The sequence below is a fragment of the Macaca mulatta genome, chromosome 4 (genome assembly GCF_049350105.2).
Source record: "Macaca mulatta isolate MMU2019108-1 chromosome 4, T2T-MMU8v2.0, whole genome shotgun sequence".
NCBI classification, from domain to species: Eukaryota; Metazoa; Chordata; class Mammalia; order Primates; family Cercopithecidae; genus Macaca; species Macaca mulatta.
The window spans coordinates 117,617,623-117,689,711 of NC_133409.1; the positions used below are offsets into that span (position 1 = coordinate 117,617,623).

At 35.5% G+C, this 72,089-nt stretch overlaps 2 long non-coding RNA genes across 3 annotated transcripts; one reads left to right on the forward strand and one right to left on the reverse strand.

The window, feature by feature from the left end:
* Positions 1–2,337: 2,337 nt before the first annotated feature.
* On the reverse strand, positions 2,338–33,124 carry LOC144340736 (uncharacterized). 2 transcript variants are annotated; one of them, XR_013417027.1, is made up of 4 exons: positions 32,439–33,124; positions 31,196–31,315; positions 27,014–27,140; positions 2,338–6,588 (listed from the first exon to the last, which is right to left on the reverse strand). It is a non-coding gene; the product is annotated as an uncharacterized LOC144340736 (long non-coding RNA). The 2 variants fall into 2 exon arrangements; XR_013417026.1 differs by lacking the exons at positions 2,338–6,588; positions 27,014–27,140 and having other exon boundaries at positions 27,580–31,315.
* On the forward strand, positions 12,451–23,324 carry LOC144340737 (uncharacterized). The gene is made up of 2 exons (XR_013417028.1): positions 12,451–15,542; positions 23,015–23,324. It is a non-coding gene; the product is annotated as an uncharacterized LOC144340737 (long non-coding RNA).
* Positions 33,125–72,089: the final 38,965 nt, after the last annotated feature.

The following is a 72,089-nucleotide window of genomic DNA, read 5'->3' on the forward strand; positions in this document are numbered from 1 at the left end:
TGCCATGAACCACGATGGAAGTCTACATCCATTGTTGACACCCATGGATCTCTACTTAGAATAAGAGCTTAAATGCGTATAAGAAATGCATACAATTATAATGAATGTCAATTATATTAAAATGTCATTGGGAAATTTTTAAAATAAAATATTTGATGTATAGCAATATATGTTTATTTACTAAAATATAAAATAAAAATATCTTATAATTTGTCTATCAATTAGCATAAAAGATGTTTTGAGATATCTATAACAACTTTAAAGGGAGTGATCAAACCTCATATCTTAGGTACAACAAGCATTACTATGGTTTGTTACCTGCAATCAAAATGCAATGTAATGTAAAATGTCCATTGGAGGTAAGTGGAAAATATATATTTATCATATTCCTCATTCAACTTCACAGATTACCTAAATCTATTCATAGATGCCAGATTAGAAAAGTGATATTGACAGAATAAAATGTTAAAATTTCCAACTTTGACCTTCTGTACTTGAAGTGCCTACTTTGCTAGTTGTAGTCTTGAAGACTTCATGAGATGATGGAGGTTAATAATAGGTTTGAATAAATTTCTGAGTATTTAATTCTATAATAGTTGTTTACTAGCATTATCAATTCAAAAATTCATATGAATTTCAAATGATTACTTGAAAACAGCAAGTATATATTAGTTTCCCATTGATCTGTACAAATTAACAAAGGTGATGTTTTATTAATGTGATAATCTTACAGGCTTTATCAACTTATATAAATATTTCCACTAAAAATTTTTTCTGTTCTATTTGCCATTGTAGGCTCTCCGAAATCTGAGTTTCAAAGTATACATATACATATTCTATTGTGTGTGTGTGTACGTGTGTGTGTGTATTTTGCTTGCTTTCGGGACACCAATAATAATGTGACACTAAATAATTAATATAGCGAAACAATAATTTTGCCCTGTATTGGGCACCTTGGTTTGGCTTATTATTATATTTTTAATCACAGCTAGTTTGCAGAGAAATAAGAATCTCAGTTTGAGAAACATTCATAAAAAAATGACTCATTAGTCTTTTGTAGATGAGCACTACTGCATTAAAAGTACTAAGTTTTGAGATTGCTGAACTATAGAATGAAAATACGTTTCTGTACCATTCTTGTTAAAAAATTTAATCATAAGAACATTGGTTTCTTTTAAGACTTAGACCTAGTGAATATACTATATATTACATTCTGTGGCTTTTGAAATTATAAAGATGAAATATATTTTTCAAGCTCAAAATGCTGTTGTATAATTATTCGTCTTGTTTTTAAGATTTTTTTTATTGTTGTTGATATGAGGTCTTGCTTTGCTGCCCAGGCTGGTCTCAGGCTATCCTCCCACCTCGGCATGCCAAAGTATTGGGATTACGGATGTGAGCCACTATATCCAGCATGAATCACTTTTTATTAAAGTGAAATATGAGTGATCCTCTTGGCCTGTTATTTCCCACTTGTTTATGAAATTGAACTCCATTTTACACAGATAGCATTTATTTTCATATGAGTAAATTCAAAGGATAGTTTTTTACAAACCTTTTATTGTAGGTTTGGGGTACATGTGAAGATTTGTTACATAGGTAAACACGTGCCATGGGAATTTGTTGTATATATTATTTCATTGCTCATTTATTAAGCCTAATACCCAATAGTTATCTTTTCTGCTCCTGCCTCTCCTCCCACCCTTCGCCCTCAACTAGACCCCAGTGTCTGTTGTTTTCTGCTTTGTGTTCATAAGTTTTTATTATTTAGCTTCTACCTATAAGTGAGTACATGTGGCATTTGGTTTCCTTTTCCTGCTTTAGTTTCCTAAGGATTATAACTTCTAGCTCCATTCATGTTGCTGCTAAACATAAGATCTTGTCCTTTTTTTGTGACTACATAGTATTTCATGGTGTAGATGTACCACATTTTCTTTATCCAAACTGTCATTGATGGACATTTAGGTTGGTTCCATGTCTTTGCTATTGTGAATAGTGCTGCAATGAATATATGTTTGCATGTGTCTTTATAATAGAATGATTTATAGTCCTTTGGCTATATATCCAGTAATAGCGTTGCTGGGTCAAACGGTATTTCTGCCTCTAGGTCTTTAAGGAATCACCACACTGCCTTCCACAATGGCTGAACTAATTTTTACTACAACAGTGTAAAAGTGTTCCTTTTTCTCCACATCCTTGCCAGTACCTGGTTTTTGGTTTTTGTTTTTTACTTTTTTCTGACTGGCATTAGATGTTATCTCATTTTAGTTTTGATTTGCATTTCTGTAATGATTAGTTTTATAGAGCTTTTTATCATATGCTTCTTGGCCACCCGTATTTCTTCTTTTGGAAAGTGTCTGTCCATGTGCTTTGCCCATTTTTAAATGCGGTTGTTTATTTTCTCTTGTAAATTTGTTTAGTTTTTTATAGATGCTGGATATTAGACCTTTGTCAGAAGCATAGATTACAAAAATGTATTCCCACCTTGCAGGTTGTCTGATAGTTTCTTCTGCTGTGCCAAAGCTCCCACTTGTCAATTTTTGCTTTTGTTACAATTGTGTTTGGTGTCTTTGTCATAAAATTTTTGCCCACTCCTATGCCCAGAATGGTGTTGCTTAGGTTGTCTTCCAGAATTTCTGTAGTTTTGGGATTCGCAGTTAAATCTTTAATCCATTTTGAATATTTTTTATATGGTATAAGGAAGGAGTCTAGTAAAAATCCTCTGCATATGGCTTGCCAGTTATCCCAGCAACATTTATTGAATAGGGAGTTTTTTCCCCATTGCTTGTTTTTGTCAGCTTTGACAAAGATCAGATGATCATAGATATGCAGCCTTGTTTCTGGGCTCTCTATTCTGTTCCACATGGTCTATATCTGTTTTTGTACCAGTTTCATACTGTTTTGATTGTTGTAGCCTTGTAGTACATCGAGTTTGAAGCTGGATGATGTGATGCCTCCATCTCTGTTCTTTTTGTTTAGGATTGCCTTGGCTATTTGGGCTCTTTTTCTGCTTCTACATGAATTTTAAAATAATTTTTTTCTAGTTCTGTGAAGAATGTCATTAGTAGTTTGATAGGCATAGCATTTAATCTATAAATTGCTTTTGGCAGTATAGCCATTTTCACAATATTTATTCTTCCTATCCATGAGCATGGAATGGTTTTCCATTTGTGTCTTTTCTGATTTATTGAAAGAGTGGTTTGTACTTCTTATTGTAGAGATCTTTTACCTCCCTAGTTAGCTGTATTTCTAGGTATTTTATTCTTTTGTGGCAATTGTAAATGGGATTGACTTTTTGATTTGGCTCTTGATTTGTCTGCTGTTGGTGTATACGAATCCTAATAATTTTCTACATTGATTTTGTATTCTACAGCTTGGCTGAAGTTGTTTATCAGCTGGAAGAGTTTTTGGGCCAAGACTATAGGGTTTTCTATATATAGAGTCATGTTCTCTGCAAACAGAGGTTGTTGGACTTCCTCTCTTCTTAATTGGATGCCCTTTCTTCCTTTCTCTTGCTTGATTGCCCTGACTGGAACTTCTAATACTGTGTTGTATAGAAATGGTAAGAGAGAGGATCCTTGTCTTGTGCTATTTTTCAAGGGGAATGTTTTTAGCTTTTGCTCATTCAGTATAATATTAGCTATGGAATTGTTAGATGACTTATTATTTTGAGGTATGTTCCTTCAATACCTAGTTTATTGAGAGCTTTTAACATGAAAGGCTGTTGAATTTTATGAAAAGGCTTTCTGTGTCTATTGAGATAATCTTCTGGTTTTTGTCTTCAGTTCTATTTATGTGATATATCACATTTATTGATTTGTGAATGTTGAATCAACTTTGCATACAGAGAAGAAGTCAGCTTGATCATGGTGGATTAGCTTTTTAATATGCTGCTGGATATAGTTTGCAAGTATTTTGTTGAGGATTTTTGCATCAATGTTTATCAAGGATATTAGCCTAAAGTTTTCTTTTTTGTGTGTGTCCATGACAGGTTTTGGTAAGATGATGATGATATCAAGAATAATTTGAAGAGGAGTCTCTCCTGCTCATTTTTGTTTATTTGTTTTGCTTTTCAATAGTTTCAGTAGGAAGGGTACCAGCTCATTTTTGTACATCTGATAGAATTCAGCTGTGAATCCATGAGGTCCTGAGCTTGTTTATTTGTTTGTTAGCTATTTATTACTGATTCTATTTCAGAGCTCATTATTGGTCTGTTCAGGGATTCATTTTCTTCCTGGCTGCTATCATAGAGGAAGAAAATTAACAAAAATATTCAGGACCTATACTCAATGTTAGACCAAATGAATCTGATAGAGCTTTTCAGAACTCTTCACCCAAAAGCAACAGAATATACATTCTTCTCATCATCACATGGTATATACTCTAAAATTGAGCACATGATTGGACATAAAACAATCCTCAACAAATGTAAAAGAACCAAAATCATACCAAACACACTCTCAAACCACAGGACAATAAAAATGGAAGTCAAGATTAAGAAAATTGCTCAAAACCAGCTGGGCGTGGTGGCTCATGCCTATAATCCCAGCACTTTGGGAGGCCAAGGCGGGTCAATCACGAGGTCAGGAGATTGAGACCATCCTGGCTAAAAAATAGAAAAAACTAGCCAGGCGTGGTGGTGGGCACCTGTAGTCGCAGCTACTCAGGAGGCTGAGGCAGGAGAATGGCGTGAACCCGGGAGGCAGAGCTTGTAGTGAGCCAAGATTGCACCACTGAACTCCAGAGCCTGGGTGATGGAGTGAGACTCAGTCTCAAAAAAAAAAAAAAAAATTGCTCAAAACCATGCAATTACATGAAACGTAAACAACAAAGTCCTAAATGACTTTTGGGTAAATAATGAAATTATCAGTAAGTTATTTGAAATTAATAAAAACAAAGATATGACATACCAGAATCTCTAGGACACAGCTAAGGCAGTGTTAAAGGGAAAACTCACAGTAATAAATGATCACATTAAAAAGTTAGAAGGATCTCAAATTAACAACCTAACTTCAAATTGAAAGAATTAGAGAAGCAAGAACAAATCAAGCCCAAAGCTAGCAGAAGACAAAAGATAACAAGCCAGAGCTGAGCTGAAGGAACTTGAGATACAAAAAACCATTCAAAAGAGCAATGAATCCAATAGCTGTTTTTTGTTTTTTTTTTAATAATGAAAAAGACCACTAGCTAGATTAATAAAGAAGAAAAGAGAAGAAAAAAGAGAAACAATTAGAGAAGACAAAGGTAATGTTACTACTGACCCCACAAAAATAAAAACAACTATTAGAAACTGCTTGCCGAGACCAGCTTGGTCACGCAGACCCTAACCCAGTGGCGCTAGAGGAATTAAAGACACACACACAGAAATATAGAGTGTGGAGTGGGAATCATGGGGTTGACAGCCTTCTGAGGTGAGAGCCGCAAACCAAGTTTTATCACATATTTATTGACAGCAAGCCAGTGATAAGCATTGTTTCTATAGATTATATATTAACTAAAACAGGAAACAAAGGGATGGACTCTCACTAGTTATCTGCAGCAGGAACATGTCCTTAAGGCACAGATCACTCATGCTATTGTTTGTGGTTCAGAATGCCTTAAGCCGTTTTCGGCCATGGGTAGGCCAGGTGTTCCTTGCCCTCATTCTGGTAAACCAACAACCTTCTACCGTGGGCATCATGGCCATCATGAGCGTGTCACAGTGCTGCAGAGATTTTGTTTATGGCCAGTTCTGGGGCTTGTTTATAGACAGATTTGGGGGCCTGTTCCCAACATTACTATAAAAAGCAGGGCTCTGTGGCTGACACCTGGAATCCCAGCTCTTTGGGAGGCTGAGGCAGGTGGATCACAAGATAAGGAGATCAAGACCATACTAGCTCACATGGTGAAACCCCATCTGTACAAAAAATACAAAAAATTAGCCAGGCATGGTGGCATGCACCTGTAATCCCAGCTACTTGGTATGCTGAAGCAGGAGAATTGCTTGAACTCAGGAAGTGGAGGTTGCAGTGAGCTGAGATTGAGCCATTGTACACCAGCCTTGGTGACAGAGCAAGACTCCATCTAGGGAAAAAAAAAAAAAAAAAGAAAGAAAGCAAAAGAAAAAAAGAAACTACTATAAACACAAACTGGAAAACCTAGAAGAGATGGAAAAATCCTAATACACCCTTACAAGACAGCCAAGAAGCAACTGATTACCTAAAAGATAGTTTTAAAGTCATAGTTGTTCAGAAAAATGAATAAATTTAAAATAAATAAATAAAAAAAAACCATTTGAAACTATTGCCCATTTCTGAGAGATGGAAATTACATACATAAAACCCATTATTCTTATTTATTTTTCTCATGTTTTAAAAGAATATTAAATTCTCTTCTAAAAATGTAGGTCCACATATTCTCATAAAATCATACATATAATTTTGATGAGCAGTTTTATCTACAAGAGGCTACAAATTATTAATAGTTAGAAGATTTTCAGACTAACATATAATAATTGTAATAGTCTTGTTTTCAAATGTTCTTTTTTTCTTTTTCTTGTTTTCAAAATGTTCTCATTGATGGTTTTCCTCAAGAACAAATAATCTCCCCCTGGAAAAATATAACATGATTAGGAATTGAATGTAGACATTTCAAGTATAAAACAGTATTAAAAAGTAAAAGCATACTTAGAGGATAGATAGATAGATAGGCAGATAGATAGATATTAATGGAAGGAAGGTCAACTATCTGTCTAGAAATCTGAAAATATTTTATTTAAATATTAATACAAAGTCAATTTTACATTGTCTCTACTATTTGCTTTTTAAAATTTTCTTATAATAATTATACAAACGCAATGTATCACAAAGTGCCACAGAGCTCCATCATTTACTGAGTATGCCACCACTGAATAAAGATGAGAAGCAGTGCTGTCTTCTGGTTTTAGGGTCAGTTGACTGACTCTAAAGGAAACAGAAGATAGATGGCTTCTAAAGTAATATAACTTGGCATGAATTAAAACTGATTCTACCTGATTAAAAAGGCAGGTATGAAAGTACTAACTATTGGGGTCCGTGCCGGGGGTGGTGGAGAATGAACAGACACAAAAGACAAAGACAAACAGAGAACATGGCGGCCGCACTCAGAGCCTCCGCCTCACTTTATTTATACTCCATAAACCCCATGTCAGCAGAAATAACACAATGCAAAACAAACTTTCTTTACCCAGATGTAACCTTCTACTCAGTTCCTTGTCTCTATGCTCTTCCTTATCTGCTCGCCTTCTTGGCGCCTACGGGAGTTCATTAAAAGTTCAATTGGAGATACTGTCCTTGAGCCCTATCTATTTTCAGCATACTGTTTTCAAAGGCCCCTGCAACTAACTGTAGAGACATGTGAACAAAAGTGTTTGGGATAGAAAATCCCTATATGGATGTAGAAAAGCCAAGTTCTGCAAATTTAGTTTGCCTATTACTGGAGGATTTTAAAACAATTTTTGTCCTGGGTCTCAAATTAACATTGCTACTTGTTCTATATTATACAATAATATAATCATTATTTTATAGTTCATATGTTGGCTTTATAACATATAATAACTGTAAATGCTTTCCTACATTGAAATTTAGTTTTCCCAACTCCATATTATGGTAAATAAGTTCTCTACTGCATATTTGAGAAGATGAAAGTTTGGAGAAGCTAATCAAGTTGTTCTTTATGTCAGGTTTTTCTCACAATCCATATACAATACATTAGCAAAGACTGTCAACTTGTCTAATAATTGGCCACTTTTTACTACTTCTACCACTATGCTATGATCTAAACCATTAGCTTTTACTGACTAGAGTTTAGACTATTGTAATACCTGCTAATCAGTTTCCTTGCCATAAGACCTTTTCTCTTTCTCCTGTGCTCACACATTCTACTCTTTTTATGATAGTGCCATGGACTGAATGTTTATGTTCCCTCCAAAATTTATGTTGAAACCCTAATCCTCAGTGCTATGGTACTTGGAGATGAGATCTTTAGGAGGTCATAAGCTTTAGATTAAGTCAGGAGGGTGAGGTTCTCCTAATCAAATTAATGCCCTTTTAAAAAGAATAAGAGAGGTGAGCTAGTTCTCTGTCCACCATGTGAGGACACAGTGAAAAGGTGCTGTTTGTAAACCAGGAAGAAGGTACTCTTTAACAAAATAACCATGCTGGTTCCAGGATCTCAGATTTCCAGCCACCAAAAGTCTAAAAAATAAATGTTTGTTCTTAAAGCCACCCAGCTCAAAATTATAATATCAACTGACTAAGATAAGTAGCCAGTGTGATCTTTTAAAAACTGTCAGTCAAGGCCGGGCACAGTGGCTCACAGCTGTAATTCCAGCACTTTGGGAGGCCAAGGAGGGTGGATCACAAGGTCAGGAGTTTGAGACCACCCTGGCCAACATACTGAAATCGTATCTCTACTAAAAATATAAAAATTAACTGAATGTGGTGGCACACTCCTGTAGTCCCAGCTACTCGGGAGACTGAGGCAGAAGAATCGCTTGAATCAGGAGGCAGAGGTTGCAGTGAGCTGAGACCACACCACTGAACTCCAGCCTGAATGATAGAATAAGACTCCGTTTCAAAACAACAACAACAAAAACACTGTCAGTCAGATAAAAGTAGCAGTTAAATCCCAAATCTAAAGTGCTTATTATGGTCCAAAGGCCCAAATGATCTGATTATTGGTTTCCTCCATAACTTCACCTTCTGTCTCCCTTGCTTGTTGTATAATAACCTCGCATGCTTCCTTGCTATACTTCCTTCCTGTTCTCTGTCACTTCCTTTCTGCAGCTACTAAAATGTCCCTACAACCTACACTGGCTATCTAATGCTCTCAATCTGCTTATTCTTCTTAATAATAGTGTTACCATCTGAAATGCTTGTGTTTGTTTTCAGATTCTTACTTCTCTATCATGCCATAGAGAATAAAGAACTTAACGTGTTGTATTTATTGCAGCACTCTCAGCTCTTAAACTAGTGCCTGAAATCCTGTTATTGCTTAATGAATATTTGTTAAATGAATAAAAAGTTCACTGAGCTCAGTTATCAAGTCTCAGAGCTTACATTTGATACTGAATTTCTCTGATTTCTAACCATATAAAATACTGAATTTAATTTCCCCCATATGTCTAAATAGTTCACTAATATGTGTCTGATGCAACTAATCTCTGAGGGGTGTAGAATAATTGTACAAATTTCATCAGATTTTAGACAAGAAATTTGTAATATAGGGGATGTTTTAAGTAGCTCCAGATGGTTAAATTCAACTGTTCCTAATATGACAAGCCACAAGGAAATCTTCTAACTCACAATACTATAAACCAAAAGTAGTTGAAAAGAGCAAAATAACAATATAAGTTGAAAAAAATCATTTAATATTTTAAAACCACTTAATTGTGTCAATAATTTGGATCGATTATCTCTACAATTAATGTTGATTTGTTCCTGATTGTTAGTAAAGATTTACTCTAAATAGCCTGTTAATAAAAACTCAGCTTAGTGAATTCATGAGTTACTCTAAATCAATTTCTATGTCCACCTTTGAACTTCCAAAATTTCCCCCATAACTGTTATCAATCCAGCTGTTAGCTGGATCATGCTGAGGATTCATTTGTGAAATCTTCTGTGCTATTATAAGATTGAAATTGGGTTAAAAAACTACCTACCAGGTACTATGCTTATTACCTGGGTGGCAAGATCATCTGTAAACCAAATCCCCATAACACACAATTTACCTATATAACAAACATGCACATGTACCCTTGAAGCTAAAATAAAAGTTTTAAAAAATGAGGTTCATTAGCACATAATATTCACTCCTAAATAATTCAATGGTTTCAATATGGTTTTAGGCTAATATTAGAATTAGATATTTATTGAACCTCTTCTTATATGGAAGAACAATATATAATAAGAAGAATATATAAAATAATATATATTTATGAATATGCTCATTATTAGTTGAATTCAAAATACCAAGACAGCAATTGTCAGTGGTAAATTATTTCAAAATAACAGAGTATTAAAATACTGTCTTATGTATATTCAGACATTTGTAAATTTTTGAAAAACATTATTTTATTTTTTTTTCCTCTGATTAGAGAAATGGGTAAAATGTTAGAAGGCAGCCAACTTGCTGCAATAGAAAGAACAAATTACAGTAACAAAACGGACTTTATGTATTAGTGTAGTCCACAATTCTCTTAAATTCTGATGAAATTCAGTTTTTCATGCACTGACACTGATGGATTATTGTTATTTTTAGACCCAGTGCTGCAACAACAAGTCGCCAGTGTTAGAAGTGCGCTGGCTAATATGGTGATGGTTACAGCTTTGATTGAGATTACTCCTGTCACAGGTCAGGCAGAGCAGTAGACTGGGTCATACTGTCCTGGCAGCTGGTCTTTTTCTTGCCCTTGTATCTTAGAGAAATATGAACCTGTTCAGCCCATACAGCATTGTGGTGGTAATCATTTCTAATGGAGTGTGGAAACAAGATGTTGCAGAAATATATATATCATTTTATCCTGGTAATATATCTTCTTTCTATAGAGCAAACAATGTCCTACTTAACAAGAATGGCTACATTCATCTTGATCTGCCTGGGTGTTAAACTTTTCATGGTTGCTGTACTGATTTTTTTAAACAAAAAGCAGTAGAATGCTTAAACATGTTAGAATACAAACCAACAAAGGATTTATATATATATATAAGAATTAAATGGCACAGTTCTTTCTTTTTTGTTTGTTTTTCAGGATGAGTGCCCAATCACTCAAACAACAAATGCTTTTGTTATGTTTGTTTTGTCTGGATTTTTAAAGACAGCTAAATAATAATACCTGTAGTTAGGGGAGAAAAGTGCAAAAAAAAAAAAAAAAAAAAAAGCTATTAAAATGCTATCTTCAAAATTTAACTTACAAGTATTACAATTGTTTTTTTCTTATTCAGACTAAAAAAGAGGCAACCAGACAGATGGTAAATGTAATCTAATCCTGTGGCAGAGAAGGATGGCTGCATACTCAATATCCATTCTGTTTATCTTCCTTAGTAACAGCATAACAACGTTATTTCAGGATGGGAAAACAACAACAACAAACTTTTGCAGCTTTCCTTGCCACTAGGAGTGAATGAAATGTAAATGGAAAGTAATACTTCTGAGAACAATTTTTGAAAAGGGCCCTAATTTAGCTAGAAAGTTGCTTATTTCCCTGAATATTTGTCTTATTCCTACTTCCTTGGCACCAGAAGTTATGTCTGGTTCCTCCACAAGCGTCTTGTGACAGTGACATGACCTCAGGTAGAAAAAATCATAGACTAAAAACAGCTGAGTAGAAAGGAACCACCATGGATTGACTTCCTCTGGATTTCTTTATGAGAGAAAGTATAATAACCTGTGTAAGTCACTGTTTTTAATGACCATCTTACTACCAAAAGGATTTCATTTCTGCATGAGACAACTCCAGACTGTGAGAGGGAAGTTATTCTTCTTATATCCACTCTATGGAAATTGTAGCATTGCCCAATTAGCATTATAGTTTTTTCCAGAGAATTGTTCAGAGCTATCATAACTAGAGAGATCATGTTGTTAAGTAGATGAATGGCTTCCACATGTCCTGCTCCACCAGTAATCATTCCCTACCTTCTCCTTGTAGATAGTTGTATGTTAATAATCTGTACGTTTGTTCAGTAACTCCTTGCCCCAGTTGAATTTATATAACATGATTAAATTTCATTGAGGCCAATGTTGTAAAATAATTCACAAACTCTCTTCTACATGTGACAACTATGAATTAAATGGAAATTTTTGCTGTGAACTAAAATATCTGCTTTCTTTGAGATAAGGAATAAAAACAAGGCCAAAGATCACATATTGAGAGGGACAGCTGGACAAAGCAAACTGAAATGTTTGGTTCCAAATCAATTATCCTGGTTCTTGCAGATTCCATTTGCTTTGTCTGTCTTAATTAGTAAGCACTAAATAGCAGGATTTTATACATTATCCTGTTTCTGTGATTGGATGTGTGTCTTTGGGATAATTATCACCTAATCCTGAAATATATTTTGCATATTTGGTAACAGAAATTTTATATTAGAAAATATGTAGACTCAAAAATTTTTGAGCATGCCTGGCAAAGTTACAGTGGCATCAGTTTTTTTATAATATCCCTAAATCATCTCACCAAATATAGCATAAAAATGAATAAAACAACAAAAATTATCACAGCCAACATACACCGTAAAACCAAGTGACAAAGTGACTCCACGAGTCCCAAAATACATGCAGGTAGGGCCAAATCACTGACAGCAACAATATCTGGAAGGTATAGTAAGACAAATCTGATGGCCTAACCATAATCTTAATGAAAAACATCCAAAATCTTACTAAGACTGTTGTCAAAGACTTCCAAAAGACACAAAAGTAGCTTAAGCAAATGAGAATGCCTATATCATCTTTGAATAAGAAACTTCAATATCATAACGATATCATTCCTTCCCAAGTTAATTTAATGCAAAAAATGACAATACCATTAAGCTTTTGCTTTTATTTATTTGTCTTATTGTTTTGCCTGAGTTAGACAAGTTCATTATAACAATCAGTTTGAAGATTAAGCAAGCAAGAATGACCACAAGAGGCATAAAATGGAACAGCAATGAATGGGGCAATTGTTACCAGATGTTCAAACAAATTATAAAACTTCAATAATTAAAATAAATGTGATATTGCTGCATAAATAAACAACAGGACCAACAGTACAAATAACATACAAACCAAGTCATATGTGGAAATGTAATATGCAATGAAATTAGCCTCTTTAATTTGTAGGATAAATTATTAAAATTCTTATTAAAGTGAATTCAATACAAATAATTTTAACAGAAAAAAATGTAACTGGACCCTTTACTCACAATCTACCCCAAAATTATTCAAATTGATCAAAGATTTACATCTAAAAATCTAAAATATTCAAGTCATAAAACATGGATAAAATTAAAACTTGGGAATGGGGCAAATTTTTTCTACTAATAATTTAAAATCCAGACCCAACAATAGAAAGATGGAGAAATTTGACTGTAACCTAAAAAACTTATGGAGATCTATGGACACCACAGGCAAATTTTATTTGCAATTCTTAGTGAAGACTAAATGTAGATGTTCCTAATATATAAAGAAATTCTAAAAATGGAGAATGAAAAGCCTAAAACATGATGGGAAAACAGGTAAATAATGTGAAGAGTGTCCACCAGGGAAAAAAATGCAAATTTTCTTTACCATAAAAAAGGAAATTCAGCTTCACTTACAGTAATGCAAATTAAAACTATACTGAAGAAAGTATTTTCCATTTTACAGATAGGCAAATCCAAAAGTTTGACTCCATATTTACCTATTGAGACTGTGAGAAAACAAGTTGTTTTACAAATTGCTGGAGTATAAAATAGTTTAATCGGGGGAAAGTTTGACAATATCTAGTAAAACTACATATACATGTATTTTTTTTTTTTAATTTGGCAATAGCTCTGCTAAGAATCTATTCCAAAGATATACTAAAAACAATCCCAAAAGACAAACGTATAATTTATAAGTACAAAAAAATAGAAAAAAACAATAGGGAATTAATTAAATATATTACAGAACATCTATACAATGTCATATTATACAGCTCAAGGAAAGAAGGGGAATAAATTTAAGTAGTTCTGTGGAACAATTTCAGATTATATTCAGGGAAATTAGGTAGAAAAGTGTTCAAATTAGGTTTCCATTTATTTAAGAAAAGCAGGAGTAAAACATAAAAATATACAGTTAGCTTCCAGTTTTATTTCGTCTCTGAAATATAGTAATTGTCTTTTCAAAAAGTTTCTTCAGGTTTAAAATTATGTAAATTATTTCTGCAGATTTAAAGTTACAGCTGCAAAACAAGATTTGGAGGTGTTTTTTCATTTTTGTCCTAGCCAGCCTTTTTCCTCTCTTCCTAAGTTTGATGATAATTGTTTTTGTTTCATGTTTCTGTGGTTCACCCTTCATTGAGTTTAATTACAAGCACTTGTGTGTGTATGTATATATGTTTGTGTGTATGTATATGTATGTGTGTTGTATAAGTGTTTGTACATATATTATGCTTGATTTATAACCATAAAGAAAAGAATTTATAAAAATTACTTTAAAACACAGCATTATACTGCATATGATAGTGGAAAGTACCCTAAAAAATGATAAAGGCAAAATTAAAATAAAGTAATTAATATGACCCATCCCTAGACAAATTTCTCTCTATCTATGAGATAATTAAACTAAAAATCAAGTTATCTGTCCCCAACATGTAATAGTGAATCTGGCATAGTATAACAATTACAGACACTTTCAATTCCAAAGAAGAAGAGCAAAGAAAGAAAGGAATTGCCAGCTGTATTAGTCAAGTTTCTCCAGAGAAACTAAATGAACAGCATATGTGTGTGTGCGGCTGTGTGTGTGTGTGGCGGGGGGGCGGGGGGGATTATTTTGACTTAGATCAAAATAGAGAAAATGTAAATATATATATTATTCCTACAAAATTAGAAAATTGGGCGAAAGAAGAAACAATGTTTTTTAAGAGTTGGAAAACAGTAGTGAACGTTGATTCTTGAGAGATAGGAAATATATTAACTGAAGGCCATAGTCTTCTAGCTTTCTAGAAAACTAGCATCCAAGCTATTACCTATCAGTCAATACGACAAATGCTCCTTCTAGCAACCCCACATTATCCCCCTTACCCCAAGATCTTTCTTCTGTTTGATCTCTCCCACCTTAGATTCCCACGCCGCCCCTAAGCCTGCTCGAAGAAGCCCTGAAAAAATATCATTCATCATCACTCTATACCACCCCCCGAATTTTCACCACCCTAACATTTCACTATTTTTTCTCATTTTGTTTTAATTGTTAACATAAAAAGACAGGAATGTAAGATCCTCTGAGCAGGCGGCGCCATGCTCAAGCCATCATGACCCCTGTGACCCACACGTACACATCCAGAAGGTCTCCTGGAGCCAGAAAGTCTGGAAAACCACAAAAGAAGAAAAACTGCTAGTTCCTGTTGTAGCGGATTAGCCAACCTTGCGACATTCTATCATTGTAACAGGCTCTACCCTATCAATCAACCACGTGACACTGTGCTCTGTAACCTTGTGATAATGTACCTTATGACATTCTTTCCCTGCCAGCAATAAACGGCTCCTAACTGTAACTTTCCAGTGCTTACCTCTAACCTATAAAACTAGCTCCAACTCCATCACCCTCTGCTGACTTCCTTTTCAGGCTCAGCCCACTGGCACCCGGTGAATAAGCAGCCTTGTTGCTCACACTGAGCCTGTTCAGGTTGTCTCTTTAATTAGACGCTCGCACAACATTTGGTGCCGAAAGCCTGGGATAGGGGAACTCCTCCCGGAGACCTCTCTCCTATCCTCCCCGTGCCCACGTTCTCCTGTGCAAGAGACTTCCCTCGACCTCAGGACCTCAGACCAGCCCCGCGAGCACTCCGGCCTCTGTCTGTGCATCGGGTAAGCTGCCTCTATCTCTCCTCATCTCTCCCTCTCTTTTTCTCTTTTCAAAATTGAGACAAGGAACCTTCCTCTTATCCGTGTTTCGGAAATCCAACATTGGTCACGGACTCTTCTTGGGAAGACAGTCTTCCCTCAGTGTTTGGTCAATGCCAGGGATGCCTGCTTTGGCCATTTGCCAGCCACACAACCCGGGACCTCCACTGGGGATGCCCACTGAGGATCCTAGTGGTTGCTCTTTTCCTTGTCTCTTTCTTTTCCCCCAAATCTTTCCTTGTTCTATCATGGGCAATCTTCTGGGCAATCCCTCCTTCCTCTCCTCTGGCTTGTGTCCTCAAAAACCTCAAACCTCTTCAGCTTGTGCCCAATCTAAATGCTAAACATCTAGTTTTTTTCTGTAACGTGTCCTGGCCCCAATATAAGTTAGACAATGGCTCTCAGTGGCCAGAAAACACACTTTCAATTTCTCTATTTTTGTGGGACTTAGATAACTTCTATGGCAAAATAGGCAAATGGTCTGATGTACCCTACATCCAGGCATTTTTTTTTTACACTACGACCTCTCCCTAGTCTATGCTCCCAATGTAATCCATCCCAAATTTTCCTTATTTCTTTTCCGTCTACGCCTTCTTCTTCCACTGGCAATGCTGACTACTCTTTGTCTGTTGACCCTTCCGATCTTTCTCCCCACCACCACCTATCCGAACCTGCTCCCAGTTCTCCCACAGAACCTATTTCTACACAGAACCCACCACCTTATGTCCCTCCCATTACCACCGTTCCTCACATCCAGTCTGGCTTACAGTTTGGGCCTGTGGCCAACCCCCAGGCCCCTGCCTAGCAATTTCCCCTTCCAGAGGTGGCAGGAACCGAAGGAATAGTTCGGGTTCAGGTCCCTTTCTCCCTGTTTGACCTTTCCCAAATTAGCCAACATCTAGGCTCTTTCCCATCTGACCCCACCAAATGTATACAAGAATTCCAATACTTAACCCAGTCCTATAATCTTACTTGGGTTGACTTAAACATCATCCTCACCTCTACTCTCACTCCTGAGGAGCAAGAGCGGGTTTGGACCCTAGCTCAATCTTATGCTGATAACCGCCTGTGCCTTCAGCCTGGCCTCCAAGAAGATTCTAGGGCAGTACCTCGTGAAGACCCCGGATGGACTTACCAGGCCCAAGACCACGGCATAGCCAGCCGGGACTACATGATCTCTTGCCTACTTCAAGGACTTCAGAAGGCTGCATGTAAAGCTGTCAATTATGACAAACAAAAACAAAAACAAAAACAAAAGCAAAAAACAAAGAAACAAACAAAAAAACAAAAAAACCCCACTCAGAACAAAGATAAAAATCCAGCTCAGTATATGGCCACTCTCAGGCAATATACAGCACTAGACCCTGAAGGGCCAGAAGGCCCTTTTATTCTTAACATGCATTTTATTACCCAGTCAGCTCCTGACAGTAGAAAGAAGCTTCAAAAATTAGAATCTGGCTCTCAAACCCCACAACAGGAATTAATCAACCTCGCCTTCAAGGTGTTCAATAATAGGGAAGAGGCTGACCCGCGACAGCGCATTTCAGAACTACAGATGCTTGCCTCCGCCATAAGACAAACCCCAGCTGCACTACCTACCTGCAAGAACTTCAAGGTGTCCAAACGCAGCATCTAACAGCCCTTCCAGGACCTTGCTTCAAGCACCAAAAACCTGGCCACTGGGCTAAGGAATGCCTGCAGCCTGGGATTCCTCCTAACCCGTGCCCCGCCTGTGCGGGCCCTCACTGGAAGTGGGACTGTCTGACTCTCATGGCCACTTCTGGAGCTCCTGGAGCTCAAACCCAAAGCTCCCCTACCAACTCCTTCCCAGATCTCCTTGGCTTGGTGGCTGAAGACTGACGCTGCCCGAGAGTCTGGGAGACCCCCTAGACCACTGGGAATGGTGAGCTTCGGGTAACTCTTATGGTGGAGGGTAAGTCTGTCCCATTCTTAATCAATACAGGGACTACCCACTCCACCTTACCTTCTTTTCAAGGGCCAGTTTCCCTTGCCCCGACAACTGTTGTGGATACTGACAGCCAAGCTTCTAAACGCCTTAAAACTCCCCAACTCTCGTGTCAAATCAGGCAACACTCCTTTTTGCACTCCTTCCTAGCTATCCCCACCTGCCTAGTCCCCTTATTAGGCAGAGATATTTTTACTAAATTATCTGCCTCCATGACTATTCCTGGACTACAACCACATCTCATAGCTACCCTTTTATCCAGTTCCAACCCTTCCTACAACCTCCCCTTTCATCCCTAAAGTATGGGATACCTCCATTCCTTCCCTTGCAACTGACCATTCACCCCTTATCATCCCATTAACACAAAACCAACCCTATCCTGCTCAACACCACTACCCCATAAAGGGCCTAAAGCCTGTTATTACCCATTCAGTGCAGCATGGCCTCTTAGTTCCTACTGACTCCCCTTACAACTCTCCTATCCTCCCTGTTCAAAAACCAAATAAGTGGTACAGGCTAGTCCAAGACCGTCATCTCATTAATCAGATTGTCTTCCCCATCCATCATGTTGTACCAAACCCTTATACTCTCCTATCTTCAATACCCTTTTCCACAATTCACTATTCTGTTATTGACCTCAAAGATGCCTTCTTCACCATCCCCTTACATCCCTCTTCCCAGCTCCTTTTCACCTTTACTTGGACTGACTCTGACACCCACCAGTCCCAACTACCCACCTGGACCCTTCTATCCCAAGGTTTCAGAAATAGCCCACACCACTTTAGCCAGGCCCTCTCCCATGACCTGCTTTCTTTTCATCCGTCTGTTTCCCATCTCATTCAATACGTGGATGACCTTCTTTGCAGCTCCTTTTACCAATATTCCCATCAAGACATTATCCTGCTTCTTCAACATCTCTACTCAAAGGAGTACAGAGTATCCCCCTCCAAAGCTCAAATTTCTTCCCCTAGCATTACCTATTTTGATATAATCCTCCATCAACATACACGTTCACTTCTGGCAGACCATATTCAGCTAATCTCCCAAACTCCAATCCCCATGACCAAACAGCAACTCCTCTCCTTCTTAGGCATTGTTGGATACTTCTGCCTTTGGATACCAGGTTTTGCCATCCTAACCAAACCACTCCATAAACTCACAAAAGGAAATTTAGCTGAACCCATAGATCCTAACTCCTTCCCTTGCCCCTCCTTTTACTCTCTAAAAAAGGCCCTAGATAGCCCCCACTCCAGCACTCCTCGACTCCTCTCAACCCTTTTTCCTTCACACAACAGAAACGCAGGGCTGCACTATAGGTATTCTTACTCAGGGACCAGGGCTGCAACCAGTAACCTGTTTATCCAAACAGCTTCATCTTATAGTCCTGGGTTAGCCATCATGTCTGCACACCGCAGCGGCAGAAGCCCTTATACTCTGAGAGTCTCTCAAAATCACAGGCTATGCCTCACTCACCCTTTATAACTCTTACAATCTCCGAGACTTAGTTTCCTCTTCACACATAAAACACATACTCTCAGTCCCCTGCCTCCTCCAGTTCTATTCACACTTTATCAAAAATCCCACAGTAACCATTGCCTTTGGATTGGACTTCAACCCAGCCTCTCGCTTAATACCCACTACAAATCCCGATCCACACAACTCTATTTCCTTAATCCACATAGCCTCCTCTCCTTTTCCCCATATTTCCCTTTTCCCTATCCCTGACCCAGGCCAAATTTGGTTTACTGACAGCAGTTCTTCAAAAACCAATTGATCATCACCAGGTAAAGCTGGCTATGCTGTTGTGTCTCACTCATCTATCATTGAAACTGCCACACTCTCCCCATCTGCAACTTCTCAACAAGCTAAATTAATAGCACTAGCTTGTGCCCTAACTCTTACCAAAGGACTGCATGTGAATATTGATTCCAAATCCAAATATGCCTTCCACGTTCTCCACCACCATGCTATCATCTGGGCAGAAAGAGGTTTCCTCACTACACAAAGGTTCTCTATTATCAACGCCCCCTTAATAAAAGCCCTCCTTTAAGCTTCCCTCCTTCCAGCCAAAGCTGGAGTAATCCACTGCAAAGGATGCCAAAAACCTCTGACCCCATTGCCCCAGGAAATACCTATGTCGATAAAACAGCCAAAAAAAGCAGCCAACTCCCCAGTATCTGCTCCCAGTGGCCAATATTTCTCCTTCTCATCTATCACTCCTACCTACTGCCCTTCCGAAACCTTAACCTACCTGTCACTTCCCACTCAAGGCAACTATTTTTTAGATCATGGAAAGCTCCTTCTCTCTGCCTCTCAAGCTTACTCTATTCTCTCGTCCTTTCATGACCACTTCCATGTAGAATATAAACCTTTATTCTGCCTTTTAGAATCTCTCATTTCTTTTCCAGCCTGGAAATCCATCCTTAAAACAATCACCTCTCAGTGTGCTATATGCCAGTCTACTACCCCCCAGAGCTTTCCCAAACCTCCTCCTTTCCCTACGTGTCAAGCACGAGGGTTCACCCCTGCACAAGATGGGCAAATTGACTTTACTCATATGCCCCATGTCCAGGAACTCAAATACCTCCTGGTTTGGGTCGACACCTTCACTGGATGGGTTCAGGCTTTTCCCACGAGGTCTAAAAAGTCCACTGCAGTTATTTTGTCTCTTTTAATCGACATAATCCCCTGGTTTGGTATCCCTATTTCCATATAGTCTGATAACAGGCTGGCCTTCATTCGCCAGCCCTTGGTATCCAATGGAATCTTCATGCCCCCTATCACCCTCAGTGCTCTGGAAAAGTAGAAAAAGCCAACGACCATTTAAAAGCACACCTCACTAAACTTACCCTCTAGCTTAAGAAAGACTGGACCACTCTTCCACCCCTTGCACTCCTCTGAATTTGAGCCACATCCCGGGAACCCACCTGGTACAGTCCATTTAAACTCTTATAGGGTTGCACCTTTCTTGTTGGGCCCAACCTTATTCCAAACACCAGCCCTCTTGGTGATTATCTTCCTGCCGTTCAACAGGTTAGACATAAAATCCACCAAGCTGCCAATTTCCTTTTACCTACTCCAGATACACAGCCATATGAAGACACCCTAGCTGGACTGTCAGTTCTCATAACCCCTCAAACTCTACAACCTCTGTGGACAGGACCCTACCTGGTCATCTATAGTACTCCAACTGTGGTCTGCCTACAGAATCCTCCCCACTGGATTCATCACTCCAGGATAAAACTGTGCCCATCCGATGACCAACCTAGCTCCCCTGCCTCCTCCTGGAAGTTGCTCTCCCACTTCCCTTAAACTTACCCGCATTCCTGTAAAAGAACAATAACCCTGTATACCTTTTATTTACAATAGGCCTTTACACAGTCACCCCACTATTTAAACTCTGTCTACTTATGCCCTTAATCACCATTCTAACCTACTTCTAAATGCCCTACTTTTGTCTATACTGCTCGTTCACACTTCTCCTGCAGACCATTGTAGCTGATACCTTATGGTGTCACCCTCAAGCTGCCACCCTTAACTCTTAGAGTGGATAGATGACCTTCTGCAGCAAAGTACTCTCCAATTCTTCCATCCTGATGAAGTTCTTTTCTTTTCTTTAATACTTACTCTTTGTCTTACTCCCATTCTCCTGCCACCCTTTACCCCTCCCTAATTATCTCCAGCATACCATCAACCTCACCCACTCCCTCCTCACCATCTCCAATCCTTCCTATGCATTTCCCTCTCTTCCTCCTACTACATAGCTGTCCCTGCCCTGCCAGCTGACTGGGCAACCTCCCCCTTCTCCCTACACCTCTGAACCTCTTTTAGTGACCCCCAACTTTACCCTCCCAAATAATTTCTTTACTTCCTAGAAAAATTCAGCAAAAACTCCCCTTATATCTCATACCAACAAGCTGCTGCTCGCCTCCATACCTAGCTACGAAATCTATCTCCCTATGTCAGTTCCACACCTCCTATTCTTGGACCCCTGACTACACAAGCAACTATTCCCATTGCTGCCCCCTTATGCATCTCCCCACAATTACCTATTGGAATTCCCTTGGGTTACCTCCCATCTTCCTTATGTTCCTTTACTCTTTACCTCCTAGTCCCTGCCACCCACATTAACCAAAATGTTGGAGCATTCCAGCTTCGTATTACAGAAAAGCCCTCCCTCATCACTAACACTCTTAAAAACATCAGTAGCAACTTCTGCCTAGGAAGGCATTTTCCCTGCCTTTTGCTCCATCCTTGGCTACCCTTCCCCTGTTCAATGGATTCCCCTCCAAGGCCTTCTTCCTGCTTGCTTGTACATAGTCTTAAAATAACAGTGAATAGCTACTTACAGATACCAAATTCTTTCTTTTACATCATGAAAACAGAACCTCTCCCTCTACACATTTAGCCTACCAAACCCCACTACAACCTCTAACAGCCCCTGCCCTTGCCGGATCCCTAGGGCTCTGCGTGCAGGACTCTGCTTCCAGAACACACTCTCATCTTTTTACTCTCCACTTCCAGTTCTGCCTGCCTCAAGGACTCTTTTTTCTCTGTGGCTCTTCCACCTACATATGCCTCCCTGTCAATTGGACAGGCACCTGCACTTTAATCTTCCTTACTCCCAAGATCCAGTTTGCCAATGGAAACAAACAACTCCCCATTCCCCTCATAACTCCAACATGACAATCAATCAATCAATCAATCAATAAAAATAAAAATTAAGAAAAGTCATCCCTTTAATTCCTTTACTTGTAGGATTAGGATTTTGAACCGCTGCAATTGGAACAGGAGTAGCAGGCCTTACAACTTCTACCAACACATTTTGCAGTCTTTCCAGTGACTTCGATAGCCTTCCTGATATAACTCAAATGCTTTCTGTCCTCCAAGCCCAGGTCGATTCCTTAGACGCAGCTGTCCTGCAAAATCACCAAGGCTTCGATCTGGTTACTGCTGACAAAGGAGGGCTTTGCCTATTCTTAAATGAAGAGTGTGGCTTTTACTTAAATCAATCAGGCCTCATATATGACAACATTAAAAAACTTAAAGACAGAGCCCAAAAGGTCGCTAATCAGGCAAATAATTATACTGGCCCTACCTGGCCATCCTCTAGCTTAGCTTCATGGCTCCTTCCACTGACAGGCCCCTTTGCACTCATCCTTCTCCTCTTCTTATTTGGACATTGTCTTTTCAGACTCATCTCTCAGTTCATACAAAATCGCATCTAAGCTATTACCTATCAGTCAATACGACAAATGCTCCTTCTAGCAACCCCACATTATCCCGCTTACCCCAAGATCTTTCTTCTGTTTGATCTCTCCCACCTTAGATTCCCACGCCACCCCTAAGTCTGCTCGAAGAAGCCCTGAAAAAATATCATTCATCATCACTCTATACCACCCCCCGAATTTTCACCACCCTAACATTTCACTACTTTTTCTCATTTTGTTTTAATTGTTAACATAAAAAGACAGGAATGTAAGATCCTCTGAGCAGGCGGCGCCATGCTCAAGCCATTATGACCCCTGTGACCCACATGTACACATCCAGAAGGTCTCCTGGAGCCAGAAAGTCTGGGACCACAGGAAAACCACAAAAGAAGAAAAACTGCTATTTCCTGTTGTAGCGGATTAGCCAACCTTGCAACATTCTATCATTGTAACAGGCTCTACCCTAACTGATCAATCAACCACGTGACACTGTGCTCTGTAACCTTGTGATAATGTACCTTATGACATTCTTTCCCTGCCAGCAATAAACAGCTCCTAACTGTAACTTTCCAGTGCTTACCCCTAACCTATAAAACTAGCTCCAACCCCATCACCCTCTGCTGACTTCCTTTTCAGACTCAGCCCACTCACACCCGGGTGAATAAACAGCCTTGTTGCTCACACTTAGCCTGTTTAGGTTGTCTCTTCAATTAGACACACACGTTAACAATAACAGATTAACAATAAAACACGTACAGATTAATTTAATATAAATTTTAAATGGCATGGGAGCTTTCAAAGACCCAAATAAACAAGGGAAAGTATGTATTTATTATTAGGTTTGATGAAGAGTGTGTATGTAGAAGTGTGATTAGAAAAAACAGGTACAATCTAATGGTAATAAACTGGGGGGTGGCAGGGGAACATAGCAAGGCCTGTCTGTTCAGATTCTTCTCTGCCTTTGTGCCTTCCTGTCCTTTCCTCTAGGTATAGGGAGCATCACTCTGAAAGGATGGTCTTATGTCCTACTTTAGAGGAAAGGCAGATAATTATTTTATGGCCTGCTTTAGGGGAGGGAGAACAGTGGGAGAATGTCAGAGAGACCTTTCTGCTTCTGCTGTTTTTGCAAATGCCAAGGTGCTATATTTTCTGGTAGCATATCCTGAACCCCATCACAAACTCATTTTATGAGGCCAGCATTACTCTGATACCAAAATCATAAAAACACATACAAAGAGAGAACTATTATAGAGCCCAATATCTTTCATAAACATAAATTTTAAAAGTCTTTAAAAATATTAGCAAATTCAATTATTAATATGTAAAATAATGGTGAAACTGCCTTTGCAAAGTTATAAACGAGGAAATTATGACAGTGAAAGAAATCAGACCTAACCAGCTCTATCTTGCTTCTAACCCTCAAGCTGTCGTTGTTCATTCCTAACAGTAGGCTGAACTATCGTTGGGAAGGAATTTAGTTCATGGTTTGACTCTGAAACAAAATTGATAATAGCCCTTTCCCTGAAAAGACCCCCTTCTTGCCTGGGGTCCAGTCTGCCTTTGCAGGACTAACAAATTAGCTACAAGATTGGAAATTACAATTTAGGGGAAATGCAGCCTCTGGTTCCAAGAGTCTGAATCTCCCCAAATTGCTCCTGGGGGATAACATCACTATTGTAAAACCTATGATCATTGCTTGAGATATTTTGCAGACCCTGCACTGGATGGATTGGCTGACACCAACCAGACCAGTAATCTAGCCCAACCAGTTCTGCCATCACACCCAGGAACAGAAGACATTAAGAAAACCTAACTTCAACCCACTATGATTCCATTTCCAACCTGAGTAATCAGCACTCAACACTTCCCAAGGCCCTACCCATCAAATTAGCTTTAAAAACTCTGATCCCTGAATGCTTGTGGAGACTGATTTGGGTAATAATAAAACTCTGGTCTACCACACAACTGGCTCTGTGTGAGTTACTCTTTCTCCATTGCAGTTCACCTGTCTTAATAAATCGGTTCTGTCTAGGCAGCAGGCAAGGTGAATCCATAGGGCGGTTACAATAGTATATTATAAATAAAGCAAGACTGGCTTAACCTTCAAAAATTAATCAATGCAAGTCATTGTACTAACAAAATAAAGCAAAATAACCATATAATTATTTTTTTAGCTACAAAATAACTATTGATAAAAATCCCACATCCAGCAATGATATGTACTCTTTCATTTGCAACCTGGAAGTATAAAGAGATGGCCTCAACCTGATAAAGGGGATCTACAAAAAAATCCTATGGCAATATTACATTTAGTATGAAAGACTAAACATTTTTTCTCTATAGTTGGTGAAAAGAGAAGGAATATTTATCCTCATCACTTCTATTCAACATTAGATTAGTGATTCTAAACAGTGAAATAAGTCAAGAAAAGTATATTTAAAGCGTTTTGTAATACATGAAGTTAAACTTACTACTCATAGACCACCTGGCAATTTTCATGGAAAGCCCTAAGAAACCTACAAAAATAATGACTGGAATTTATAAACAAAAATTAAAATTCTATGACCCTCAAACTTCTGAATGGACTTAGTCCTCAGCCAGGGGTCTTTTAAAATGGAATCTGCAAGACTTGTTCAGGCCATGACTTGGACATGCTTCATTTTACCTCTCTGGCATTAACATCAACACAGACTTTAATTCTGGTAAGAAACATTTTACAACCTATTCTCTCTAAAGCATGCTACCTGGAGTCTTCATCTGCATGATAAAACTGTGGTCTCCACAAAATCTTATCACAACCCAGAAATTCCTTTCTATTGATTTCATGTCTTTGGATAAACTCAACTAATTGTCAACCAGAAAATTTTAAAGTCTAAATAATAAGTTGTAAGCTCCACCCCCTTCAAGTTGTTCTGTGTTTCTGGGTCAAACCAATGTATTTCTTAAATTCATTTGATTGAAGTCTCATGACTCCCTAAAATGTACATAACCAAGTGGTATTCTGACCAGCATGAGCACATGTTCTCAGGACCTCCTAAGGGCTGTGTCATGGGCCATGGTCACTCATATTTGGCTCAGAATAAATCTCTTCAAATATTTTACAGAGTTTGACTCTCTTCATCGAAAAATTAATAAATTTAGACTCATCTTAGGATACAAAGTAGTGCTAAAACTCACTGCATGTTTATAAGCTATCAGCAAACTATTTGAAAATGAAAAATTAAAATAACATGGAAAATAGGATCCTAAGTCGCATCACAGTTAGGAGTATATTCACCAAAACATACGCATAACCTGTACAATTTAAAAATCCACGCTATTGCTTAACTAAACTAAAAATCTATCATATAATTAAATCTCAGAACTCTGTCTTTTAGTTTACCCGAGTCCCTGGGCTATAACATTCATATGTGCCTTATCCAACTGCCCACGCAACACTACCACTTAGGTAAGACAGGAAAGATTCAAGATCTGCAGTTGGGTAATTACTGTTCTGCCTCTGTGAGGTAAACTTTGTTAAAGTCTCTTTCCCTGAGCAGTTGCCTTTTGTCAAAGAGAATAAACCCTCCATATTTTTATATGACTATTATTCCCTTTTCTCTTCCAGGCACATAGCAATGTTTATTGACTCCTGACTGTGAGAATGTGGTAAGGTACCTGGAGGCAAAACTTGCAATAGAATATGGTCCCTGAAGTTATGCATTTCAAAAGATTTTCACTCTGAAAAGTAGTCTAAACCAAGCCACCAGCAGCCTATTTTATTGATTATCTTTTATTAAAATTAAAGTCATTGAATGTCCTGTGGAAAAAAATCTTATACTTTGAATTGAATAGTTATTTTACTTTGCAGTAGTCAATAATTAATGCATATATATACATATATATATGTGTGTGTTTATACATTTGATAAATACTAAACATAAAAAGTAAAATTTTATGAAAATGTATGCATTTTTCTCTTAATTGCAGAGGTAGTTGCATGATTGAACACTTCTTATTTTTAGAATGAGACAGGAATTAGAATAAAATCTAGTCTGCAAGCACTGAGAGTCTGTAATGATGGTTAATTTTGTGTTAATGTTGCTGAGCCATGGTGCACAGATATGTGATCAAGCATTATTCTGGATATTTCCATGAGGGTGTGTTTGGATGGCATGGACATTTAAATTGATGGACCTTGAATAAAGCAGATTGCCCTCCATAATGTGGGTGGGCCTTATCTAATCAGTTGACAGACTGAATAGAGCAAAATGACTTACCTCCTCTGAGCAAGAAGAAGCCTGTCAACAGAGAGGCGTCAGACTTAAGCTGCAATACTGGTTGTTTCCTGGACCTCCAGCCTGATGACCTCTGAACTTGAACTACAGATTTTGGATTTGCCAGCTTCTGTAATCATGTGAGACATTTCCCTAAATCAATCTCTCTGTCTCTCTCTCTCATATATGTATGGAATTTGTATTATGTCATTATAGTATGTCACGACATATATTCATCATATGTTGTTTCTTTTTAGCTAGAAACACTATTATGGAGTCCTTGTTCAAATTATTCAATCCTTCAAACTTTATTTATATTATAAACATAAGTCAGAAAAGTTGTCAATAAAATTATTTTTATGTTCTGTTAGATGACAACTTTATAGCTCTTCTTTCAAATTTCTTGAAACCAAGAATTAGGTACAACTATAATTTTACAGGGATTTTTAACATTTTCATCACACTTATTCCCTTTCTACTATCTGAGAAAAATGCCAAAAATATATGTTGATCTTAGAAAATGACTAGTACATATAACTTATACACATTTACTTAAAAACATTTTTAACTTTTCTTTTAATTTAATTTAATTTTATTTTAAGTTCCAAGATACATGTGAGGGATGTTCATGTTTATTACATAGGTAAACATGTGCCATGGAGATTTGCTGCACTTATCAACCCATCACCTAGGTATTAAGGCTAGCATGCATTAGCTATTTATTCTGATGCTCTCCCTTCCCCGGCCCTCCTCTGACAGGCCCCAGTGTGTGCTATTCCCACCCTGTGTCCTTGTGTTCTCTTCGTTCAGTGCCCACTTTTAAGTGAGAGCATGTGGTGTTAGGTTTTCTGCTCCTGTGTTAGTTTCCTGAGGATAATGGTTTCCAGCTTCATCCATATCCCTGCAAAGGATATGATCTCATTCCTTTTTACAGTTACATATTATTCCAAGGTGTATGTGTACTCCATTTTATTTATCCCGCTTATCATTGATGGGCATTGTGAATAGTGCTGCCAGGAACATACACATGCATACATCTTTATAAAAGAATGATTTATATTCCTTTGGGTATATACACAGTAATGGGATTGCTGGGTCAAGTGGTATTTCTAGTTCTACGTCTTTGAGGAATCATCATGCTGTCTTCCACAATGATTGAACTAATTAACACTCCCGCCAATAGCGTAAAAGCACTCCTGTTTCTCCACAGTCTACCTGCATCTGTTGTTCCTTGACATTTTAGTAATCACCATTCCGACTGATGAGAGATGATATCTCACTGTGGTTTTGCTTTGCATTTCTCTGATGATCGGTGATATTGTGCTTTTTTTCATATTTGTTGGCCACATAAATGTCTTCTTTTAAGAAGTGCCTGTTTATGTTTTTTGCCCACTTTTTAATTTTTTTTTCTTGTAAATTTGTTTAAGTTTCTTGTAGTTTCTGGATATTAGACCTTTGTCTGATGGATAGGTTGCAAAAATTCTCTCCCATTTTGTTGGTTATCTTCTCTTATTCAGAACTTGTGTCTTCTGTTTAGTGTTACAATTCACACAAAACTGCATCCAGACCATCACCAATCATTCAATATGACAAATGCTCTGTCTAATAACTCCACAATATCACCTTTTACCACAAAATCTTCCTTCAGTTTAATCTCTCCTATTCTAGTTTCCCATGCTGCCCCTAATCCTGTTCAAAGCAGCCTTGAGAAATATTGCTCATTATCTCTCCATACCACCTCCACCAAAATTTTCACTGCCCCAACACTTCAACACTATTTTATGTTATTTTTATTATTAATATAAGAGGACAGGAATGTCAGGCCTCTGAGCCCAAGCTAAGCCGTCATATCCCCTGTGACATGCAGTATCCATCCAGATGTCCTGAAGCAAGTGAATAATCACAAAAGAAGTGAAAATGGCTCTTCACACAGATGTGCGTGATACTTTTGCTGTGCAGAACCTCTTTAGTTTTCCATATGTTCATCTTGCTTTTGTTGAAATTGCTTTTGACTTTTTTATTATTAAATATTTTCCTGTGCCTATATCTTGAATGGTATTGCCTAGATTTTCTTCTAGGGTTCTTATAGTTTTGCGTTTTACATTTCCATCTTTAATACATTCTAAGTTAATTTTTGTATAAGGTGTAAGGAAGGGGTCCAGTTTCAATTTTCTGCTTATGGTTAGCCAGTTTTCCCAGAACCATTTATTAAATAGGGAATCCTTTCCCTATTGCTTGTTTTTGTCAGGTTTGTCAAAGATCAGATGGTTGTAGATGTGTAGTCTTAATTTCTGAGATCTCTATTCTGTTCTATTGTTCTATGTGTCTGTTTTTGTACCAGTACCATGCAGTTTTGTTTACTATAGTCTTGCATTATAGTTTGAAGTTGACTAGCATAATGTCTCCAGCTTTGTTGTTTTTACTTAGGATTGTCTTGGCTATACATCTCTTTTTGTGTTCCATATGAATTTATTTATTTTTTTTATTTCTATTGCTGTGAAGAATGTCAATGTTAGTTTAATGGGAATATCATTGAATCTGTAAATTACTTTGGGCAGTATGGCCATTTTCACAATATGATTTTTCCTATCTATGAGTGTGAAATGTTTTTCCATTTGTTTGTGTCCTCTCTGATTTCCTTGAGCAGTGGTTTGTAGTTGCCCTTGAAGAGGTCCGCACTTTCTTGTTAGCTGTAGTTCTAGGTATTTTATTCTCTTTGTAGCAATTGTGAATGAGAGTTAATTCATGATTTGGCTCTCTGCATGTCTATGCTGGTGCATAAGAATGCCTGTGATTTTTTGCATATTGCTTTTGTATCCTGAGACCTTGATGAATTTGTTTATCACCTTAAGGAGATTTGGGGCTGAGACAATGTGGCTTTCTAGATATAGGATCATCTCATCTGCAAAGAGAGACAGTTTTATTTCTTCTTTTCCTATTTGAATACCCTTTATTTCTTTCTCTTGCCTGATTGCCCTGGACAGAACTTCCAATACTATGTTGAATAAGAGTGGTGAGAGATGGCATCCTTGTCTTATGCTGGTTTTCAAGGGGAATGCCTCCAGCTTTTTCACATTCAGTGTAATTTTGGCTGTGGGTTTGTCATAAATGGCCCCTATTATTTTGAGGTAAAAACATTTTAAACTTGATATGCTTAAAATACAGTAACAAAATTTAATTGAAATATTGTAATTATACCCTTTCCCTTTTATAAATAAAATGTTTTTATAAAATATGTTTAATATATACCATGACTTAAATGTATTTCTGTTAATCATTGGAACTCTAGATTCAGCTTTTCAACAAAACATATTCACAGTATAGACTAATTGTTGAAGGCAGTACTCATTTTCAAACCAGTCAGTCAAATTAGAATTGTTTTTTTTTATGAGGAGAAAGTCTGAACTTACTTTGTTGCCTATAACATGTTAATATAAGACTTCCTATGAAAAAAATTATCTGATCCCTAAATTATAAGAAAAATATATAAGTAAACATAATAAGGCATCTTAGGAGTCTTGCCATGAATTTGCTATTTGAATGGAATGCACTCACTCTTAAATGCATCTTATTGACATTCTTTGCTTTCTTTTCATGAAATGTTGTCTAAAAAAAATTTGAATATAAGCCCTTGAATCAAATTTATTATTTCTGCCAATCATACCTTATATTAAACCTAAATTTTTTTATAAATAAGGCATCCAATATTGTTGATTTAATGAAAACAGCTAAATTCTGAGTTACTGGCAAAAAATAAAACACCTGACATTCACAGGCTATAAAAGTGGGTAAGAGGCAAGCAAATTTAAGTAATTACTATCATAGTTTTCATAGGTGCTCTAGATAAGCTATTAAAAAAATCAGGCAAATGCAATGAAATAAGTTCTGAATAAACATACAATTTAGAATCTAAAGAGATATTAAATTAAATAATAGATACTTATTAAATGTCTAAGTAATTTCCAATTTTTTAACAATTTATATAAAATATATTTTTTAAAAAATTGTGTTCTTATTTAAAGAAAAAATGGCCAGGTATGGTGGCTCATGCCTGTAATCCCAGCACTTTGGGAGGCCGAGGCGGGCAAATCACCTGAGCTCAGGATATTGAGACCAGCCGGGTCAACATGGTGAAAACCCATCTCTACTAAAAAATAGAAAAGTTAGTTGGTCATAGTTGCTTACACCTGTGGTCCCAGCTACGAGAGAGGCTGAGGCAGGAGTATCACTCAAACTTGGGAGGCAGAGGTTGCAGAGAGCCGAGATGGTGTCACTGTACTCCAGCCTGGGTGACTGGGTAATACTCTGTCTCAATTAAAAAAAAAAAGAAAAGAAAAAAAAGTTTATCTTACTTGAAGGTCCTTTGAAGGTCATTTATAGAACAGTATAAATGGAACCAGTAAATAAGAGAGATGTAAAAAAAAAAGTTGGAAATATAATGAAGTATTTGGGGGTAAGAATTTTTAAAAGAAAAATAATTTCATATAAGGAAGAATCTTGCATGGCAAATTTTGTTCTAAAATAAAATTACTAATTATTTAGAAAACAGGGGGATTCACGATAAAATTGGCAATTCAAGCATGTTTTGAAAGATTTATGTTGTAATGAGGTTTGTAAGTAGAGGATTCATGGGGGAAAAAGACTATGTAATCTAGTTGGCTATAATGTAAGAAAATTATTTATAATAGTTTAGAGATTGGGCTTTGACATTAAAATTACACCAATACACTAATGAATTGGTAAGGACAATAAAATTTTCTTAAGATATTGATTTACCTTTAATAAGTGTAAAAGAGATTCTTATTTTTTTAATCCAAAAGTTCAACTTTTTATTGCATCTCATTGTTTTCAGCTTTCTCTCCCTTTTGAGACGTCCCGAGATAATAGTTCTCTTTCAAATTTTTGGTCAGTTCCTATATATTTTTTTCTCAGCTTCTAACTGTTGTTGTGGCCTCATACTGAAAATGTTTTATCCTAAAGGTCTAAAGGAAATGTTTTCCTCTTATATAAAATTCTGTGATCATGAATTTAGTTCATTCTATAAAACTGAAAACTTTTACTTGTAACCTAGGACACAATCTTTCTATACCTAACTAATACAAGTAACATTTTCATTAGCTTTCATCTGCAGGTTATCTAAATTGATTGCCAATAGAGAAAAGCAATTGCACTGCAGGATTTTTTTTTTGACTTTTGATAACTGGTCTAACAAACAGATTTTATGTTTTATCAAAATAATTTCTATGCCATTGTTAATAAGTTTTTGTTTACTTAGGAAAACTAAGATAAAAATTTTTCTAAAATTAAGGTTATTACATCCACGTAACTTTCTTGTACCTGTGCTGACTAGTTACAGGACTTTGACTCCTGGGTCTAAAAAGGACAAGTCCTACTAAATCTTAAGCACTGACTGTATTTAAAGACTCACCTCTATATCCAGGAGAAGATGACAATCAAAATAAACTGTACTCATGAGACAGGAGGCCAGAAATTAAAAGTATTCAACTCCTCTAGGGACAGGGACAATTGCAGAAGAGGTGGGTATGTGAGATTTTAAGGGCTGATCTTGAGAGATAAAATTAGGTCAGAGTTTCTCCATAAATTAAACATTAACATCAAAGGCACACTGATGCAAGACGAGCATCTGGGTCCCTGTGTCAAATTGACAAGATTTTCTTGGAGCATTAACCCACTTGTTAATAAATAATTATAAAAGGTCATAAAAAGGTTTACATAACTTAAAATTTAACAGATTGTTTATAAGGTTTGGGAGACAGATTTAATTGTTCTTGTGCTGTGTTTATTAGGGCTTATATTTTAGGAAATTAGGACTCCTATCAAAGAATAAAGGTTTTTGCCTTTTTTTGAAATCTATGTGTTGTCACTTTGGCTAAATGAATGACTTTTTTTTTCTTTTCTTTTTTTTTTTTTTTTTTTTTTTTACAATAACCTGTGATCCTATTTTGTAGTGTCAAGTGTTTTAAACTTTTTTATATTTGACAGCATTTCCCAAATCAAGTGGTAAATTCAGTTATTTTGACCTCATTAGTTTTTTAATATATATTAGGTTCCCTGAAGTCCAAAAGAGACATATTGAGCCTATTTCATATTATAAAATCATACAGGAATATGATTTTGTCAAATATAAAATGTTGCTTAATTTCTTCAGATTATATTCTGTAAATATGCCATTAGTATGTGTTCCAAAGTTGCATGAGATTTCTGATTCTGATGTCTTAGTATATGTTATCAGTAGTAATCATAATTAGTATGTAATATTGTATGTTACGAAAGTAACCAAAGCAATGGTGTCATTAACCATGACTGTTTCTAGACTGTTGTCATCCACAATTTTTGTGTTACTTTTATCCTTTCGTTGGGTAGTTTATAATCAGCTATAGAACTCTAAGGAGCATCTGCAATGTGGCCATACTCTCCTTCTTTCCTCTCCAGCCTACTTTCCCCTTTAAATATTGAAGCCCTCAAAATCATCTTTGAAGAGAATCACAGACCTCTCTCCTGGACATGTCTTTAACCTTGGCAAAATCAACTTCTAAACTGATGGAGACGTGTCTCAGCTACTTTTGGCTTACATAGTGTTCTATTAGTTCAGTCCATGTAATTAACTCCTGTTTTGCTTCAAATCTTTCATTAGTCCACAATCCTCATAAACACATCAGCTGTCCATGACAGTCCTGGATGTTTTTATCTCGATTTTAATGATATAATCTTTAGTGTTATCAGAAACCTTCATTTAAGATCATCTGTTCAAGCCATACAACTGACTATAAACCATCTTTTATTTTTACATTTTAATTTTATTTATTTATTTATTTATTTTTATGGGTGCATAGTAGATATATGTATATTTGTGTGCTACATGAGATGTTTTGATAGAAACATGCAATGTGAAATAAGCACCTCATGGAGAATGAACTATCTATCACCTCAAACATTTCTTTTTTTAGTTAAAAGCAATCCAATTACACTCTTTAAGTTATTTTACAACATACAATTATTATTGACTGTAGTCATTTTATTTTGCTTTCAAATAGTAGGTCTTATTCATTGTTTCTAACTATTTTTGTACTTATTAATCATCCTTAGCTTCCCCCGCCATTCCCCCACTACACTCTAAGCCACTAGTAACCATCTTTCTACTTTCTATGCCAATGAGTTCAATTGTTTTGATTTTTAGATCCCACAAACAAGTGAGAACATGCCATGTTTGTCTTTCTGTGCCTGGTTTATTTTACTTAACATAATGATCTTCTCTTTATCCATTTTGTCAAAAATGACTGGATCTCATTATTTTTTATAGCTGAATAGTACTCCACTGAGTATATGTATGCATTTTTTTATTCATTCATCTGTTGATGGATATCTAGATGGCTTCTGAACCTAAGCTATGGGGAATAGTGCTGCAACAAACATAGGAGTGTAGATATCTCTTTGATATCATAATTTCCTTTGTTATAGCTATAATCCCAACAGTGGGATTGCAGTATCTTATAGTCGCTCAATTTTTAGTTTTTAGAGAAGGTTCCAAACTGTCCTTCATCATGGTTGTACTTATTTACATTTTCAACAACAGTATATGAGGATTTCCTTTTCTCCACATCTTCACCAGCATTTGTTATTGACTGTCCTTTGGATATAAACCATTTTAACTGGGGTGACATGATATCTCATTATAGTTTTGATTGGATTTATTTGCTGATCTGTGATGTTGAACACCTTTTCATGTGCTTATTTGCCATTTGTATGTCTTCTGAGAAATTTCTATTCATATTGTTGCCCAGTTTTTGATCAAATTATTAGATTTTTATAGAATTCTGATCATTAGAACATTCTGGTTATTAGAAACTCTTAGAGAATTATGGTTATTCCCTCTGAGGAAGAATTCACCTACATAACAAGGGCATCTTTGCGAGCCCAGCTTCTTCCTTTTTCTCTCTGTTAACCTTTCTTTCCACTAAACCTAATTTAACTGTTTCTGGCCATGTTCATGGTTAGTCAGATGGGTAGTTTGCAATTATTTTCTTTTATTCTTTGGGTTGTCTCTTCACTTTGTTGATTGCTTCTTGTGCCTATGCAGAAGCTTTTTAACTTGATATAATCCATTTGTCTATGTTTGCTTTGATTGCCTATGCTTGTGGGGTATTGCTCAAGAATTTTTTGTGCAGACCAATGTCCTAAAGATTTTCCCCAATGTTTTCTTTTAGTAGATTCATAGTTTGAGGTCTTGTATTCAAGTCATTAATCCATTTTGATTATAATTTTACATACAATGAGATAAGTATATAGATCCATTTTTTTTGCATCTGGATATCCAGTTTTCCCAGCAAAATTTATTGAAGACACTGTCTTTTCCTCAATGTATGTTCTTGGAATCTTTGTTGAAAATAAATTCAATGTAAGTGTGTGCATTTGTTTCTGGGTTCTCTATTCTGTTTCCTTGGTCTATGTCTTTGTTTTGATACAAGTACAATGCTGTTTGGTGACTACAGTTCTGTAGTATAATTTGAAGTCAGGTAATGGGATTCCTACAGTACAGATTTGAATTTTTTTTTTTTCTCTTTTGGTTAGGATAGCCTTGGCTATTGTGGGGTTTTGTGGTTCCATGAGAATTTGAACATTTCTATAGAGAGTGTAACTGGTTTTTTAATAGGGATTTCATTGCATGTGTAGATTGTTTTGTATGATGTATTAGTCCATTCTCACACTGCTAGTAAAGACATACCAAAGACTGGGTAATTTATGAAGGAAAAAGGTTTAATTTACTCACAGTTCAGCATAGCTGGGGAGGACTCAGAAAACTTATCTACAATCATGGCAGAAGCAGAAGAAACATGTCCTTCTTCACATGGTGGCAACAAGGAGAAGTGCTGAGCAGAATCAGGAAAAGCCCCTTATAAAACCATTAAATCTCATGAGAACTCACTATCATGAGAACGGTATGAGGGTAACATGATGATAAATGGTTTTTTTTTCAGACTTTAAAAGGTGTCAGACTTTCAATCTCCCCTAGATCTGGGGAAAGCATAGAAAGTGGAAGAGGGCATTTCTGCATTAATGGAGATTCTCTGCAGATACAATATTTTTCCACTTACGATGGCTTTGCAAGGCCACTTCTGTCAGAATGGTCAAGTGGCAGCCTTTTCAAAATATGTCAAAATATTTTGATAAATATACTTTATTTTTCTTTAATATAATGGTCTCTTGATCATCTTTTGTGTACCAACTATGTGGAGGAGCATGTCTAAAACTGAGTACACATGGAAATTACCTGGTTTGTTTTAAATATTGATGCCTGGTTTCTACCCACAAGGATTCTAATTTAATTAACATGTGGTCTATACTTGGCATTAAGATTTTTCAAAGATCCTCAGGTAATAATGATATGCAGCAATGCTTCAGAACTGTGAAACAAAATTTTATATTTATTAGCTATAAAAATACCCTTCCGTTCTTCCTTTCTGCCTCCCTCCCTTACTGTATTTATTTCATTTTCTTTTTATTTCCAATTTTTTTGAAAGGTTTAATGTTTTTGTAAGGAAAGAAAAATGCCACCAACTTCAGCATTCTTAAATTTCTTTACCTATTGTATCATCCTCCACATATTTGTTTGTTTATTATTAGTAAAATACTTCCTCCAATACCTTTCCAAATCCTTGAATTACCTCTGACTCTTAAGGTTTAAATTTCAGCGTTACCATTTATTAGCTGTATGAAAAACCCACAGAAGCTGAAAGAAGATTGAGTTTCAAAAGATTTTGAATCGGATGCATTCCAAAATAGAATAAAATTTGAAAGTAAAATATAACCTATTGTATTAATCAGGGTTCTCTACTCCTCCAGCAACACCCTCACAGACACACCCAGAAACAATACTTTACCTATCTAGACATCCATCACTCCAATCAAGTTGACACCTAATATTCACCATCACACCCATAAAAGGCATAGTAATTGGATCCCAAAATGAGGAGAAAACCAAACCTCAGGCAGGATAATTTCGTGAGCCACAAAGGGGCTCAAGCCAAGAGAGAATTTTCTATTTATTCTCATTTCTCTTTTCCACCTTTCCCTGACATTGTCAGTCTATTCTTTTGCCACTGAAGAGCAGATATAGAACAGCACTGGGCCAGCACTGTCACAGGCATTTAAACTAGAGTGGTTCCATCTTGAATAAGGGCTGGGTAAAATAAGGCTGAGACTCACTGGGCTGCATTCTCAGGATATTAGGCATTCTTAGTCACAGGATAATATAGACAGAACAAGGTACAGGTCACTAAGATCTTGCTGATAAAACAGGTTGCAATAAAGAAACCGGCCCAAACCATCCAAACCAAGATGACAAATGAAGTGACCTCTGGTTGTCCTCACTACTCATTATATGCTATTTATAATGCATTAACATGCTAAAACACACTCTTGCCAGCACCATGACAGTTAACAAATGCCATGGCAATGTCCGGAAGCTACCCTATATGGTCTAAAGGTGGGAGGAACCCTGTTTCAAGAATTGCTCACCCCTTTTCTGAAAAACTCATATATAATCCATCCCTCGTTTAGCATATAATCAAGAAATAACTATAAGTATACTCAGTTGAGCAGCCCATGTCCCTGCTCTGCCTATGGAGTAGCCATTCTTTATTCCTTTACTTTCTTATGAAAATTGTTTTCAATTTATTCTATGAATTTGCCCTGAACTTTTTCTTGCGAGAGGTCCAGGAGCCCGCTTTTGGGGTCTGGATTGGAACATCTTCCACTAAAAACACAACTCTAGTATTGAAAGAGAAAATTAATGAATGTCCATGAGTTAGCACACATAATCTACAAAGGAGTGAGAGAGCCAAGTTTAAAGAATAGTCTATCTTTATTATTAATGGATTCCATATTTGTGAATGAATTTATGTTTCTATCATCCTTTGTTGCTTTGATAGATCAACCTTTCTTTAAGGTATCATTTTTCTTCTAGCTGAAAAATGTTTGGAAAGTCTTATGGTGCAAATTTGTTGGTGATTAATTTTCTCTGCTTCTGTTTTTTTCAGAAGTCTTTTTTTCACCTTAGTTTTTGAAATAAATTTTAATTGGCTACATAATTCTAGCTTGACATTTAAAAAACTAATAGTTTAAAAATGTTCTAGTTGATATAGTTCTGGTGAGTAGTCTATTGTAAGTTTTTTCTTTGTTCCTCCATATGTGATGTGTCTTTTTTTCTAGATCTTTTGAGATTGATATGTTTACTAATAGCTTTCAGAAGATTGATTATTATATGCTGTTCTTATTATCATTATTATGATTGTTCAGCATAGGGTTATTATATTTCTTGGATCTTTATATATCTATGTTTATATATTCAAAATATAATATTTTTAGCAAATATTTATCTAAGTATTTTATGTCTCCATTTCCCTTTCTGGGATTGGTATCTTATATCTTCAATAAACTGTTTAAAATTTTTCTAAAATTTACCCTTGTTGAATTCTTTTCTTTTTTTTTTTTTTTTTGACACGGAGTCTCACTCTGTCGCCCAGGCTGGAGTGCAGTGGCGGGATCTCAGCTCGCTGCAAGCTCCGCCACCCGGGTTCATGCCATTCTCCTGCCTCAGCCTCCCGAGTAGCTGGGACTACAGGCCCCCGCCACCTCACCTGGCTCGTTTTTTGTATTTTTTAGTAGAGACGGGGTTTCACCGTGTTAGCCAGGATGGTCTCGATCTCCTGACCTCATGATCCGCCCGTCTCGGCCTACCAAAGTGCTGGGATTACAGGCTTGAGCCACCGTGCCCGGCCCGAATTCATTTTTTTAAAAAAGTCTATTGCAATTTTGTAAGTACACTGATCTTTTTCCGTACTAGTTATACTGAATCCCATCCAGGGCATTTTTCATCGACTATACACAATTTTTTATTTTCAGATATTCTAACTGAATTTATTTTATATTTTCCAACCTCCTCCTCATAGTGTTCAAGTTTCCTTCTACCTACATAAATATAGGAGCCCTAATATAATGGCTATATAAATATAATTGTGAATTTCATACTTTTAGTCTTTTTCAATGTTTTATTTTTGTTTTTAATTGACACATAATAATAGTACATATTTATGGAGTACAGGGTGATGTTTTTATACATATATATTGTGTAATGATAAAATCAGTGTAATTAACATATCATCTCAAACATTTGGCAATTTTTGTTGTGGAATTCAAAAATTCTCTGTTCTCTGTTCTAGCTATTGTGAAGTAAACAATACACTTTTCATCCATCCCCTCAAGTCTTTTCCCTTTGTATTACAAATATTCAAATTACTTTCTTTTAGTTTTTAAAAAATGCAAAAGTAAGTTATTGACTATAGTCACCCTGTTGTATTACTACTTATTAGGTCTTCTTCATTCTTTTGAACTATTTTATTGTTTTGCCCATTAACCATCTCTACCTCCCCCTCACCCCACCCCCCACTACACTTCCCAGCTTCTGGGAACCATACTTCTACTCTCTATGTCTATGAGTTCAATTGATTTGATTTTTAGATCCCACAAATAAGTGAGAGCATGCCATGTTGGTCTTTCTGTGCCTGGCTTCATTCACTACACATAATGATCTCCATTTCTGCCCATGGTGTTGCAAATGACAGAATCAAATTATTTTTATGGCTGAAGAGTACTCCATCTTGTATATGAATTGCATTTTCTTTATCCGTTCATCTGTTGGTAAACACTTAAGTTGCTTCCACACCTTAGCTATGTCTGGTTTTCTTCCAGTATCATGCTCTTTTGGTGACTATAGCTCTGTAGTATAATTTGAAGTCAGATAATGTGATTCATCCAGTTTTGTTCTTTTTTCTTAGGATAGCTTTGTCTGTTCTGAAACTTTTGAGGTTCCACATAATTTTTTTTTATATTCTCTAAAGAATGTCATTGATATTTTGATAAATATTTCATTGAATCTGTAGATTGCTTTGGTTTGTATGGAAATTTTAATAATATTGATTCTTCCAATGCATAAATATACAATTTCTTTCCATTTTTGATGTTCTGTTACATTTCTTTCACCATTGCTTTATAGTTTCCAGTAAAAAAGATCTTTTGCTTTTTTGGTTTTAAGTGAATTTCTAGGTATTTAATTTTATGTGTGGCAATTACAAATGGGATAACTTTATTTATTCATTTATTTATTTATTTGAGATGGAGTTTCACTCTTGTCTCCCAGGTTGGAGTGCAATGGCGCGATCTCAGCTTACTGCTATCTCTGCCTCCTGCAATCAAGCGATTCTCTTGCCTCAGCTTCCTGAGTAGCTGAGATTATAGGCATGCGCCACCATGCCAGGCTAATTTTGTATTTTTAGTAGGCACAGGGTTTTGCCGTGTTTGTCAGACTGGTCTTGAACTCCTGACCTAAGGTGATCTGCCCATCTTGGCCTCCCAAAATTCTGGGATTACAGGCATAAGCCACTGCCCCAGGATAAATGGGATAACTTTTAAAATTTCTTCTTCACATTGGTCTCTGTGACACATAGAAATGCTACTGGTTTTTGTATGTTGATTTTGTGTTCTGCAATTTTAGTGAATTTGTTTATGAGTTCCAATAATTTTTTGTGTGTGTGTGTGGAGTGTTTAGGTTTATCATATCATCTGCAAACAAGGATAATTTTACTTCTTTCTTCCCTATTTTGATGCCTTTTATTTCTTTCTTTTGTCTGATTGCTCTAGGTAGGACTTCCAGTACTATGTTGAATAATAAGGGTCAAAGTGGACATCCTTGCCATCTTCCAGATCTTAGAGGAAAGACTTAGTTTTTCCTCATTTTCAGTATAATACTAGCTGAGGGTCTGTCATATATGGCTTTTATTATGTTGAGGTGTGTTCCTTCTGTATCCAGTTTTTTTGTGTTTGTATTATGAAGAGATGTTGATTTTATCAAATGCTTTTTCAGCATCAGTTGAAATGACTGTATAGTTTTTGTTCTTCGTTCTGTTGATATGGTGTATCACATCTGTTGATTTGCATATGTTGAACAATCCTTGTCACTGGGCCAAATCCCATGTTGTCATAATGAATAATATGTTTAATATATTATTTAATTGTTTAATTAGTTTTCTAGTATTTTGTTGAAGATATTTGCATTAATACTCATCAGATATATTGGCCAGTAATTTTCTTTCTTTGATACATTTTTGTCTGTGCTTTTGTTGTTGTTTGTTATTTTAAATCAGGGTAATACTGGCCTAGTAGATTAAGTCCGAATGTATTCACTTCTTCTCTACTTTTCCAAGTAGTTTGAGTAGGACTGATATTATTTCTCTAAATATTTGATAGAATTCAGCAGTGAAGTCATTGTGTCCCAGGCTATTTTTTAAAGAGAAAAATTTTATTATGTCTTTGATCTTATTATTTACTGTTAATCTGTTTAACTTTTGAATTTCTTTCTGGCTTAATCTGGGTAAGGTGTTTGTGTCTCAGAGTTTGTCTATTTCTTCTAGATTTTCCAATTTATTAGCAAATAGTTGCTAATAGAAGCCAATAATAATCTTTTGAATTTTTGCAGTATCTGTTGTAATGTCTCCATTTTCATCCCGAATGTTATTTATTTCGATCTTCTCTGTCTTTTTGTTAGTCCAGTTAAAGGTTTGTCAATTTTGTTTGACTTTTCAAATAACCAGCTTTCTGTTTCATTGGTCTTTTTATTGTTTTGTTCATTTGCATTTTACTAAAAGTGAAATTTATTTCTGCTCTGATATTTATTTTTTTTTCTACTAAATTAAAGTTTGGTTTGCTGTTCATTTTCCAGTTCTTTAAAATGTGTTAAACTGCTTACTTGAAAATTTTCCTCTTTTTTGATGTAGGCACTTACAGCTGTAAACATCCCTCTTAGTACTGCTTTTGCTGTATCCCATAGGTTTTGATATGTTGTGTTTCCATTATCATTTGTTTCAAGAAATTTTTTTATTATCTTCTTCATTTCTTCATTGACCTAGTAGATATTCAGGAACATATTTTTAATTTTTTTGTATTGGTATGGTTTATGAAATTCTCTTGTTATGGATTCCTAGTTTTATTCCATTGTGGTCAGATAAGATGCTTGATACTCTTCCCAATTTTTTTTGTAATGTTTTAAGACTTGATTTGTGAACTACCATAGGGTCATACCTTGAGAATAATTCGTGAGCTGAGGAAAAGAATGTGTTTTGCAGCTCTTAGATGAAATGTTCTGTAAATATCTATCAGGTCCCTTAGGTCTATAGTGCAGATTAAATTCAATGTTTCTTTGCTGATTTTCTCTCTGGGAGATCAGTCCAATGCTGAAAGAGAGTGTTGAATTCTGTGACTATTATTATATGAGGCCTATTTTTCTAAATAGCTCTAATAATAGTTGCTTTATACATCTGAGTGCTCTAGTGTTGGGAGCATATATATTACAATCATTATATCGTCTTATTTAACTGACCTTTTTATTATTATATAATGACTATGTTTGTCTCTTCTCATAGTTTTTGTCTTAAAATCTATTTTGTCTAACCTAAGTGTAGTCAATACTGCTCTTTCTTGGTTTTCTTTGGTATGGAACATCATTTACTAACTGTTTATCTTCAGTCTATATGTATCTTTATAGGTGAAGTGTGTTTCTTGCAGACAATGGATCATTGGGTCTTGTTTTCTCATCTATTAAGCTACTCTGTATCTTTTTATTGAAGAGTTTAGTGCATTTTCATTCAATGTTATTATTGGTAAGTAGGAACTTACTACTGCCAATATTTCATTTGTTTTCTGGTAATTTTCTTTCAAGGTGTGATTAAATATTTTGCTCTTTATTTTATGTATTGTATTTTTTTATTTGAGGTTACCTTGAGACTTGTAAATTATATCTTATAACCTATTATTTTAAACTAACAACTTTACATTAGTTGCCTAAACACACATGCAATAGAAAACAAATATAAAACCCCACACTTTAAATTTGTTCTGCCTCTTTTTACCTTTTTGTTTTTTCTCTGTATGTCTCATAATATGTCTTGAAAGTTGTCATAGGTATTAATTTTAATTTGTTAAATATTTAATTATTTATTTATTTTTTCTAATTAAGATAAAAGTAGTGTGCACACCACAATATCTATGGCATAATATTATGTGTTTTTCTGTGGGTTTATGCTTTCCAGTGAGTTTTGTATCTTCAGGTGATTTCTTCTTGCTCAGTAACATCCTTTTATTTCAAAATGAAGAATTCCCTTTAGCATTTCTTGTGTGATAGTTCTGGTGTTAATAAAATTCCTTAGCTTTAGTTTCTTTTGAAAGGTCTTTATTTCTCCTTCATGTTTTGGTGATATTTCCGCTGAATATACTATTCTAGGATAATAGTATTTTCCTTCAGCAATTTAAACATGTTAAAGCACTCTCTCCTGGCCTTTAATATTTTCACTGAACAGTCAGGAAACAGGTGTATTGGAGCTCCATTGTATAATGTTTGTGTCTTTTCTCTTGCTGATTTTAGGATTTTTTTTTCATTCTTGACCCAAGGTCCACAGCATTCTACCTAGATATTGCTCCCGGTTATTTAGGCCCTATTGGTTCTTTTTTTTTTTTTTTTTTTTTTTTTTTTGAGACTGAGTCTGGCTCTGTCGCCCAGGCTGGAGTGCAGTGGCCGGATCTCAGCTCACTGCAAGCTCCGCCTCCCGGGTTTACACCATTCTCCTGCCTCAGCCTCCCGAGTAGCTGGGACCACAGGCGCCCGCCACTTCGCCCGGCTAGTTTTTTGTATTTTTTAGTAGAGATGGGGTTTCACCGTGTTAGCCAGGATGGTCTCGATCTCCTGACCTCGTGATCCGCCCGTCTCGGCCTCCCAAAGTGCTGGGATTACAGGCTTGAGCCACCGCGCCCGGCGCCCTATTGGTTCTTTAGTCAGCAGGTGATGAATACTGCCAAGACTTCGTCCATCCCTTCAAGGAAGCAGTTTCCTTTTTCGCTCAGGGTCTATTTGGAAATGTAAACTCTGAGTTATTGCCTGGAATGGGGGGCTCAAAACTCTGCCGTATCCTACTGTGACTGAGCTTGTATCCACAATGCAAGACAAAGTCCTTTTTACTGTCTGTTCTCCTCTCCTCTCCTTAAGCAGAAGAAAGGAGTCATTTTCATTGTTGAGAGATGTACTGCGTAGAGGTGGGGGAGGAGTAGCACCAGCACTGCCTTAGCCACCCTAGCTGTTGTCTCCCTAGGTTACATGCCACCCTAGTCCACTGGCTGTGAGCCTAGCTCAGTACTAAGAGTTGTCTAGGAATTGTAGTTTTTGTGTCCTACAGTGCCTTTTGCGTTTATCTAGAACTCCAGGACATGTTGGCCTGTGGTGGCAAGGCTTTCCAGGAAACTCAGGTTCTAACCCCTGGGATGGGTGATTCCCTTCTGGGGACAAGATCTGTCCAAATGCTTCCTCCATGTGTGGATGCTAGGTGAACCCAGCGCAGCCTTGCTCTCATATTCAATGTAAAGTTCCCCAGTCACGGCACTATCCTTCCTCCAACTCCATAGACTCTCTGGTATAAGCTTTTATTTCATCGTTTTGACACAAAATTATGACCTGATTTTCCAGGGATGGGAGAGCAGTGCTGTTAGTGATTCAAGGATGTTTCTCCTGCCTTCTTGAATGCCTCTTTCAGTGACATGAAGTTAAAATCAGGTACTGTAATTGGTCACCTGATTTTTTGATTCTTATGCTGCTTTTGTGTGTGGAGATAGATGTTATAATTTGGGTATCCCAGAAAAGGGGACTAATGGTATAGGCTTTTATTTCATCATTTTGATCCATTATTTCCCTATTAATAAATTGTACGTGTTCTGACTGCTCCACCAACTAGTCATTTCCTCATCTCTCATTCTCCACCATCCCTCTATTCCTTGGTACATTATAATATTAAAATTAGGACAATAAAAACACTACAATGGCCTCTCAGTGTTCAAGTGAAAGTAAACGTCATGTGTCTCTCACTTTAAATCAAAAGTTTAGTAAGGAAAGTATCTCTAAAACCAAGATAAATCAAAAGCTAGGCTGCCTGTGCCAAAAACACAGTCAAGTTGTGAATGCAAAACAGAATTTTTTGAAGGAAATTAAAAGTGCTACTCCATGGATTACACAAATGATAAGAAATCAAAACAGCATTATGGCTGATATAGAGAAAGTCTGAGTTTTCTGAATAGAAGATCAAACCAGCCACAACATACCCTTTAGCCAAAGCCTAATTCAGAGCAAGGCCATAACTCTCCAATTTTATGAAGACTGAGAGAGGTGAGAAAGTTTAAGAAAAACTTGAAGGCATCAGTGGTGAGGCATGACATTTAAGGAATGAGCCATTACCATAACACAAAAGTATAAATTGAAATAGAAAATGCTGAAGTAAATGCAGCAGCAGGTTATCTAGAGTATGTAGCTAAGATAATTAGTGATGGTGACTACAATAAACAACAGATTTTCTATTGGAAAAATGTGCCATCTAGGACTTTCATAGCTAAAAAGGAGAAGTCAATGCCTGGCTTCAGAGCTTCAAAGGACAGGCTAACTCTCTTGTTAGGGGCTAGTGTAGCTTGTGACTTTAAGTTGGAGCCAGTGCGCATTTACCACTCTGAAAATTCTAGGTTCGTTAATAATTACGCTAAATCAATCCTGTCTTTGGCCTATGAGTAGAAAAACAAAGTCTTGATAAAAGCACATTTGTTTACAACATGGTTTACTGAACATTTGTAGCCTATTGTTAAGACCTACTGTTCAGAAAAAAAAAAAAAAAATGAACATATTGCTATTCATAGACTATGCACCTGGTCTCCCAAGAGTTCTGATGGAGACATATAAGGAGATTAAAATTTTGTTGCCTGATAGTAAAACATTCATTTTGCAACCATTGAATCAAGGAGTCATCTTGACTTTCAAGTATTATTGTTTAGAAAGTAAATTTTGTAAGGCTATAACTGCCATAGACAGTGATTCCTCTGATGGATCTTGGCAAAGTAAACTGAAAACCTTGAAAGGATTTAGTATTTTAAATGCCGTTAATACCATTCATGGATTGGTTGGAAGAGGTCAAAATATCAACATTTACAGGAGTTTGAAATAAGTTGATTCCAGCCTCCATGAGAGACGTTGATGGGTCCAAAAGTTCAGTGGACGAGTAATTGCAAATGCTCCAAATGTGGTGGAAATAGCAAGAGAAGTAGAATTAGATGTGAAGCCTGAGGATATGACTGAATTATTGTGATCTCATTATAAAATTTGAATGGATGAGAAATTGCTTCTTATGGATGAGCAAAGAAATATTTTTTTTTGAGATTGAATCTACTTCTGGTGATGAAGTTCTGAACATTGTTAAAATGACAACAAACAGTTCAGAATATTCCATAAAGTTAGTTGATAAAACACTAGCAGGGTTTTAGAATATTGGCTCAAATTTTGAAAGAAGTTTTACTGTCAGTAAATTAAAGAAATAGATGATCATTAACATTTTTTAGCAATAAAAATTCTAAATAAAGGCACGTACATTGTTATTTAAGCATAAAGCTAAATTATGCACCCATAATAGTACAATATAAACATAACTTTTATATACATTAGAAAATAAAATAACTTGTGTGACTTACTTTATTGGGATAGTTCCTTTATTGTGGTAATCTAAAGTTGAACCAGAAGTATCTATGAAGTAGTTATCTAACAGGTTGTTGTTTTGTTGTTGAATCTTTAGAGTTTTCTATATATGTGAGCATATCATCTATGAACAAATAATATTACTTCTTCTTTATAAATTTGGATGCCTAATATTTCTTTTTCTGGTCTGATTTCTCTAGCTTCAACTCTCAGTGCTGTGCTGAAAAGAAGTGGTTAGAGTGAGCAGGTTAGCCTTATACTATATGTTAGAGAGAAAGAGAAAGTGTTCAATTTTTCCCTCATTTATTATGAGTTTGCTGTGATATTTTTACATACAGATTTTTGAATGTTAAGGTAAGTTCCTTCTATATCTATTTATTTGAGAGTTTTAATCATTAACGAATGTTTTTCTTCTGTGCTTATTTACGTGATCATTTGTTTTCATTGTGTTAATCTCTTACATGACGTTAATTGAGTTTTGTACATTGAACCACCCTTGCACTCTAGTGGTAAATATCATTTGATCGTAGTGAATAATCTTTTTAATGTGCTTTGCTGGCATTTTATTGAAGGTTCTTACATTTTGTCCATCAGAATTATTTCCCTGTAGTTTTTTGTAGTGTCTTTGGTTTTGGTATCAGGGTGATGTTAGCCTCACAAAATGTGTTTGGAAGTTGTGAATATACTCTGGGTAAGTGATTGGAAAATTTGTTGTAAAATGCAGCAATCAGCAGAAACATGCTGGTGTCAGGATACCCACTGCAGCCCAAAGTATTTCTCTCCTGACCTTTAGAAATGTTGACCAGATTGTAAAGAACTTAAAGAATCCCTTTAGGTAGAGAGTAAATAAAGAAAGTAATCGGATGATTTAACAGATCATCAGTGACATTTTTCTTCTTTTTTTTCTACTTTACTTTATTTTTCATGGTACAAAGTTTACATAAATCATATTGTAGAGATCTCCCTCATCTTCCTGTTGCCCAAGGATACCTTGTATATAAATTCTTCTTGAATAAGGCTTTGACTACCTAGCAACCTGAAAAGTTCTGCCTCTTTATTTAGTCTGCACTTGTCTTCTTCTTATGGAGAGTGATGTTTGGTTCCAGTAGGGTGTTTTCTGAACAAATGTGTTTCCTCTTCTATTTTTTTGAAAGAGTTTAAGAGGTATTAATATTACTTCTTTGAATGCTTAGTAGAGTTCACCTATAAAAGCATCTGATCCTGGGCTACTCACTGTTGAGAAATTTTTGATTACTGATTTAATCTTCTTTATTTTTATTGGTCTATTCAGATTTTCTATTTTTTCATGATTCAGTCTTGATAGGTTGTATGTTTTAAGAAGTTTATCTATTTATTCTAGGTAATCCAATTTGTTGGTATATTTAAGTATATTTAATTGTTCATAGCATTTTCTTATCATCCTGTGACAATTTTGATTTTGTCAGTTGTAATGTCTCCGTTTTTATTTTGGATTTTATTTATTTAAGCCTTCTCTCTCTTTTTTTAGTTTACCTAAAAGATTACTGATTTTGTCTATTTTTTCAAATAAGCAACTCTATGTTTTGTTGTTTTTTCACCTTTTTAGTCTTTTATTTATTTCTTCCTTGGTCTTTGTTATTTTCTTTCTTCTGTCAATTTTATGCTTATTCTATTTTCCTTTTGCTAATTATTTGGTGTAATTTTAGGTAGCTTATTTGAAATTTATATATTTTTGATGTGGACATTTGTTCCTATAAACCTCTCACTTAGAACTGCTTTTGCTGCATCCCATAGATTTTGGTATGTTGTGTTTTGGTTTTCATTTGTCTTGAGAAACTTTTTAAAATTCTGTTATGATTTTTCTGTTTGACACATTGTTCAAGAGTGTGTTTAGTTTTCATGTATTTGTAATTTTTTCTTTCTCGCTCTCTTTTTTTTTTTTTTGCTGTTATTAAGTTATTTCTTTCCACTGTGATCAGTAAAAATATTTGCAATGATTTCAATCTTTTTAAATTTACGGAGTCTTATTTTTTGACCTAACATGTTATCTCTCCTGGAAAATGTTCCATAAGTGTTTAAGAAGAATGTGCATTCTGCTGTTTAATGGAAACGTGTCTGTTAGAACCTTTGGGACTATAGTGTTATTGAAGTTGATTATTGTTTTAGTGACTTTCTTTCTGGATGTTCTATCTATTATTGAAAAATGTGGTATTGAAGTCCACTCTTATTACCCTAATCCTGTCAGTTTCTCCCTTTATATCTGTCAATATTTGCTTTATATATGTAGGTACTGTGATGCTTGGTACCCATATATTTATAATTTTATAACCTCCAGGGTTGAATTGACCCCTTAATCATTATATAATAACCTTCTTATCCTTTAAAGATATTTTTAGGTTTCAGGTTTTTACAAATACAGTCACTCCTACTTTCTTTTGTTTACCATTTGCATGAAATAAAATTTTCCACCCTTTTGCTTTTAGCTTATACATTTCTTTAAATATAAAGCAAGTCTTGTGTATATAACCATAGTTGGATATTGTTTTATGCACTCTGTATCTTTTTATTGGTAATTTTTTCTATGTATATGTAATTATTGGTAAGTGAGGAATTGCTGTTACCATTTTGTATTTTTTTTCTGCTTTGCAGCTGTTTGTTTCTTCTTCTCTTTTTATATTTGATAATTTTGTAATTATTTTGCTTTAATTCATTTCTATTTATATTTTGTGTGAATATTAATGTTTTTTCTTTGTGGTGAGCTTTATGCTTGTGAAAACATCTTGTAGCTATAATCTTCTATGTTAATTTTAAAACAACTTAACTTTAATCTCTTATAGAAACTCTATACTTTTACTCTCCTTCACACCCAATGTGTTCTTACAGTCAGAATTTGTTTCTTATTATATTGTGTATTCACTAACACATTATTATTTTTTGACTTTCATAATAGATTTAAAATAATTTATGCTTTGCCATTAGAATTTTAACATCAATATGTAAATATGTACATTTACCTTTACCAGTGGGATTTATGCTTTCATGTTGCTGCATAACATGTTTTTATTTTAGTTTTGAAAACTTCCTTAAGCTTTAGTCCATAAGGAAAGTCTAGTGGTGACAAATATCCATAGGTTTGTGTTTGTCTATGAACGATTTTCTCTCTTCTTCACTTCTAAAATAAAACTTCAGCCCAGGCAACTGAGTGAGACTCCTGTCCAGATAGATAGATAGATAGATAGATAGATAGATAGATAGATAGATAAATAGATAGATAGATAGAGTTAGCTGGGTGTGGTGGCAGGCACCTGTAGTCTCAGCAACTCGGGAATTTGAGGTGGAAGAATTGCTTGAGCCAAGGAGTTTGGGGCTGCAAGAAACTGATTGCAACCCTGCTCTCCAGTCTTGGTGGCAGAATGAGAAAGAGAGACAGACAGACAGAAATGGAGAAAGAAAAAGGAAGCAAGCAAGAAATAAAACAAGAGAAAGAAAGAAAGAAAGAAGGAAAGGAAGAAAGAAACAAAGAAAAAAGAAAGAAAACGAAAGCAGAAAACCAGAAAAAAGTTAAAAAGAAGGAAAGAAAGAAGAAAGAAAGAAGAGAAAGAAAAGAAAAGAAGAAAGAAAGAAAGAAAGAAAGAAAGAAAGAAAGAAGAAAATGAAAGTAAGAAAACAAAAAAAAGGCAGGAAGGAAAGAAAGAGAAGAAAGAAATAAAAATAAAAATAGAAAGAAAGAAAGAAAAAAAGAAGGATGGAAGAAAGAAAGACACATAGAGGGGAACAACATACACTGAGACTTTTCAGAGGGTGGAGGGTGGGAGGAGGGAGAAGATTAAGAAAAATAATTAATGGATACTAACCTTAATATCTGTGTCATGAGATATTCTGTACAACAAACCTCCATGACACAAATTTACCTATGTAACAAACCTGCATTTGTACCCCTAAACTTAAAATATTAAAAAAAAAGACAAAATCCATAAACAGATATTTTACTGCATAGGATATACAGATGGCAGAAAAACACATGAAAAACTGTTTCACAATATTAGTCATTAGCAAAACTGAAACTGTAACCAGTTATTGCTATGTATCTATCATAATGGCTAAAATAAATATGTTATCATCTGAACATGAGTGAAAATGTGTGTGTATGTGTAATAATGATATAAACAAAATTTAAAATGACAACATCAAATGTTTGTTGGAATGTCAGTCAGGTATTTCTACTCATCCATGGGAATCTAAAGTGATACAGACTCCTGGAAAACAGTTTGGCCATTTCTCTTGAAGGTAACTATGCTGTTACCATACAGCTTCCATACAGCTTAATTAGAGCATTCTGGCATTTATCTCAGAGAAATGAAAACATATTCACATCAATGTTGTACACAAATGTTTATAACCATTTTATTGAGAGTAACCATAACTGGAAGCAATCAGAAAGAAAAATAAAAGAAAGGAAGGAAGAGACAAAGGAGAGAACAATAACATTTTACTTATAGTTTCATTGGTTAGCAGTTTTATTTTCCTTTAGTGGTTTGCATATGTTATCTCCCTCCTGACCTGCAAGACTTTTGATAAGAAATCTGTTTATTAATTTTTGGAAAGGTTTCTTTATATGTGATGTGTCACTTTTCATTGCTGTTTTCAGAATTCCCTCTTCATTCTTGATTTTTGACAAGTTGTTTATTATGTGTCTTGGTGCAGTCTTCTTTGGGCTGAAACGATTTGGTAACTTGTGAGCCTTAAGAACCTAGTTATATATTTCCGTCTCAAGAGTTGAAAATTTTTGCCAGGCACGGTAGCTCACACCTGAGTTCCCACATTTTGGGAGGTTGAGGAGGACAGATCACCTGAAGTCGGGAGTTCGAGACCAGTCTGACCAAGATGGAGAAACCCCATCTCTACTAAAAATACAAAATTAGCTGGGTGTGTTGGTGCATGCCTGTAATCCCAGCTACTTGGGAGGCTGAGGCAGAAGAATCGGTTGAATCCAGGAGGCGGAGGTTGTGGTGAGCCGAGATTGCACTATTGCACGCCAGCCTGGGCAACAAGACTGAAACTCCATCTCAAAAAAAAAAGAAAGAAAGAAAAGAAAAGAAAAAAAAGAACAATTTTAGGACATTAGTTCTTCATATAAGCATATGCCCCTTTATTATTCATAGCTCCTTCTGTGGTTTTCATAATGCATATATTAGGTATCTTGATGATGTCCCATGAATGCCATATAATTTCTAAAATCTTTTTCATTCTTTTTTTCTTTTTCCTTCTCTGGCTGGATAATTTCAAATGACCCGTCTTTGAATTTACAGATTCTTTCTACTGTTGAAGCTGTCTAATGTATTGTTTTTCATTAACTGCGTTTTTCACCTCCAGAATTTGTTTTGTTTTTAATGGCTTCTCTCTGTTTCTTGAGCTTGTTTTGCTCATATATTTTTTTTATTTGTAGAATTTTCTATTTATATTCTCTTATAGTTCATTGAGCTTCCCTAACATAATTAATTTGAACCATTTGCCAGGCAATTCATAGATCTCCATTTTTAGGGTGCCAGTTATTAGAAATTTATTGTATTCATTTATTGGTGTGAATTTTCCTTATTTTTCATATCTTTGTAACTTTGCATAAAGGTCTCCATATTAGATAAAGGACACACCTTTTGCATACTTTAAATACTAGCTTTGGTGGAAATAAATCTTTACATATGGGTGAGTGCAAGGGTGCCAGCTGTTTTGGTGTGGTTGCTCTACTTCTGGGAGAGAGAGGCACAGTAGTGCCTCGACCCTGATGAGGCAATGGTGGTCCAATAGTGTGGATTTTAAGCTGCTCTGTCAACTGAGGCCAGTATTGGTGAAGATTGTGGGAGGTCTTTGGTCACCAAGGCTCTAAGTATCTGCTGTGGCATTAAAAGACACTGGGGACCTTTGGTGCCTTGACACTGAAGGGTACAAATGTCCTCTCATTCTCTTTTTTTTCCCAAAAAGGTTAAGTTGCAGTCCAGAGGATCACTCTCATCACCAGTGTGTAGGTGCACACAGTGTGGTAGTAGCACCAATGTCCAGAATATGGACACATGCGGAGCAGCTGCAGTTTGAAATTTGAAGCTGGCATCAGGCAGGAGTGATTCTGATTCTCAGTCTTAATTTTGATTCTGATATTGAACGTTGGCACAGGTACTGTATTTTTTCAAAGATATATGTATACATACAAATTGAGGCAAAGCCTGATAATCATGGTGATAACAGAAATGTTAGTGACACTGAAAGCAAAGCAATATCTTGTTATTATGAGAGGATTTATAAGAAACAATAATTACAACAAAGATAAGAGAGCAGGGAAGAATAAAAAAATTAGATATTAGGGTCATGGTTCCCCAAATTTAATGTGCTAGGAATCACCTGGGATATTTGTTTAAAATGCATGTTTTTTAAGCTCTAGATGCTTTATGTCGATCAAATTTGTAGATACGGTATAGCACACAGCTTTGAAGATTCCTAGGTGATTTTGATCTGAAAGCTTGAGAATTATGTATCAAAGGAAAATACTTTTGACAAGATTACTGGAATTTTGTGGCTTCTTTTTTGGGATATAAAATTCAAAAATAAATTGTCTTATGTAATATAACATTCTCTGCTATAGTCTGAGTATTTGCTTCCTTCCAAAATTCATATTCTGAAATCTATTCTCAAATGAATGGTATTAGTAGGTGGGGTCTTTGGGAAGCTTTTTGGTTGTGAGGGTAGAGCCTTCATGAATGGGATTAATGCCTTAATAAAGGGCTGAAGAGACTAAAGTTCTTCCCTTCTACCATGTGAGGACACAGAGAGAGGGTGATGTTATGAATCAAACAGTGGACCCTCACCAAACATGAAATCTACTAGTGCCTTGATCATGGGAATTTTTAGTGTTTAGAATTCAAATTCAAAGAAATACATTTCTGTTGTTTATAAGTTACCCTGTCAAAATTATTTTGTTTATAGTATCCTGTATGAACTGGACATTCCCTTTACACAATATAAAATCTAGGTTACTAAAAAATAAAAGGAAACCGCTCACACATACTTTCTTTGCTTAGCAAAAATACATTTTCATAACTTTATATATATATAGAGAGAGAGGTAAATATTTCTCTGTATGAGTACACATTTCTACTTAATACACAAAACATATAAGTGATTGACTAGGTTGATATCATCTCTGTTTCTGTTTGCTGAAGTCACTCTATTGATTGGTTTTTGACACATTTATTTTATTTACTCCATAAGATTTGCTTAATAGTAAGTTATTATTTATTCTAAGCAAGACATTAGAAAGATTGCATCACTATATTCATAAATCTAGACATATTGATATTTTGTTTCCAGAAATATTGGTAATGTCAGGAAAGACTTTTTTGTAGCATTAACTCTTCTATGGTACGTGGTATTGCAAAATAGGAATACTATTACTTAAAGTAACTTACTTTTAAGAATATATTGATGAAATTACCCACTCTACATTTCAAAATGTTATAAGTAATCTATGAGATGCATAATCTCCGATTTGCATGTATATATTTTCTTCACCTATTTATTTCTTCTTTTTGTTTTATTCAACCTTGCAATTTTCTTGTTCTTCAGAGTCAGCAGTTGTTATTTTTCCTCCGTTGCTCCTGTGTGGAAAAGGGCCTGTCTGGTAAAATTTATTTGAGAACAGATCTACTTGGAGTGATTTCAATTAACTAGAAATGACTTCCTTCTTTATGAAATGCTTAATCTACCATGTGAGCAAAATAAATCAACTATGAAGTAGGGAGGAGCCATTTAAAAAGAGTGAAGAAGAAGTATGCTTTAGTAAGAGCCAAACAACATATTGAGTCCACCTTCTGAGGAAAACTAGTAATAGCACACAAAGTCTATTGATAGATATAGGAGTTAAAAATAATGAAACTTTAATAAAAATATTACATATGCGAAGTTATCAGAGACCAAGACTTTTATTATTTAGTACTTTAGACTGACGTTTCCCTAAAAAACCTTGTTAAATATCATCTTTTTGTCTTCTATAAAATTTAATTTAGATAGATTTGTGGAGCTAATGTTGGGTTACTTTTTTAATGTTTGAATTTTGGCTAAATTATTTATAGACACAAAGTAACTTTGTGAGCAGAGGTGGACAAAAGGAGAGAATTAAATGAGTTTAGATTATTTAAAACATCAGTAATTGAATGAGAATAAAAATAGTAAACAATATATAAATAAGAGGAAATAAAGAAAATCCTTCTGAACAAAGTTCAAGTTGTACAAAAATATATCTTTGCCTCTACAGCTGGTATACACATTTAGAGTCTGTCATTCTATCAAAGAGAAACATGGTGCTCCATCAGCTATACTCCTCCAAACATAAGAGGGCAATTTAAAATGAGATAATTGCCAAAAAACATTATTTTCTCAATACCAATGGTATAATTCAGGGTTACACAAACTAGGTGGTCCATAGGCTAAATCCAGTTCACCATTGGTTTTACACTTTTAAATGATTGCAAAAAAATTGAAAGAACAGTTTATGATATGTGAAAATGACATAGAATTCAAATTTCAATGTCTATGATGAAGTTTTATTAGAATACAGCTAATTTGTTTATGTATTTTCTTTGGCTGCATTAGCATTACAATAGCAGATCAATATTTGTAACAGAGACCATATGGACCACAAAACACAAAATATTTATAATCTAGCCTTTCGTAGGAGAAGTTTGATAATGCCTGTTCTAATTCAATAAACATTTCTGAGTGTTTAAAAAGCAGGCCAACTACTTTTCTAGGAAGCCAAAACTTAGACTCTTAAATATGGCTAATTCCACATTGTATAGGCACGTTTATCATTTCTTCTCTGACTCACATTACCATTCTCATTTATATATGTCTCCTTTCTTGTATATGTATTTTCTCATTTGTATATGTATCTTCACATAAAATCTGCGAAGGTAAGCTTTGTACCTTTTGTATATTCTAGTTATATTTTTCTTCACTATTTATACAGTGCTTACAGTTCATAGATCCTCAAATAATTTAAAAAGATAGGTAAATAACATAGTTTATCATAATGAAGACATATAAGGCTGAATTTATCTCTTTGTATTCATAATTTTATCATTAATTTTTGGGCTAATGTCCTCACAAAATGAATAAGTAATGAATAAAATGGCAAACATATCTTAATCCATTGCATTCTTTGGTCATATGTTTTAATTTTAATTTTTCCAAAAGCGAGTTGCTTCTTGTGGCTTGCTATCTCTCAATATTTATTTTCTGAGTTGTGATAATAACTATGTTATCAGAGTCATTAAAAAGTACCTGTAAAAGGAAGAAATTATTGACATATGAGTCCAAAGACATCCCCTGTATTGCTTTCCACTCTCAAGTTAAAGAGGGATGAGAGTTCAACACCATATTGATTCTCTGCAACACATTGGTGAGATATGAAGAAAAATATATTTCCTATGCTCTGTGCACTGCAGGGCATATGCTTGCAGTCCATCAGTGATGTAGAGAGTTGAGTGTGCCCAGTATGTCAAAACTAAAGTTTTCAGGCCATTTACATCTTTATAATGGATAGCATTGGGAGAAAAATGGTTTCTTTCTTATAAAATATTGGAAATGAAGGTTTGAGATTAGCAATGCATATGATGGGAGACATGAAAAGAGGAATTGTGTTTAACAAAGTTTCCCTTTTCTTTTTTCTAAAAATACAAGTAATAAAATTATATATATATTTAAAGTATTTCTTTTCCCATAGACCTGAGTTTGGAATAGAACAGTGAACAAAAGCCAGAAAATTATGGCTTTATCAGCATTAAAATTGTGGTGGTGGTGGTGGAATTTGGACCTAGTCTACAGTGCTTAGCTACATGTGGGAGCATTTTCATCATAGTTTCCTGAATCTTGGAGTTACATTATTAAAGCCTAAAATGGGATGTGGTACAAGGTGATACACTACTTGAAATATTACCAGAAAGAGAGATATTATAATGATCATACTAAATTTGGAATTACTTTTTTCACCTTCAGAAAACACTCAATTTGGGACTGTATGTTCCAGAGGGAAAAATAATTATATGGCAAAATACAAATTAACTAAATAGAAGGAATAGAAAAATATTATCTTGTAAACAATTGGTTATTTTCATTATCCTTCATTTTGAGACAACTGGTTTTGAAAGAAAACAGAGGTTATTCTGGGAAGAAAGAGAAGGTAAATCACAGGCACTTCTTTCAAAGTTGCATCACTTTTCTATCAACCAAAGCCTGATAAATAATCTAGTGAATCATGCACCTGTGATTATGGTCCTTGGACAGGATTTAGAATGAAAGGAAAAAAACTTACAGGAAACATTATGTCATGGATGTGAGAAAAGAATGTTGAGCTGTGGTAAATATATATGATTGAGAGGATAAAGGATAGCTGAGAGGTAGAGCCATGCCTAAGCAAGACATATGAGAGCTTAGGAAGTGCTACACTGAGAATGTTCATGGATTTAAAGCTCCAAAGAGAAGGTATTCTATGTGGAATGGTTCTTAATGAGGATATTGACACTCAACAATATGTTGTATAGCTAAGGCATTGCTGACTTTTTCTCTGACTTACAAGTCTGGCAGATAAGATAAAAAAATAAAATGCATGTACATGCACACACAACTCTGGGTACTTCCAGAGTTTAACAAAAGCAATAAATAACTCAAATTATGTTAGGGTTATGTCTTGTCTTGACTCTCCAGGTATGCTTGTATTTAATATCTCAATGGCAAAAAGCCTTGGGAGACCTAACTCCATGAGCATTATATTTATGTTTTGTTTATCCTGCATAATGGATGCATCCAGCTAGGTTCAAATTCCTTACATATCTTTTTTTTCCCCCAAATTTAATCTTCTTAATAGTCTCTGAGGTAGATAATACTCTAAATTCTAAATTTTACAGGTGAGAAGATGAGGTGTGAAGACATGAGCCCTGAATTTTGTATGCCCATCTGTCTGTATAGGCTACTGCTATTTGCTTTCCTAATAAAGTATTTCTTCCATATATTATTATTCTTTTTGGGTAACTTTCAAGCTGCTCAGTGCCTACACACCAAGTAATGTAATTTTATGAGGTGTTTATTTAATTAATGGATTTTTAAAATAGTTCTGTAAATTTTCAGTGAGCCTGTTTTACTCTTGTTATTGACATAGCAAAATCTGAATCTCCATGTAGCAGGTTAAGGAGCTATCATAAATCATATAAAAAAGTATCCAAGCACTTGGAACTAAATTGATTCCTTTGCCCCTCAAATCACTGTTCTTGAAACAAAATCAGAAACTTGGCAGGATGAGATTAAATTCTTAAATGAAAAGACTCGAACAATACAATCTGAACTACAGACCTCTAAAACTCTCTCAGGAGTTTTAATTAAGGATAATGCTGTTCTCTTCAGGGGAGAGAGAGAGACTTTAACACTTCATGAAAAAATAAAAACAGCAATGGATCTTAAATGCATGTGAGAACTCACAGAGAAATGCTACATCCTAATCCTTCTGCTATAATTGAAGCTATTTTGAAGATTTAATTCTCACCCCTCCCTTTTTGCCAAAGACTAATGCCTTTGCATGCCAATGATAAGGTTCAATACCCACACAAGCTCAAAGAGGTCTTCCTTGGGGCTTTAGGGAGCAATGCTGTAGATGAAGATAGAATTGGCTCTATTATAAGAGAAGGAATTAAGTATGAAATATAAAGTGCTTTCTCCTTTTAATTATCCCTTTGCTTTTTATTCAAAGGTCTTTGGGCTTTCTCCCAGAGAGGTACTATTTTACCTTTGACAACCATTTCTATCCTCATAGACTGTGATTCACTCACTTTACCACAGAATTAAAAATTAAAAACCAATAAACAACTGGGCATGGTGGCACACACCTGTAATCCCAGAACTTTGGGAAGTCAAAGCAGGCAGATCTCCTGAGGTCAGGAGTTTGAGACCAGCCTGGCCAACATGATGAAAACTCATCTCTACTAAAAATACAAAAATTAGCTGGACGTAGTGGCAGGTGCCTATAGTCCCAGCTACTTGGGAGGCTGAGTTAGGAGAATTGCTTGAACCGGGGAAGTGGAGGTTGCAGTGAGCCGAGATTGTGCCACTGTACTCTAGCCTGGGTAACAAAGTGAGACTCAGTCCCAAAAACAAACAAAACAACAACAATAAGAAACCAATAAACAAATATTCCCCATAGACAATATAATAGAGTAGTCCTCATCCACAGTAGAAAATTAGACAAGACCTACGGTCTTTGGATCATGGAGAGTTAGGAAATACAGTGTTGATAAATTTTTTAAATGGTATAATTTAAGATGGAAGGTATCACATTAAAAAAAATTGAGTTTCCCATTTCTTCTTAAAAAAATTCTATCTGCTATGTTGGGGTTGAATTTTTACATGGAAAAAGTAACTTCTATTTTGTGGTGGCCTGTGGTGTCTCCAGTCTACTATATATGCCCACCCTTCATATTAATCCAAACATCTGCCACTGCTTTTGTAGACTTTTGAAATGTCCACATCTGCATGACATTTATTCACGTGATATTCATGGCTTTAATTATTACAAGCAGATTTCAAGTTCCAGGATATAAAATAATGTGTCACTTTACGGAGGATCATATTAACTATATTTGCTGTAAAATAGTGTATAGTAGCATATCATTGAGTTAGAGAGTGGGCATACCCCATTTCCATTTTCTTTATCTCATTCCAATATTTTATTTTTCAACTCATTAATGAAGGTAAAATAATTTAAAAGTAAACAGTCCAAGTGCAGTGGCTCACGCCTGTAATCTTAGCACTTTGAAAGTCCAAGGCAGGAGGATTTCTTAAGCTCAGTAGTTTGAGAAAAGCTTTGGCAACACAGTGAGATTCTATCATTACAAGAAATTTTAAAAATTAGTTAGGAATGATGGCACGTGCCTAAAGTTTCAGCAACTTTGGAGGCTGAGGTAGGAGGATCACTTGAGCCTGGGAGGCCCATTCAGTGAGCTGTAATCATGCCACTGCACTCCAGCCTGGATAACGGAGTGATATCCTGCCCCCCACTCCCCCCAAAAAAGGTAAATACACAAGAAAATGGAAAACATTACAATGATATTAGCTTTCGCTTTGATAAATGACCCTTAGGAGAAATCCAAATTCAATTATCAGTGTAGAAAACAAAAAATAATGAATATGCCTAAAAGTGATATATTTAATGAGTGATGTTTTATTCATTAGCGGTCTTGATTCATGCCATGATGAAAGCAACATGGATATTTAATGAAAAAATGTAAAAATATATTTTTAGAATACTCCTAATGAATGTTACAGCTAAAACAAAATTATCAGTTGAAAGAGAAAACTTAAGTTGGAATTAAAATTGTACTTTAGTTGAGATATGAATAAAATGCACAAGGAATATATAACAATCCCTGGCAATGTGGTTTTAAAAGAATCTACAAAATAGATTATACAAATACTCCATAAATTACTGGGAGGTAAATGAGACAAATAGGGGTTTATTTCAAGTAAAATCTAATTGTAAAATTTTAAGAAGTATTTTGTTTATATAATCCATACTATTATACCAATAATATTTGTTGAGTGACAATTAAAGCCATACTTTTTTCTTTCATCTACGTACTTTTATAGCCCAATGGGGAAGCTAGGCATTAAACAATTAATCATACAAACATGTCAATTGCACGAGAAGATTGTTTGATGCAATTTATTAAATTGTTACCAGGTAATGGAAGAAAGGAGACGGTGAGGAATAGATACTGGATCTATCTTATAGATGATGAGACTATTACAAAATTAGATACTAGTTATGGTTGCACAATTCTTCATATGCTAAAAATCCCTGAACTGTACACTTTAGAGAAGTCAATTTTATGTCAATTATACCTCAAAATAGTAATTTTTAAAAAATATGCCTCCTTGTGCCTCCAACTCCTCCCTCCAGTGACATTTCTAAAGCTTAGAAGAATATTTAATGTCATTTCTATGGCCTCTTTGGACCCAAATTTTAAGGAACTATTTTTCCATCCTCAGCTGCTACCATTCTGTGCCTTATTCACTATGTTCAATTATAGACTACCTTGCTGTTCTTCATTGCCAAACTTATTCTTGCCTTAGTGCCTTCACTGTTGCTATTCCTCTTCCTCTTCCTGGGAAGGTAGTAACCTGAATAATTTGATAATTCACTCTCTTTTTTACATTGAAATCTGTATTTGAATACAAAATATTTAGAGATGCTGTTTTGAATGCAGTATCTGAAATAGCTCATTTCCTCCATCTCCTTCACCCACACATATATTTATATTTATTTTTATAATCTTTAATACTTCTTATTGTATATATAATAACTTTTTTTAGTACTCTCTTTAATTAGAAAAAACTTTTGTTTAATTTACTTACATAATTTAGGATTTTTTCCTGAGTTAAATAGAAAAATGTAGGAGTGAATTAAATATGCTGAGTTTGTTGTGCATGTCAGTTAACCCTTGTCTTAATTTTTGCCATCGGCAAGATGTGAATAATAATATATTAGAATAATAGAATAATAATATTCTATTTTGGGAATATTTAATGGCTGAATGAAATAATGTGTGCAAAATATCTGGCACGTACTCTGCTTAGCTATCCTAGAAGACAGATATCCAAAACCAACTTTTACTTCATAGAAATTATAGAGCTTCTGCATTTTATCACACCTTCATGGACACAATCACATAGAAGCACTAATAATTTCACCCTATTTTAAAAACATCTATGCTTAAATTCCAAGAAATGAAAGAAAAAAAGTGAGGAGGAAAGTAAGAAGCAAGACATTCAAGGTTTAAATGTAAGATACTTTTAGATCTTAAAAGTGGATATTGTTAGTGAGTTCTTGAATTGCTTCACTTAATGTCATAAAAGCCTCTAGAGTAATTGGATTACTTGTCCCACAGCACTTGCTAAAGGAAAGAATTATTCAGGCCTGCTGATTTATCCATAGAAATGATCTGCAGAATGAAGACTTGAGTGCTGAACCAATTTTATGCGTTGCATCTAAAAGAGTGTTGCCCAAAGGAGAGCCTAAAAGCTGAGGATCTGAATATTCTGCAGGTTTTCTTGCATTTTATTAAAATAATAGGAATGATACTGTGCTACATCTTCTTCCCAATACCATATATATGTTATATATATGTGTGTGTATGTGTGTTATATATGTGTTATATATATGTGTGTGTATATATGTGTGTGTATACATACATATACAACTTTGAATAAAACTACCAAGTTGATGAACATAGAACATGTACTTAAAGTGGTATCTGAACTGTCCAATCATTTATTCAGGTGAGAATCATGTAATGCAAGCCAATGTTTTCATGGGTACGCTTTCCCTGGGCACTATAGTAAAGAATAAAACAAACACACCATATGTCTTCATGGAGATTACAGTGTCATGGTGGATACAGGCATTAAATCAACCAGCAAAAGTATACAAAATAAATATTTTCCTTTTAAAGAGTTATGGATTAAGAGGAAATAACAGCAACATCTGGATTCCAAGTAGAGAAAAATGGAGAGATAATTGAATTTAGACTGGAATTAAGACAGAATTCCTTAAGCGAATGACTTGGGTAAAGGACTACTAATTTAGTCAGAGGCAGCCAGGAAACCTGAAGGAGTTATAGGTTAAAACCCACAACCGAAAAAGAGGTGATATGTACACATTCCTGTGAGAAGAGATAAATGAGACTATTTCAAAAAAGAAGTATCGTGTCGGGGAAACAGACATGAAGGAGACACATTTTTTTTTTTTTTTTTTTTTTTTTTTTTTTTTTTAAGGTAGGGTTAGAAGAGTAGGCAGGGAACAGAACTTGCAAGAACTTTTCGTTTATTTTTATTTTTTTAAATGCATTATTAAAGGGCTTTAAAAAGAAATAACGGCAGTTTTAAAAATTAGTTTTATGGAGGTAGGGGACTATCTCAATCAGTTTTGTGTTTTAAAGATTACAAGTGTTTTTTGTTAGGAGGTTATTGCTTCATTTTAAGTAAGAGGTGAGTTGGTTTGGACTGGCATACTAGGGCAGTAGTAGTTCATAGACATGAATAGATTGGAGATTTATTTGGAGGTTTAATTGACAGAATGTGAAGGAAGAGGAAAAGTGAATCAAAAAACAAGTGCAATTATTTATTAAGAAGTATCTGTGATGAAGGTCCTTGTGATGCCTATGACACAACCTCAAGTCATAAACACAATCCCAACCTTTCATCTAGCTCAAGAACCAATAACATTTTTTGTAGCTTTCTCACATACATAACTAATAATAATAACACTATCTAACTTTGTTGATTACACATATGCCATACTTAGGACTACATATGCTTCTTATGTATTATTTCATTATATCTTTAGAAGAATAGTACGGAATAAACATCATTGTTTGCACTATGTTATAACGGAGTCTAAGGCTTTAGAAAGGTCGTTTGACAGAACTTTCACTCTAATCCATATTTGTCTGATGTAAAAGCCACTGTGCCCCTAGTTGTCAAACCTAAGTTAACATGGGCATTCTCTAAAGTGCTGGTTAAAATACACAGTCTGAGGTCTGAAACCCAGTTTTTTGATTCTGTAGATATATGGTTTGGCCTAGGATTCTATATTTTTAATATCCACATAAAAAAGCTGGTGAGAATCACACTTTCATAAAGGCTGACATAACTCTAACAGATTTTCTTCAAGCATGTGGGTGTTGAGGTAAAAAGAACTTCAATTCTACACTCCTGTAACACTCCAAATATGATCTGGAATGTTTTCTACTTTCCACCTTGTTGGAATATTACAGGAAACTACTCAGCCTTTAAAGCTTGTATTCTTAATACTGTAATTTGAAGAAGTATATCAGTGGCCCAGCACAAGGGATGCCAATATAGTGGTAAAACTTTCAGTATTCAATTTTACTTTCATTGATTTTCCTAGAAAATATCTTGCCTCCTGAGATAAAGCTAGTTTAAAAGCAATGGGAAGAAGACAAGTCAGATCCCAGGACTGCATTAGAAAGAATATCTATCAGATAATCAATAGCTTCATGGAGTAAATATGGGATATAAATTTCATCTTGCAATACTCTTGCCAGCACATTCTTCCGCTTTAATACTCTCCCTAATTCTCATATCGTAGGCTCTCTTTACTGTAAATTGTGATAGAATCTATTCCAACTGTAGTAGATACTCATGTCAACAACTTCTCTGTTAGATGAAACTTTCCATTTATTTGACACACAGGTAATAAAAATTGTTGCTAGTAATAATAAATGATGCATAAATTGTTCTTTATCTGAAAACTATAATCAATAACATTCCAAAATATTGCACTCTCATATGACAAGCCTGTTCTTAGCTTGTGCCACTCCATCATATTTAAATCTATAAACTCCACTTATTATTTCAGTTACTAATATTTATTCCAGAAATGGTAGTAGAGGACAAAAAATGACAGTTTAGCGTTCACAAGGATATTCATTGCTTACAACAGCATTTTCAATGTATGAATTTGTTCAAACTTATTTATGTATTTCTTTTTCTGTTGTACATTATTTGACAACTATCAAATTAAACTCCTGATAGAACAACTCTACTAAAATTACGGAGATAATATTTCAAATACTAACAGTACTATTAATACATGTATTATCACAGCCATTAATTATCATAATGAGAAGAATAAAATGAAAATACTAAATAATAATTTATACAAATATGTAGTTAAATATATATCTTAAAACACTGTTCACTTCAACATATAGCTGAAAAATGAAAAGATGTAATTGGGCCACTGGGCTGCTGTTAAGCAGATACTATTCTATTTGAAAGGCTAAAATGACTCTAATACAGAGCTGTTTTGAGGAATACAGGACAACTTTTATAAAGACAGTCACTACAGGGGTTAAGAACACAGACTATGGAGTAAAACCCAGATTAAAATTCTTAATATTCTGTTCACTAGTGGGGAGTATCTGGAACAATGTATTTAAACTTTCTGAACTTTGGTTTTTTTGTTCTATAACCTGAAAAAGTTCCCATTGGTTTTAAGTTCCAAAAGTTATGAGAAATAATAAAAATGAATTTTTAGCAGAATATTTTACATACTGCATTTATTACCAATTAGATAGGGAGTATGATTTTCAGTTTCTCAAGTGCAAGTAAGTAAGTTTATAATCTTGTTCTGTACATACCACATCTGAGACAATTGAGGTCATAGAAAACTCCCTGAACCTCATTTTTGTCCTCTATTAAACGGGGCCAATGATAGTACCAATGGCATAAAGTGTTTTGAGAAGTTGCCGCATGGGACAGGGTCTCATTAGATGTTCGGTGTTATTGCTATTGCTAACAAAGCATTTTTTGAGAAGACGAATTTATGATTACTGCACAGTTTTCCATATGCATATTTTTTGTTTAGCACATTGCCTAGGCAAAGTTTTAATTCCAGTTAAGTCTCCACTGAGAAATAAGTATAACTTGGACATACTCATTACCACACAAGTGTAGGTTGACTTAGTGAATCTGAAAAAAAAAAAAAAAAAAAGGTTGGAAAGTTAACTTTACTAAGAACACAATGATATAATGCATTCCAAGAGTAAATTTTAATGCTTTTTAGAATGTCCTTGATGTTATTTCTTTCTTTACATTTGACTAAATTTATAATTATTAAGTAAACCCTTATATAGTATGTGAAAGCTTAATGTACTAAATTTATTATATTTCTATATATTCATAAATATTTTGGAAGACAGTTACCCAGTATGTAATTTTCAGGGAAGGCCTATAATATACATCAGTCAAAATGGGCAAGAGGATTGCAAACCATAATGTCTACAATTGAAAGGAGTACATTTCAAGATAGCTTTTGTTTTATGCAACTAGGACCTGAAAGAAATATTGCCATTGGGGATGTAAAGAACATTGTAGATTACCATCACTTTTACTATCTAACACACACATAATATTGATAAATATTCTGGCCTAGAAGATAAAATCATTAAAAAACATTAAGAATATTGTTATCAGATGTTACAAACAAGATACAGAATCACATATACTCAGAAGTAATACTATAGAATAATCTATATCACGTTTGTATAACATATCTATAAAGTATCAATAGTCTTTGACTCACTGTAAAGCCTCCTGCCCTATGAAGTATGCATTTATGAATGGTGAATGACATTTTATTTAATGCAATCCACAAAACTAAATGGAACTATATATTGAGCTTTTATACAACTTGGCACAACTTCAAGCCCGGGAGGGCACTAGTTGTTGATGTTGCTCATTCTTCTACAGTTTAGAAAAGATGCAAAAAACAAACTCAACCGATTTTAGTTTTAAGAGGGCTAGACTTGTAAAAACATTGTTATTATGAAAGAAAAGGTCACTGATTTTCCAAACAGAGACTTTGCAGTACCATAAAACAGAATTCATTTTATTAAATGAATGATGGGCCAAGAAGGTCACAGTAGCTTGAAAAGAACAATAGCAGGTCATGAGCTTATAAATCTTTGAAGAACTTTCTTTCATTGAAGAGGCTCAGGATTATTATTCGATTTGGTAAAGTGCAAGAAACAAGAGGAGGACATTCACACTGTTGCAAGGTATCAATTAACACTTTACAAATATTGAGTGTAAACTTTACCAACCCTAGATTTGACAGTGTGTTTAAAAAAAAAAAAAGGACAAAGTATATAATTTACATGGTTTTGCAAAAAACAGCACAGAAGCAGGGGGATTAATGCATGTGTAATTCTTCAATAATGTAGGTTACTTTCAATTAATGTAAAAACTATCAATTTAACTTTCACACTGCTTATTTGATAATTCTTTCTATTTTTACTTATTTTCTAATTAGCTTCCCCATTATAACTCAAACTAATCAAGTTTCAAAAGAACAAAGGAAGATAATTATTAATATTTCCAGTGCTATTCATTTGTTTTTCTCTAAATGTCAGATTGTACATCCAGAGTAGGAAATTAACATTTCAAAGTATCTCTGTGTTCTGTGATATTTCTTATCAAATTCCAGGGAGATTGGGCATTTTACACACACACACTTATACAAATGCAAACAAGTATTTTATATACATATAAAGTATGCACACACATATCACAAATTATAGTGTATCCCATTATAGTTATTTGTCAAATTTTACTTTATCAAATACATAATAAAATTTTCGTAAAATACGGGATGGAGATTTTTGCATTTTTTATATCTAAAATATGTAGCATGACATTTTGAACATACTATATACTAAAAAAAAATGTAAATTAGTAGGAGTGAATGAATAAAATACTTCTTAGCTTTGATCAGAGTAATTGTTTTTGTTTCTATCAATTGCATAGCAAATTAATTTCTATTTTAGCTTGGAAGACAACATTTTTGACCTTAAAATAAATAAACAATAAAAAACCTTGGAACCCTAAAAATCAATGACTTTTTTGGACCTATTAGAGAAGTGAGCTTGCAGGGCAAAATGGCACCCAGAATCTGAAAAGATAGACAAATACTTACACAGTTCCAGTAGAGATACTCTCATTTGGAGCAAAGCAACAGGAGCATAATGTGGAAGAAACACATAAGTCGTAACTGAGTGAATTGCTGGAAGTTTCAAGTAGCCTAGTATGAGTGCAAAACTGCTGGAGGCAACAGTCTTGGTATAGCCCAATACTTTTGCAGACGTCAAATCCAAAAACTCTACCCGATTCACCTTATAAAGATGCAAAAATGATCCCTCCTTACCTCTGGCAGTAGAAGGGGAAGGATAATCATTGTAAAAAGCTTGCAGAACATTTTCCATAAGAAAGGCCGTTTTTCATGAAAAGAGATCTCACCAGAGCCTTTTCTCAGCTTCAGCCCCTCCTAGCCCTCTGTTTCATCTAAGAGAGGAGGGGAAAGCTGCACCATCAGAGAACACCAGATTTTGAGGTTCCAAAGATATAAGTTCACTAAAGATTGAGATGTAATAATATGTGGAAAAATATAGATCTTCTTTCATAATTTATCACTAATAAAACAGGGCTCCAATAAAGTAACAGTGCATTACAGCTGGAAAATGTGAAATATGCAGATTTTGTGAGGAGAAGTATTCATGGGATTCTAAAATCAAGTGGGGAGACAAAATAAGTACGTAAGAGGAATGAGAATTCCTGGATGCCTACAAGTATAGTAAACAATAAACACAGACCAACACCTAGTCACATTGTGTCCAGAATTGGTGGGTTTTTGGTCTCGCTGACTTCAAGAATGAAGCCACAGGCCCTCATGGTGAGTGTACAGTTCTTAAAGATAGCGTGTCCGGAGTTTGTTCCTTCTGATGTTCAGATGTGTCTGGATTTTCTTCCTTCAGGTGGGTTCGTGGTCTTACTGACTTCAGGAGTGAAGCTGCAGACGTTGGTAGTGAGTGTTACAGCTCTTAAAGGTGGCACATCTGGAGTGTGTTCATTCCTCCTGGTGGGTTTGTGGTCTTGCTGGCTTCAGGAGCAAAGCTGCAGACCTTCACAGTGAGTATTACAGCTGATAAAGGTAGTGTGGACCCAAAGAGTGAGCAGCAGCAAGATTTATGGCAAAGAGTAAAAGAACAAGGACTCCACAGCAGGGAAGTGGACCAGAGCTGGTTGCCATTGCTGGCTCAGGTGGCCTGCTTTTATTCCCCTATTTGGCCCCACCCACATCCTGTTGATTGGTCCACTTTACAGAGGCTGATTAATCCATTCTACAGAGTGCTGATTGGTCTGTTTTACAGAGTGCTGATTGGTGCATTTACAATCCTTTAGCTAGACACAGAGTGCTGATTGGTTCATTTACAATCCTTTAGCTAGAGGCAAAAGTTCTCCAAGCCCCCACCCCATTAGCTAGCTCTGAGCTGTTTGGTGCATTTACAATCCTTTAGCTAGACACAAAAGTTCTCCAAGTCCCCACCTGATTACCTAGACACAGAGTGCTGATTGGTGCATTTAGAAACCTTTAGCTAGACACAGAGCCCTGATTGGTGCATTTATAATCCTTCAGCTAGACAGAAAAGTTCTCCAAGTCACTACCCTGACCCAGAAGCCCTGCTGGCTTCACCTCTCAACAGCATCATAAATCTTCACACGAAAGGTTTACTTACTTCAGGTCCTATTACCCAACACATGTCTGTCTTGCAACAAAAGGAAAGCATTCTAAAAGCAAGATAAAATACAGTCTAAAGAAGAAAAGCAAGCATCAGAATTATACTCAGATATGACACAGACATTGAAAATATTAGGTAGAGAATATAAAATAATTATGATTTATATGTGAAGGGTTCTAAAGGAAAAAGTAGGCAACATGCAAGAACAGATGGGTAATGCAAGCAGAGAAAGAGAGAAACTAAGAATCATAAGGCAGTGCTACAAATCAAAAAAATGCCATAGCAGGACTGAAGAATCGTAGGGTAGATTCATCAGTGGACTGGACATGGTTTAGGAAAGGATGAATAGACTTGAGTATAGGTCAATAGGAATGTCCCAAACTGAATATTGCAAAGAGGCTAAAGACAGGAAAAGGAGAAAAATCCAGAATAGTCAAGAATAGTGAGGCAATCACAAAACGTGTAACATATGCATAATAGGAATAAAAGAGAAAGAACAGAATACATACTTGAAGTAATAATGACTGAGAACAATGCAAATCTAATCCCTAACTAATTACAGGTACAAAATTACTGATCCCAGAAAATCAAAGAACACCCAGAGAGTATAAGGACAAAAAAATAAAAAATAAAATAAAAAAATTACATTATGCCATATCATATTCAAATGCCAGAGTAGGTACCTAGCCAGATACGAGCAGGGCAGGAGAGGTCCCCCCCCAGATATGTCAGGTGACCATCAGGTGATGTTCAGGCAATTGTTAAACTTTCTTTCTAAAAAAATAATTGGTCACAGCCAGCACCAGGGAAAGGCAGTCTCCCAATAGATAGAAAGCACTTAAAGCTGGTCATCACTCACTTTCCTGATAAGATCTCAGGAGTTTAGCAAGGGCTCAAATATGTGAACTAAGAGGCAAAATGGCAGAGTGTACCTGGTATATAACCTTCTTTTAAGACCGCTCAACTGGTAAGGGAAAAACACCTCAAATGAGTAAACACGTAACTTCAGTAAACATATTGTGCAGGTGGTCTCTTCTAAGTGCTGGAAGGCAACTGTGCATGCAAACAGCCCATCCCAAAAGAAAATAAAGGAAGGAGAGACAGAAACCCTAGAACCATTGAAATGTATAAAAACCCCCAAGTCAAAGGCTGAACAGCACACTTGGTTTTCTCAAGTTGCTGGTTTGGCCCTCTTCCAAGTGTATTTTACTTCCTTTTGTCCCTGCTCTAAAAATTTTTAAGAAACTCTCACTCCTGCTCAAGAACCTGTGTCAGTCTCTCATTCTGCCTTATGCTCCTCGGAATAGTTCTTTCCTCAGAGGAGGCAAGAATTGTGATGCTGCAGACCCCTACAAATTCTCTGCTGCTAACACAAACTTAAAAAAAAAAGCTACAAAGACATAGAGAAAATCCAGAAATAAAATAGATTAAAAAACACCATATTTCCTATAGGGAAATAATAATATAGTGTACTCTCACCAGAAGCCATGCCAGGGAAAAAAAAAAAAAAAAAAAAAAAAAAAAAAAAAAACCTAAGTATTTAAAATTTGAAAAGAAAAAAAAAACCCCACAAAATTAGTCTATACCCAGTAAATTAATCTTCAAACTTGAATGAAGAACAATAATTTTATTATTATTATTATTATTATTATACTTTAAGTTCTAGGGTACATGTGCATGACGTGCAGGTTTGTTACATATGTATACTTGTGCCATGTTGCTGTGCTGCACCCATCAACTCGTCAGCACCCAACTTGTCATTTACATCAGGTATAACTCCCAATGCAATCCCTCCCCCCACCCCCCTCCCCATGATAGGCCCCGGTGTGTGATGTTCCCCTTCCTGAGTCCAAGTGATCTCATTGTTCAATTCCCACCTATGAGTGAGAACATGTCATGTTTGGTTTTCTATTCTTGTAATAGTTTGCTAAGAATGATGGTTTCCAGCTGAATCCATGTCCCTACAAAGGACACAAACTCATCCTTTTTTATGGCTGCATAGTATTCCATGGTGTATATGTGCCACATTTTCTTAATCCAGTTTGTCACTGATGGACATTTGGGTTGATTCCAAGTCTTTCCTATTGTGAATAGTGCCACAAAAAACATACGTGTGCATGTGTCTTTATAGCAGCATGATTTATAATCCTTTGGGTATATACCCAGTAATGGGATGGCTGGGTCATATGATACATCTAGTTCTACATCCTTGAGGAATCGCCATACTGTTTTCCATAATGGTTGAACTAGTTTACAATCCCACCAACAGTGTAAAAGTGTTCCTATTTCTCCACATCCTCTCCAGCACCTGTTGTTTCCTGACTTTTTAATGATCGCCATTCCAACTGGTGTGAGATGGTATCTCATTGTGGTTTTGATTTGCATTTCTCTGATGGCCAGTGATGATGAGCGTTTTTTCATGTGTCTGTTGGCTGTATGAATGTCTTCTTTTGAGAAATGTCTGTTCATATCCTTTGCCCACTTTTTGATCAATATCATACTATTTGGGCAAAAACTGGAAAAATTTCCTTTGAAAACTGGCACAAGACAGGGATGCCCTCTCTCACCACTCCTATTCAACATAGTGTTGGAAGTTCTGGCTAGGGCAATCAGGCAAGAGAAAGAAATCAAGGGTATTCAGTTAGGAAAAGAAGTCAAATTGTCCCTGTTTGCAGATGACATGATTGTATATTTAGAAAACCCCATTGTCTCAGCCCAAAATCTCCTTAAGCTGATAAGCAACTTCAGCAAAGTCTCAGGATACAAAATTAATGTGCAAAAATCACAAGCATTCTTATACACCAGTAACAGGCAAACAGAGAGCCAAATCGTGAATGAACTTCCATTCACAATTGCTTCAAAGAGAATCAAATACCTAGGAATCCAACTTACAAGGGATGTAAAGGACCTCTTCAAGGAGAACTACAAACCACTGCTCAGTGAAATCAAAGAGGACACAAACAAATGGAAGAACATACCATGCTCATGGATAGGAAGAATCAATATCATGAAAATGGCCATACTGCCCAAGGTTATTTATAGATTCAATGCCATCCCCATCAAGCTACCAATGAGTTTCTTCACACAATTGGAAAAAACTGCTTTAAAGTTCATATGGAAACAAAAAAGAGCCCACATTGCCAAGACAATCCTAAGTCAAAAGAACAAAGCTGGAGGCATCACGCTACCTGACTTCAAACTATACTACAAGGCTACAGTAACCAAAACAGCATGGTACTGGTATCAAAACAGAGATATAGACCAATGGAACAGAACCGAGTCC